This window comes from Lygodium microphyllum, chromosome 21, assembly GCF_053477565.2.
Source record: "Lygodium microphyllum isolate KBCC chromosome 21, Lygodium_microphyllum_v1.1.10, whole genome shotgun sequence".
NCBI classification, from domain to species: domain Eukaryota; kingdom Viridiplantae; phylum Streptophyta; class Polypodiopsida; order Schizaeales; family Lygodiaceae; genus Lygodium; species Lygodium microphyllum.
The window spans coordinates 75,647,463-75,719,551 of NC_141155.1; the positions used below are offsets into that span (position 1 = coordinate 75,647,463).

Consider the following 72,089-nt stretch of genomic DNA (forward strand, 5'->3'; position numbering starts at 1 on the left):
AAACAAAGGAAAAAACAAAGGAAAAGGCAAAGAAAAGAGAAGGAAATCACAAGAAAAGCAATCAAATCACCACATTGCACATAGGCCATAGCCACTGTACCTAGGGGTTCTCAAGTTAGGTATGTCCAATGGCTTCAGTCAGTTGACTATGTCACTAACCCCTTAGCCCATTTTGATTCTCCACATCACACTTAGGGCACATCAAGGGTAGGACATACCTAGGGAGGTCACACTCTCTCTATGGTTAGACCTGTCTCCCTAAGCCACACCTACCGCACCTTTCTTATGCATGAACTGGGTCCTCAAGTGTGGGACAATATCCCAACTTGCCTGTGGTCAGTTCAGACCCAACTCCCAGTCCCACTAACACAAGCACAATGCACCACACGGTAAGGTAGACACTTCCCCTAGGTAGCACACTTATTTTCTTTTAAGGTACAAACAAAGGCATAAAACCACCAACTTTGGAGGCCCTATCATCCACTCCAACCATTCTCAACCTCCACCACCTCAACAGTTTGATCAGCTTCTCTCCAATGACTAATCCCCAAGAGGCCCCATCATCATCAACTCACCAACTACCCTTCAGATCACTAAGCCCTCATCAACATAGACACGCAAGTGCCATGGGTCTGGCACTCATCTAGGAGGGGGTAATGTTAACCCCAGTTTGAGAGAGAAAAAAAGAAGTCCAAGAAAACTCCAAATGCAGACATAAAGGAAGAAGTAAGAAGGGAAATGGCCAAAAGCGCAAGGGCGGCCTCAAAAGCTAAGTCAAAGGCAAAAACGCATTTTTAAATGCAAGGCACTCCTAAAACTTTTGTAAAAAGCACCAAGCTCCCTCTTGTGCAAATTGTAAAGGGTAGATGGGTGTAGGTAAAGAGAAAGGTCAACTAGAAGGGAATGGGAAAAGAGGACCTTGCCACAATGGCTGGTCATGTAAAAAAGAGGATGGGTGCCCAAAGGGATAAGGGTATTGTATATAAACTCAAAAAGTGAATGAGAAGCTCATTCTTTAGTGTGTGGCAAGAGCTTTTCTTCTTCTTCTTGCCTTCTTGCTTGTACTTGAGTGAGCGAGTGCGAGTGAGTGAGTGAGCGAGTGAGTGTGTGAGGGTGAGGGATTGGGGTGGAGAAGCTCCCACCATCCCCTCTCTTCTTCTTATATTATCTTCTCTTCTATTGTCCCACGTGGCTATGGAGGATGGAGCTTGAAGGAGGGATTGAGGTTGCCCGAGCTTGCATCATAGATCATGGAGCTACTGGTGCGCATGAGGAAGGAGGGTACTCAATCGGGCATCGAGGTAAGCTCACTACACTTGTAGAGAGGGATAGCATGTCAGCTATGTGAGAGGTAGCCATCAGTGCTTGGCTTGAAATGCTTGAAAGAATAAGCAGCCCATGGGTCTTGGTGGTCAAGCATGAGCTCCCATCACTAGCCAATGATCCACGATTTTCTACTTCAGTTGGTTCATCAAGTGTTTTAGCTAAAATAAAAGATTATGGGTATTTGTCTTCTTGGAAATGTATAATAGGTACAATAAGTATTAAAGTCGAGCAACCCCGTTGGTTCAAGTTTGGATGTTTGCATACCCCACATGATAGTGTAAAACTAGCAATGTCCATTCATAAGAAGTTTTGGGTAAATTCCCACTAGAATTTGCATATTTTGAATTATAACAACATCATGAGCTTTTACAAGGGAAAGACAAGATAGCTAGCCAAGTGCAATTGGAGGTTGGGAGTTACTGACCCAAGGTGGAGGCTAATAGCACCTTGCTCCTAATTGCACCTAATTGAGTATGTGGTGCCTCTTGAGTAGAAGCTCATGATGTTGAACAATGTAGGGAACAACAAGGGAAAACAACCCCTTTTTCCACATGGAAAATGTCAAAAACCTATTGTGATTACGGGCCCTTAAGCTTTTATTAGTGAACTAAATGTGGCATGGCCATCCCTTGGACATGGGACAATTGGGCCTTAGAGTGCTTGTATCCACCCAATGCTTTTGTTCTTGCTGGAAAGTGTTAGTTTGAAGTGCCTTTTGGAGAACATGACAAAGTGACCCTTAAAGAACCAAATTGGTAGGCCTTTCACTCAACTTGATGTGGATGTTGATCATCACAACCAATTTTTTTGAAGAACATTTGGTCTCTATCAAAAAAATAGCAATAACTAATCTAGCTTTCTCACCTTAAGATCTCCAGATCTTTCACATATCTACAATGCTAGAGAAGGCTATGACCATCTTTAGATTGGAAGATTGATAGAGGATGAGAGTGCCGTGGGTGAGGGAAGCTCAATAGATTAGCGAGAACATGAAATATAACTTGTACAATTTCCTTACGGTTTAGGATTTATCTATTTGATTGATCTATCTTGGTTATAATTGAGCTTTGTTTCATGATGGATGAAGGACTAGTGAGAAGTTTCTTTATCTTCTGAAATATCATTTGATGCGATACCCTATATCACCTTATGTAAATCTTTTGATAGAAGACTATAGCTTAGAAGCCTCTTGTGGCTATATTACAAGGTAAACTGAATAAGATGGAAAAGATTTTTACATGTTGGTTGGTTGCTTTCTTCTCTGTTGTGTTGCCTTCACCTCAACCTTTAATTAAGCTCCATGCAACCATGGGAACATTATGATACAATGAAAAAAAGTAAGAGGGGCGAAAGATGAAGTAACCACAAGTATGCACATGCATGCATACACACACAATGTAGGATCATGCATGCATGCACGCATGCACACACACATAGTGGAGACTTAAGCACATAGAGAGAGAAGTAGAAGATTTAGTCTACAATATGATAAAACACTAATAAAAAAGTATTAAAACATATGTACATGTAATCATTGAGTGTGAGCCTACCAAGATTTGGTGGCACCATGAATGTGCTATAAATAAGAGTGGACTACATTGGTAGATTTTGGTTGTAGAGTCACTAGCATATCCTCCATGTTAATCACCTGATGTGCCAATGAGTAAAATCTTGCCACATCGTCAAGGTGTGTAGATGCGAGCTCATGTGCAACTCAACATCTTAACATTCTTACATATATATTATGGGTTTAGATGTGTGGTACTTCGATAGCAATGCCACTAACCACATTAGTTTGTAACACACTTTCTTCACTTGTCTTGAGTTTATTACTAATGATACTATTATTATATATGCTAATAATTTCTCTTATATTGTTTAAGGAGTTAGTAAAATGTGGTGACTAGTGCTCATGGAAATGCTCTATACTTTTAGATGCTTTACATGTATTAGATTTAAAAAAGAATTTATTGTCACTTGCTTTACTTGCCAAGATTGATTTGATTGTTAAATTAATGGATAACAAGTATATTATTCATGGTCTTTCATGTATTGATACAATTATTGCATGTGATTCACTACGTGGTTGGTTGTACATGTCTAGAAGATATGGCACGTAAAGTTGCAAATTTGTTAGTTTTTTTAGATGTAAAACTTTGGCATACACATTTTGATCGTGTGAATTGTGCTAGTTTACTATGTTCATTGAAATCTAACATGGTGATTTTATTGCCTCTACTATTGAGGCACTGTTAACATAGTTGTGAGGGCTACATATTTGGTAAATGTAGCATGTCTCCATTCTAAAAATTGGTTTAGTGAACGTTTTTTTGCAAACTATAGCTTATACATAATAATATTTTTGCCCTACTGTAAACACCATCTTTTAAGAATTACCTACACTAACTTTTTTTTATAATTGCTCTTTGTATATGGATATATTCTTTGAAAGCTGAGTTCAGAGTATTCTACTGTTTCAAGTTGTTTGTATGTACGGTGGAAAAGTTGTTAAGATCTAAATGTCATTCCATTTTCATCAAGGGGGAAAATATATCTATAAAGATTTTTAATGCATTTTTGGTTGAATGTGGAATAAAACACCAATGTGCAATTAGTGAGATTGTAGTCTCTCTAACTTTAGTGAAACTAGGGAAGCACAATGAGTAGCATATACACTGCAAGTTGATTGATAACAGCTTTTGGGCATACTATATTTTGGTTATGTGAGTTATTGATAGGCATAGAGATTACAAATTTTGAATCTATAAGGTTTTAGGTGTCTACTGGGTTGTACACATAAAGCATCTACTTTATATTACAAATTTCAGCTATTATTGTACAATCCATGGAAAATGCTAGGTGCTTGGTTGTGGTACACTTGGTATTCGCTTGATACATTATCTTGCTTATAGACTGCAATTTTTACAAGTTTCTTTGGCTTTCCAAAAGATTTGATAAGTGCTAAGAATATATATCCATCATGAAAGTTTAGAATGACAATTTTCCTAAAGCACAAAGACTAGTGGGAGCACATAGAAGGAGACACATAGTAGCACCTCAGGTTTCTCCAAATAGTGCTATTAAATAGAATAGAAAAAGGCTTTTAAAGATTGGGATTAGGCATAAGGGAAAGTAATGTATTAGCTAGCTATGAGTACACTAGATAGCAAGATGGGCTATTTGTTGGAATTTGAAACCTTGTCATTGCATAGAAGCATGTGCAAAGGCTTTTTAAAGTACAAAGACTAGAAATTTATAGCTCAAGTTAGAGCTGGATCAAGTTAAAAGAGAAAAATTTTCGATCAATGATTATGCATTAAACATCAAGAGTATTATGGAAGCTCTTGGGTTTATCAATGTGATTATTGACATCACTATAAGAGCCTCAAGTCATGTATAAATACTAAGGATGAAATCCCTAACTTTGTAGGTTTTATTTCTATATTGATACTCAAGAACAAGGATCTTGGCTTGGATTCTTCTTCTCAAAAAGTAAAAACAAAATTTGAATAGATATTTTACTATGTTATCATATTTTGGTAGTGATATTATGAATACACTTAGGACCATCGGGACACTTTTTTCTCTCTTAAGGAGGTTTTTTTTCCCTCGACCTTGTATATATACCTATTTACTTTAGACTATACTTAATATTGTAAATCTTCTTTGTCGATACTTCTAATATACTTTGAGTTGTGCTCTCTCAAGCTTCTTCTTATCCAAGCTATATACTTGCATTCCTACAATGCTAAATCCAACAATTGGTATCAAAGTGGGCTTTGATCTCTTTGACTCTATTAACATATTTTAGTAATAATGTTGTGAACACACATAGGACCACTGGGATACTTTTTTCCCTCTTTAGGAGGTTTTCTTCCCCTTGCCTTGTATATATACCTATTTACTTTAGGATATACTTAATATTGTAAATCTTATCTATTGATACTTCTCAATATACTTTGAATTGTGCTCTCTAAAGCTTCTTCTTATCCAAGTTGTATACTTGCATTCCTACAATGCTAAATCCAAAAATAGGTATCAGAGTGGGCTTTGATATCTTAGATAGAGTCATCAATATCCTTTACTTGATTTTTTCTTCAATTGGGATGAGAGTTTTGATTCAGGTTCATTTTAGCCTCCATTTGCACTACTATTAGAACTATGTAGGATATTTCGTCCTTTTGTGTTGAATTTTTTACATCAATTAAATCTATAAATAAGAGTCCTCATAATATCCTTTATACTATGCTACATAGCACATGTTGGTTTTGTGCATATTTTCCTCTGTACATATAACTTTTGTATAAAGTACAATTAGTGGCCATGGCTAGCAACAATGATGTATTCCCTATGTTTGGTTGTTGACGACAAGTTGGATGGAACCAACTATCTACTATGAGCTTATATGATGCATCATGTATTGGTTGCAAATGGATTTGGGAGCATTGTACATGGAATTGAAATATATATTGGTGGTTATTTAGAAGCTACAAGTGCAAAAAAAGTAATAAAAATAGGTGTTGTTTTAATGCTAGAGCACAGTGATCACCTACTCCTAAGTAGATTCATTGGGATGGCAAAGGTATAGAAGCTCATGCTTGGATTTCATTATCTATTAAACATACCATGATCCCACATATTTGCTCATATAAGATAGTTAAGGCATTGTATGTTTGTATCAAGGAAGAAAGGAAGCTGTGTTGCTTACATGAGTAAGCATTTAGTGAAAGTATGGATAAAGATGACTTTGGAAAGATTTTTACCAAAGATCAAATGTCTTAAGGAATAGTTGATTGCTACAAATGATATTTTACTAGATAACGCACTTATGTAGATTGTTCTTAATGGTCTTCCTAATTCCTATTAGAGTTTTGCATCTACTCTTCATTTGATGAATAAAGAAAATATTTGAATGCTTTGTCATTTGATGAGTTGGTTTTTGTTTTACTGCAAGAAGAACAATCTAGACAAAAACAAATCCATTATGTGTATTGTAGACCAAACTTTTACGACTAGTTAGAAAGATAAATTAAAGTTAGAAAGATAAATGTGAAGCTTTCTTGTCTTCTAGTAAGTAGAAATCTATAAATGTTGCTCAAACAAAGATGGTTAATAAGGACGAGAAAGAAAAAGAGAGTCAAATATCTTGTAGGTATTGCAAGCCAAAGTTTAGTGTCATTAAGGATTGTCCTAAATTGGATGCAAATAGGCTAACAAGGAGGGTAAGAAAGACTATCCTAGCTTGGTTGCGACTAAGAAGAAAGAGGCTAATATAGTTGTTTCAAATACCTCTCCTTCTAAGTTAGATTCTACAAATGTTATGCAAGATATAGCCTGAGAATTTAGTGTGCAATGCAATTATAACCCTTCTTTATATAACTTTTTCATATCTATTATGGATTCAAATATATGGTACTTTTACAGTGGTCCCATGAAGCATACTACTTCTCTATATAGTTTAATTACTTATGTTCAGGCTATCCCTAAGGACAATACTTTGGCATGTGCCCATAACTCCTCCTATTCTATGAGCAGAGGACCGAGATGGCCAAGATTCCCTATGCATCAGCCGTGGGCAGTCTTATGCATGCCATGATAACCACTTGTCAAGATTCCGACTGAGTAGAATTCTGCAAACTTGCTCACGAAGAGCTTCACTACTGAGCACTTTGCCTTCCTCAGGAGATTGATGGGCATAGGAGGAGAGGGCGTATTTTTCCTCATCCTATTGTACACGTGTACATGTTGTACTGTCTTTTCTTTTTTCTCTCTCTCACTAAGGCAGATTCACCTTTAAGTGGGAGCTTGTTGGGGGTAAAGGCACCTCCACCTAGCCGCCCATGTATTACTACACTAACAATACCCGCCACTGCACACTATAGGTGGTGTGCGCCCGTCATAGTCACTTATTATTTATTCTTTTAGTGAAAGTTCAAATAAAGGAAGGCTCGGCCACACATTGTGGTTGTTAGAGTTTCCACTTTTGAGTCTCTCTCTCTCTCTCTCTCTCTCTCTCTCTCTCTCTCTCTCTCTCTCTCTCTCTCTCTCTCTCTCTCTCTCTCTCTCTCTCTCTCTCTCTCTCTCTCTCTCTCTCTCTCTCTCTCTCTCTCTCTCTCTCTCTCTCTCTCTCTCTCTCTCTCTCTCTCTCTCTCTCTCTCTCTCTCTCTCTCTCTCTCGGCTCTTACTCTCCATCTGCCATAGCCCTCACCGCCAAGCTTCTTCCTCCTAGGTTCCACTTCTCTTTCATTAGAGGCACTAATATCACCACTTGAGCTTGGGAACTCTCAACCAATTGAGAATTTGAACTTCTTTAGCTAATTGATTGCACTTGAAGCATTATGAGTCAACTATATTAGGAAACTAGATCACATGAGTGTGCTTCACTGAATCCCTTTAAGGCCACATTCACTCAAACTTGTAGGAATCAAGCACAAGGACCAAGCACTTGAGCTTGAGTAATTGAGTGGGCCCCTTGATTTCAATATTGGTACAAACCTTTTCCATGCTAGAACATCCAAATGAGACACATTTGTATCCATGATCTCTTGATCGGGCAAGTAAAGCTTCATCCTTGATTCTAAAGGACTCAATTCCACCTCGGGTCTCATTCTTTGCCTTGACAACTTTGGCCTTTTCTCTTTGCAACTCTTCACACAAGTTTTCCAAGGCAATGTGGCATGCCTTCATTACAATTGGTCATCTTTCCTTCTCCCATTGGTTTGTAGACTTGTCAACCTATTGGTATCCTCCCCTTGAAGTGGCTTTGTCAACCTATTAATTTGTGGACTTGTCGACCTATTGGTATCCTCCCCCTAAAGTGGCTTTCTCTACTGCCCATTCTCTCTTAAGCTCTTGAATGTTGGCTTGCAAAGCTTGCAAGGTGACAATGACATCTTATGCTTGTGCTATCTTTGAATTTTTCCTTATATTTGCTTGAGCTTTCTACTCTTCTTTCAAGCTCTTTCCCTAGCTTTCTCATCCACTCCTCTTCTCTTCTCCTCATGTCCTCTATAAGGGACTCTTTAATGCCTTGGAGAGGGTTCTCTTTGTCTCTTCAGTGCTCCTCTTGCCTCCTATGCAAATCCACAAGAGACTCCCTAAGGGCTCATCTAGTGTAGAAATCTCTTGATGGGCTTCCTACACCTCACACTCAAATAATCAATGGGCACTTTGACCAAAGTATTGCTACAAACCCTCTCCACAACAGGGCATCCAAATGAGACACATTCAAGCCATGATCTCTTGACCACCTAAGTAAAGTTTCATCCTTGAGTTTGGAGGACTTGATTCCACCTAGGGCTTTATTATTTGCCTTGACAACTTGGGCCTTTTCTCTTCAGGCCCTTCACACAAGTTTTCCAAGGCAATATGGTCTTCCTTCATTTCAATTAGCCATCTTTCTTGCGGACTTATTAGCTTGTTGGTATCCTCCCCTTGAAGTGGCTTTCTATGTTGCCCATTCTCTCTTAAGATCTTGGATGTTGGCCTATAGAGCTTGCAAGGCAAAAATGACATCCATGATGCTTGGGCTATCTTTGTGACCTTTTCCTTTCCCTTGCTTGAGCCCTCTGCTCTTTTTTCCAACTCTATCCCTACCTTTGTCATCCACTCCTATTCCCTTCTCCTCATGTCCTCTATAAAGGACTCATTAATGCCTTAGAGAACATTCTCTTGGTCTCTTTGGTGGTCCTCTTACTCCCTATATAGATCTACAAGGGACTCCCTAATTGCCCCATTGACTATAGGAGCTTCTTGATGGGCTTGCCCCACACATCACACTCAAAGAATCAAGTAGGCCCCTCAAACTAAGTATTGCTATAAACCCTTTCTACACAAGGCATCCAAATGAGACACTATCAAGCCACAATCTCTTGATCAAGAAAGTAAAGCTTCATCCTTAAGTCTAGAGGACTTTATTCCACCTAGAGCCTCCTTATTTACCTTGATGGATTGAGACTTTTCTCTTCATTGCTATTCACATAACTTTTCCAAGGCAATGTGGCCTTCCTTCATTTACAGCTTGCCATCTTTCCTACTCTTGTTGGGTTGTGGACTTGTCAACCTATTGGTATCCTCCCCCTAAAGTGGCTTGCTCTACTATCCATTCTCTATTAATCTCTTGGATGTCAGCTTGTAGATCTTTTTCTTGCTCCTATTGGGTTGTGGACTTGTCAACTTATTTGTGTCCTCCCCTTAAAGTAGCTTTCTCTATTGCTCATTCTCTCTTAAGCTCTTAGATGTCATTTTGCAGATCTTACAAGGTGACAATGACATCCATGATTAGGCTATCTTTGACTTTCTCCTTGCCCTTGATTGAGCTCTCTGCTCTTCTATCTAGCCCCATCCCCAGCTTCATCATTCACCCTCTTCTCTTCTCCACATTTCCTTTGTAAGGAAATCTTTAATACCATGGAGAACGTTCTCTTGGTCTCTTTGGTGCTCCTCTTGCCCCCTATGCAGATCCACTAAAGGGCCCATCAAGTGTAGGAACTTCTTGATGGGCTTGCCCCACACCTCACACTCGAATAATTGAGTGGACTCTTGATTTAGGAGGAAATATGGCAAGGGGATTAGGGACGAAGCCAATCAACCGAGGCCATTGAACATACCTAAATTAAGGACCCCTAGGTGCAATGCCATGGTTGTGCATGTATATTTCTCTTCTCTTTTTTCTTTTGAAATACAATGTGTTATAGACAAACTTTCTAGCTTCAGTGATGATCATAAGAATGCAATAAGATCAAGATATCTAAGTAGGCTCTTAAGGAGGGATAACTCAATCAATGTCAAAGAAGTAATGATAGAGTGATTCATGGGACTCGAGGTAAAGTGTTCCAAAGACTGAGGCTTGGTTGGTAATAGAATTGCCACCATTTATTAGTACTTGTCTTCTCGTTGTATTGTGTCTTGTTCTTGGAAAGAGAAAATAGCTGAGAGAATGCTAGTGGAGGCACAATTGTATATGGAGCATGACTCTTTCATATGGATCCCCTACAATTCCTTGCATTGATATGGATTGCATAGGCCTTCATTGCTCAGTGGTGCTTTCAGTAATTCTCTACTCCTTGGTGTCCAACATTTGGTCCGCCAACCCGCGTAATCATGTTTATTGTCTTGCATTCACTTGACAAAAACATGAGAGTACATGTAGTTGACATGATTCAAATTTCATCAATAGGATCTGTTAGAAGAAGCACCACTTACTTGAGTTTAGTTGTATTGGCCTTGATTCTAATTACCTTTAGTTGAAAATCATTGCTCATAAGGTGTGCTCATTTTTTTCTTTTTTGGTTTAGTGAGATCTATACACAATTATTGAAACCATGTTTAATTTATGTACATGTTTATAGTCTATGAATACGTGTCACTGAATGATGCCATAAGCCAATTGTAAAGCTCAAAATTATTTATCAATGCAGCGCAAGCATCGAGAAGCCATGGGAACTTTTCTAGGGAGGATAAATTTTATGCAATATCAAGAAGCATGGTTCCTTGTCCTAGTCTACTAACATATGTAGTTCCTCTTCCATTAGAATTTTTCAAGCAAGGGATAGTCTAGGATGGGTCCCACTAAGGCCATACCATGGATAGCAGCCAATACATGAGAGGAAGTAGAGGCTACATAGGTTGGGTCTCTCTAAGATCACCATATGGCTCATCGCTCCTCCGAGATAGTCTTTGGCTAGCCTTCAAATTTAGCCATGGAAATTTGATTATTAACAAAATTGTTAAGCGACGCTCTTTGGCTTCCTCATCCAAGATGTGACATAGGAGATTGCTTAGTAGCCCATCATAATGCTCCTAAACATGTAGTCACAACTAATCCTTGTGACTATTGTGCTTCCATACTTGATTGGACATCACATGTGTTATTATCAATGGTTCGAGTTTTACTTGTAATAGTTGGAAGCACATGTTGCCTGGGATCCTTGGAACTTTTGGAAGCATGCATTGTCTTAGTACTTTTGGGAGAAGTGGCCACCGGGGTATCTATGGATTAGTTTTGTGTCAAGATTATCGTCTTCTCACTTGGCTCTATGGACTCCTTTTTTATTGCTTTTGCAATCTCTTATTCTGCTAGTGTTGTTTCTTTAGCTTTGTTTTCTTTCTTTTGGATAATGAGGGTGCAAAATTAGGAGACTATGTATCTTCCATTGGTTTGGCAACTATGTTAGACTGTTTTTTAGGGATCTCTTTTCCTTTCATCTCCTCAGTGGCTTCCCTAGGCTATCCTAAGCGATATTGCTAGGCTACAATGATTCAATTATCTCTTGTTTTGAAGAGTTGATCCTTTCAAGTGTCTCTTCTTCATCAAGCATATTAATTATGAGTGCTAGCAATTTTTCTTGCTTCGTTTTGGGCTTTCTCATGTTCAATTATGGAAGGCTTGTCCTTAGGGATCATAGTTAGCATTGCCTCCTTTGACTATTCCTTTTTAGGCTTTGTGCTATGTCTATGGTTTTTTTTCCTTCCATTGATGAGACACTTGTGTGTGGTGTGACAAATGTGGTCTTACAAGTGGTTTGGACAACCACAACCAATGATTTCCTACATAGTATCCTTGATCAAGTAAGAAGGATCGTGGAACCCAATTGCTACATAGTAGCTCTCTATTGATGTCCTTTCCAATGAGATCTGGACCTTTTTCATGGTTCCCTATAATTTTGGTAAGTCCATACTTTATCCTTGGCATCACTCGCTAAATTTTTCATTTGAAGAATGACCATGCTAATAGGTTTTATGTCTTCATTATGTGCTCAAAGAAACTTCTCAAATGTTTCTCTACTTCTCTCATTAGTTGGTATCTCTTTTGAATCAAAGAAGTTTTTCTTGCCTTTCCCTTGAGAACCGGAAAGATCAGCCTTACTAAAAGTTGTAATTATTCTCACATTCAGGAGTGTCCAATGTATCTATTGCACTACATAATCAACCGTGCATTTTCTTTCTCACTTGAAAGCTCTACCAAGTAGTACTTCCTTTCCCCCATCCTCACGGTTTTGGAGTACATGGAATAAGATAGGCAAACATTCAGCCTCAATAATTATGAAGATTCTATGTTTCCCTAGGAGAGAATATGCTTTTCCCCCATAGGATCCATCCACATGTCGAACACCATGTAACTTACAATGAACCGCATGCACAATCAGTGCAAGTGTGGTCTCTTTCAATTGGGCTAGCCTCCTCATGTAACCTATGCCTTGCCCCAAACACATGCAGAGAATTCTCCACCATAGCAAAATGCATGGGAACCTTTTCTATGGGGACCCACCATTGAACGTGTGAGGAAATCATAAGGAGACACCACCATTCTCATGGGCTCCCCTTTTTCTACGAGCATATCCATCAACTCAAAGGTGTTATAAAATTAACCATGCTGAGGTACTTCGTGTGCAGAGGGGTTAGTTACTATTTGGCCATCAAAATGCACAAAGTCCATCCCTACTACTGATCCCATCACTTTTGGGTATTTGCCCTGTCATATAGTGATGCTATGAGCTTCTCATGGGATAGAGATACTCGGGGGGTGGAGAGAGAGAGAGAGAGAGAGAGAGAGAGAGAGAGAGAGAGAGAGAGAGAGAGAGAGTGTGTGTGTGTGTGTGTGTGTGTGTGTGTGCGCGCGCGTGTGTGTGTGTGTGTGTGTGTGTGTGTGTGTGTGTGTGTGTGTGTGTGTGTGTGTGTGTGTGTGTGTGTGTGTGTGTGTGTGTGTGTGTGTGTGTGTGTGTGTGTGTGTGTGTGTGTGTGTGTGTGTGTGTGTGTGTGTGTGTGTGTGTGTGTGTGTGTGTGTGTGTGTGTGTGTGTGTGTGTGTGTGTGTGTGTGTGTGTGTGTGTGTGTGTGTGTGTGTGTGTGTGTGTGTGTGTGTGTGTGTGTGTGTGTGTGTGTGAAAGAGAGAGGGGTTGTGTGTGCATGTGTATGTTCATGAGAGAGAGAGAGAGAGAGAGAGAGAGAGTTGAATCTCAAATTGATAAGTGTGATTGCACTCATCCAACATGACAAGAACAATGTATTTCTTCTTTGTCTCAATGAGAGACACATGCACAAGAGGAGGGCTCACTAAAATCAGCCTAGAATTTCACCCCCTTTCAAACTTGTTGGGGCCATCAAATTTTCCGTTAAAGTTATAATTTGAGAGAGGTTGGATAATTGTGCCTTAAGGTTGGTTGCTATTGCAATTTTTCACACCTCAACATGGAGATCTCAACATTTGAATGCCATCCACTATTCTAGAGTCCTATTGTTTTAGGACTATTGTTTGCCACTATGGACCTTACATTTTAGCTTATGATTTTGGTATCAATGTAAGTTGTTTTTCAGTAAATGCAATAAACATAATATGTATAGCAAACACAAAATGTTATATATTAGAGATTAAGATTAGAAGCATCTATTGGAATTTGCTAACACCCTTTTTGGGTGGTATGTGGAGCACAATTATAATAGCACGCAAGGCTTTGATGAGGAGGATGTTTTGGATATGCATGTAGATGCCACTAAGGTATTGAAATCCTTTGTTGTTTTCATGACAAGAGTGTTATCTAGCTTTTCACTCCTCATATTCCTTTACTCTCATGGATTAAGTAGTAGTTACACATTGTCATGCAATGAGATTGTGTGGAGGAAATCTTTGTAGGGCCTTGCAACTTTTATGAGTACTATTGAAGGTAACAATGCACATTGCTCCTAAGAAAATTATTGATATTATGCGACTGCCACTTAGTTCATGTGATACCATTGTTAGTGATCATGTTTGTCCTACCTATGAGCCTCAATCTAAGTTAGATGCGATATGTTGATTATTCCCCCTCTATGTAAGAGCACATTAACCAAATGGAGGACATGCAAGATGAGCTTGCATCCCTCGATCAAAAAATATCTCCACAGGACAATGACTCTTCTTATGTTCCATCTCCCAAGTATGACATTTTCTACATCAACCTATTGACCTCTAGGGTACCTGAGACTATTCTCTGGGAGGAGTTAGCACCACTTATTTTGGAGAATGACAATGCCATAAGGAGATTAGAGCTAGTATATCAAGCTCTACAAAAGCTTTTACTGCACAACAAGACAAACAAGAAGGCCAAGAACAAGAAGAAGTAGGTTCTTCATCAATGGACTATAACAATGGTCTTCCTCAACTTTGGCATTTCTTATACCGCCCTTGGGTCCATTCCATCTTCTTTATCCTTTAGCCACATCCAAGATCGAAGAGGGCATGTTAGCAATCATGTTTTTCATGTACAGTCATATCCTATGTGTGAGCCTTATTTGGAGTCAGAGATTGGGAGATTAGGAGCTCAATCTATCATCTATTCTGATGGAGGAGATGACTCTCTCTACAACAAGCACTACACTACACTACATTTCTTTCTCACTCAATGTTAGATGTGTTTGTGCTACATAGGCAGCCACTTTTTCTTGCCCTATTAAAGGGATTTTTGTTGCCAAACTAAGCTAGTTGGCATGCTTATTTTATTATTCTACTATTGGTCAACCAATTCTAGCCACTTTTGGCTATTTATAGTTGTCCTTCAATTTGGAGTAGATCATCTGATCATTCTATCTTACAAGTTTTAGCACACTCCAATGTACAAGTGCTCTCCTCCATCTTTTGATGTTGGTTTTGATCATTAGCTTGACTAGTGCCCTCACTAATGCCTTGGGCTACATGCAAGGGTTGATTTGTCCAAGGCATATTTTCTCCTCCCATTCTCTTCTTTTGTTCTCTTTCTCTTCCCTTCTCTCACTATGCTCATGTTTCCTCTTCCATTGCACACACTCACAGCCATGAATGCCTACAGTTGATTTTCAAAACTTTCTTAAACAAGAATGTCCTATTTGGGTTGGAGGTTGAAGGTTGCTTGTAGTGTATTTGGCAACCTTCAATAGATGTTATCATTTCCATTAAGAATGTTTTGGTTCTTCCTAGTGTTAGAGTCATGAATAGGAATCAACTTTACATACTTTGGGATACTACCAAGGGGGTTTATGGACTCGTTTCATGGGCATGCATCCTGTAGGTTCATGTTGAAATGGGCTGTTTTTTCTAGCCATTGTTTTTCTTGTGGATGGTTGGGACAATCTAGGGGAGAATGCCCTTCCAATAAGAATGGATACCCCCAATTTCATTGATAGTTTTGGGATGCATGATGCTAATCCTTCTACATGCATGCTTATAGATACTTTAGGACAGCATGACAAGGATACGGGCAAAAAACTAGTTCAACACTCTCTTCCCATCAATTCTAAATGGCAAGAGGTACAAAGAAAAAGGGGTAATCATTTTAGAGACAACACATCTTGCTCATAGTCACATACATCAATGAAGTGATTCGCACTTATGCAAGGAGGAAGGGACCCCATTGAGGAGCCTTTAATAAAAGACAAGGGGTCCTTAGGTACTACGCCCAATTATAATATGTGATTTGAAGTGACTAGATCATGTCATCCGGCTACTTGCCTTGCCTTCTTACACAAGTAGAAGAAAGTGATTATCCCTTGGAAAAGCAAGGGGAAGTGATTACACCTTGCCATGCAAATTCATACATCATAATGCTAGGAATATCAATCAACCATCTTCTTCAAAGGGAGATGATCACGAGCAAAGCTCATTTGCATTGTTGGCTAATTTTCTGAACGATGTGGTAGAGATGCATCGGTAACAAAGGCAAAGGGGAGGTAGTAATAGCCTTGTATCTAAGTTTACATTTTTGTTACTTGTGAAAATTACCACTTGAAGTGTGTGGGGCATTTGCTCTTGAAGTAAAAATTCAATATGTGAAGAGTGTTTCATGCAAATGCATGGGATGTGTCCTATGTGCAATTGAATACAAAAGTCATAAATAAGAAGGAAGGATTTTACATTTACATGGCTTTAAAATATTTTATATTGGGTTTCCCTTAGTGAACTATTCAAGTGCATCAATGATTGTGCATGAGAAAGTGTGGCTAGTCTTGGTCAAAGGGAATGTATTTGACGAATTCCTTGTGTTGAAATATATACTAAGACAAAATTATGGTGCAATTGGCATGTATGCATCAAATGCTTCTACATATCATCACAACTTGTGGCAACATGCAAAACTCCTTGAATCAAATGGTTGCAAATCCACAATCCATGTCTATGTGTAAAGATTACCTTATGGATGGACCCCGATTGCATGCCTCTAAAAGGGTTGTGAACCTACGTTTTATGGAAGAATCAAGTTCCCCCTACAGAATTACATCCTTGGAAGTGGATATGAATGAAGATGAGGTGGATGCAGCATCATTTAAAGGACAAAAGCCTTGATTGGGACTACCTCATGAATGGATTCTTTCCAAAGTATCAAAATGTACTTGAGCCACCTTTAACATAATTCTTGGAAAGTGGGAATTATCAAATGGCTGCCTAAGGCATCCTTGCTTTCCTCTCTGAAACGTTGGCATTTTATTTTCTTGATGGGTTGTATGTATAAGATTTTTGCAAAGGTTATGGCTAATGCATAAGCACCTCCTAAACATAGTGTACCCTGTCCAATATGGATTCATGTAATGACAAATATTTTGTAAGGTATTTTTTAATGTATAGATGGGAATGGATTATGTGCAATATGCATCTCATGCAAAATATGGGTTTTGGATCCAAAATCTCAAATCTTCTCCACACTATCAATTGGGGATCATATGCATTAGTCATGTTCGATGAAGGTGTTATGGATCCATTCTCACTTTTTAAATCTATTAGACAAGGGTGTCTTTCTTTTCTATCCATTTTTCTTTGCTCTATAACCCATCCTAATCTAATGATCTTATTACATCTAGCAAAAAGGGATGAGGAGCTTAGCTTTTCTCTTCCTTCTCGCAACAACAATTAGTTGGCCCAGCCTTGGCAAATGACACCTTTATGTACTTGAAGGCTAATAGGGGCAATATTTATAAAGCCATGACATATGGGAATTATTTGCTCTATCTTCAAGGCTATACACTTACTGTGACTACCCTAGTCAAACACCGCATTGCAAAATCCCATAGTCCATTTGATTCATGTTGGGAAAAAAAGACCTTGTGTTTTGGTTGTACTTGGATTTCCAAGAATCATATTTATACAAGGGGATGATGTAAATTGAGACATGGAGATGTACATGTTAGCCTTCTAATGGACTTTTTCAGTACCATCTCTGTTGATCAGCAATCCTGGGTTGTCATTTTTAGGTTCTTTCTAAAAGGCATGGGTGTTTTGTATGGCAACACTCAAATTAATGCCTCATGTGTTGGCATCCACTTAACATCAAGCATCCCATACAGTTGAAATCCTCCCTATTCTTGACTCATCATGTTCACTCTTAGTAAGTAATCCTAAGAAGTCATCTTGGCATCCCTCAAAAAATCAATAGTCAACAAGTTTCTTTCTAGTTGAAATGTTGGCTACTCTTAAACTTGTTTCTTAGGATGTGAATCCAAAATTTTGGCCCCAATTGAACAGGATGGCCAAACTTAGCCTAGTCTCTATTGCTCATGTGATGGAGCCCCCAAGCACTACTTTGCGGTTATTCCATCTAGCAAAATTGGAAAGTTAATAATCAACTTTTCTTAAAGCAAGCATCTACAAATCAAATATCAAATATTTATTATCAAGGATCACACATGGTTAATGCATAAGGATCATTCTTTATGTGGTCTCCACAAGGGCAAAGCTTTTAGGAAATATATAGTGATGGGGGGTTGGCTGAATGCAAAGTGTTCATTCGGAGAATGATGTGTGGGCTCACACTTGTTGTGGCCCTCAAGACACACCATTTCAAATGGCCCCTACCCTTTTTGTAGTAGAGTTGAGGAGATCTCTCATCACAGGTTTTTGTCCTGCCTATTTGCCCAAGACATATGACCTCTCTTGTCTCAAGTTTAGCATTCACATTCTAGAAGCTGTATGCTTCTGCAGGACTAGATTTTTGGAAACCCCAATTTACAAGATTTGCATATGTGCAGGTGGTCTTCCACTTGTGCTTTGGGGTATTTTTTCATAAGTGGAATATCCATAATGCTTCTTTATTTTGTGCACAACCGTATTGGGTAAATGTGAGCTCTTCTTCCAATGGTAGTTTAGATGCAGGTATGTAGGTCTTCTTAACAAGGATGATTTGGCTCCCTAGCATGCTATCGTCTTTTCAATCACTTTTTCTGATACTTACCATCTGTGTGACTATTGGACATCCTTTGTAGTCAATACATTTACCCACAGAGAGAGAGAGAGAGAGAGAGAGAGAGAGAGAAATTATCTATGTTTTGATCACTTGTCTTATTTCTAGAATTCTCTTTGTAATTGATGCCCTCATAACACTAATGGACCTTTGGGTCGTGACCTGTTAATTTACCGTGACATTCTTGAATCCTTTTAAGCTTTCTTGAAACCCTAACCATTAAGGTTATGACAACTTGTGCATGACACTAGCTCAATCCAAGTATGTTACCCTTGAGCTATATTGTAATCCTTACCATGATTGTTCATCCTTTACTCTAGAGTAAACTTTGCCTTTCTATTAGAGCTAGATGACATTTTGTGTGGAGCTTAAAGATATAAAGCACAATGCATCTGAGAAACATGTATTGGTGGATCATTGAACAATACATTCAACTCACCTAATTAAAAATTATATTACTTCCAATAATTTTCTTCCTTCTAAATACAATCAACACTATTTAGTAGAGATTAATTGCTACGTTCCAAAACCAAATGCATCTTCAAATTGATGGAATCTATTGCAACTCTACATGCATGTATATGCTATGTAAAACTTGTTAACTTGTAACCAATTGCCACCTAGCATTCATGAATAGAAAGAAATGCTACATGTGATTATTTGAGAAATCTAAAACCATTCCCAAATGTGTTAAAAACAAATGAGTCTTCACTATATTGCAACTACGCATACATGTGCATGCTATGTACAGCTTGACTTAGAGCCATACGCCACCTAGCATCTTCTATCATATACTATTCATGAAAAGAAAGCAATGCTACATAATATTCTTTGACAATTCTACAACCATTTCTAGAATTTCCTTTGTAATTGATATCCTCACGTTGCTCATATACCTATGAGCTCCTACATATTACTTCACCATGTTAACAATCTTGAATCCCTTTATGCTTGCTTAAACCCCTCACTATTATGATTATGACAACTTGTGCATTACACTAGCTTAATCCAAGTATGTTATCCTTGAGCTATATGGAAATCCTTTCCATGCTCTCTCATCCTTAGTGTAAACTTTGCCTTTCTGCTAGCCATACAACATTTTTTGTGGAGCTTAAAGATATGAAGCAAAATAAATCCTAGCAACATTTATTGATGGGTCATTGAACTTTACATTCAACTCATCTAATTAAGCATTAAATCACTTCCAACTAATTGCTAAACTTTTACAAGTTCCTTCTAAGTACACTCCACTATTTATTAGAGATTGATTTCTAAATTCCAAAAACAAACATGATTCACTTTGTTGCAACTCCACATACAAGCACATGCTACGAAGAACTTGTTGACTCACAACCACATGCCACCTAGTATCCTCTACCATTATTATTCATGAAAAGAAAGTAATGCTACTTACCAAACATGTTAATTGCTATTTAAAAAGGAACTTGCTTGGATAAAACCTATTTGATAAATGGGCCACATATCTTGCTCCAAATCACACATAAGAACTCTTTATTCAAAGTTTGTTGAACAAAAATAGCATCACCTATCTAAAAAGAATTAGGGAGATAACCAAAAGATTGAGCATAAGATGAGAAATCGTGTCTCGAAGGATTTACAAAGATCCCAAAAGATAAGAGTACAAAGTGAGCCTCATATCACTATTCATAATCATATGTCACTTGCACAATAAACTCCTGCTACTAGTGAACCTCGATCTAAGTCGTACGAGGACACTAGGGTGAAGAAGGCAACTCTTTCTACAACACGCATTTCTTTTTAGGTCAAAGAGTGTTCACATTGGTTGGTTATTTCCTGACTTGGTACATTTCTTTTTTAGTGGGACTGGACTTCATTCACGTTGGCCAGAATAAGGCAACTAGCATTTCTGATAGCAACAACATTTTCTTGATTATTTCACGATGATGTGTTGTTCGCCATCATTTATGGCTCCTCTTGATCAGATCAACCAATTTTTGAAATTTTTGACTATTTATAGCCTACCCCTCTATTGATTGGTCATTCAAAACTGTAGGTTTTCAACACACTTCGACTTTTGAGACACTCCTTCGCCTTCGATTGCTACCTCCTATCATCAACCTGATTTAGTGCCTTCGCTAGCTTCTTGCATCAAGGAGTGAGCATTCCTCTTTTCATTGTAGATTTATGCTTCCCTTCTCTCTTAGTGTTCATGTTCCCTCTTCCACTGTGCACTCTCACATGGTATCAGAGCCAAAGTGGGGACATCAAGGTTCTACAAGGAGAAGATCACACTTAGCTTGTTGCTTGGAGCATATCAATCGCAAAGAATGTGATTTTTCTGCATTGTCCTAGCCTTCTATAAAGTGTGCAAGGCAATTACCATATCGTTTTGCAAGGTGTAGCTAATTTCTCCTCCACTCAAGTAGCCCAACACCAAAACTCAACATATTCTTGTGATTGAAAGTTCTTCTAAAGAGTATGTATTACCTTCGATTTAATGCTTTTGATGACTTTGATGTGGAGACTATTCAATCTTCCATTGATAGGTGGTCCTACCAATCAAACCGTCATGAAGAATAATGCAAAGATTGAAATTCAGAGCCTTATTCTTACTCTAATAGATCAATAAGATTGGAGCCCCTACCCCTTAAGTTTTGGCATTTTTTGCACTTTTTGCTATCTATAGTCAACCCCTCAATTGGTTGGTTAGATTTGCAAGTTTCTGAGGTTTTCAACACAATGACTTCCAGAACACTTCACCCTCCAATGCTGCCTTTTATTGTTCCATTCTCTGCTTTCCTTACATTTTTTTATCTTCCCTTTTCTCTTCATGTTCATGTTTCTTCTTCCATTGTGGACTCTCGTATGGTGTCACATAAGTTGCTTGTATGATCACCACCTTGAGCTCAACTTTCAAAGAAGACCATGAATAACGCATCCGTTTGATCATCACCTAAGGGCTAAACTTCTAAAGAAGAGTGAAGACCCCATGTCACAAATAAGTGCTTGCCTAATCACCACCTTGTGTTGAACTTCAAAAAATAAGAGCATGAAGGCCTCATGTTGCAAGTTCCTTGCTTGATTACCACCTTGCACTAAACTCCAAAGACAAAACATGAATAATCTTCAATGACCCATCATTTGGGCATGCACTTAAACAAACCATGCTCTATATAACCAAAAGGCAAGTATGCTACATATGACATTACCTCAAAAATCCATTTCCATAAACTAATTTTTCACAAATACAATGCACTCTTTTTTTTAATCTGATGTTGAATATAATTTAATGGTAAGGGATTCAATTTACAAGTCTTAAAGAGGTGCAATGAAGGAAAGGATCAAACAAATATGCATTCTCATAAATAACCAGAGTAGTATGGTATTACTATTTCATTTAAAACTCATATTGGTCATTGTCATTGTCATGCCACCATCTCCACTAACAGTAAATATCAAATATTATCAAAAGCTAAAGTATAGATTCACCTATAAATAAGTATTTGTGACCCAATGAGCACCTCCAAAGTTATGGAGGGTGCATAAAACACTTTCTAGCCTCCCATTAATGTTTTGATCTTACCCCATCCTCAAACTTCACAAGATACTAATGTAAAAATATTGGTTGCTCCATATACTTTGAGAACATCTAACGATATATTCTTCATGTTATTTCCATTCTTCTTACCTTGCTTCATCCTCTACTGAAGGTGTTGGGTGTCATGGGAACTCTCGTTAAGAATAAGAAGCCAATTCAATGTCAGTTTTGACATTTTAATCCAACCTGTGGCATCGAGTTCATATTTGAATCCAAGTACCAAAGATTCTAAATCACATACTAGAAGCTAAAGCCTTCTCCATACAAATCATCAATTTTTTATGCATAAGATTGAGCAAGCAAGATGGGGTACAGCAAACAATGATGCACCAATAGAGTTAGTCAATTTTGTTAGCAGCATACATCCATAATTGCACAATATCTTAGATATCAAACAATGATTCGCTAAAAAACACAAAAATGTAACAGAAACATACGTCCATAGTTGCACAATATCTTAGATATCAAACACAATGTGCATGTCCAAATAGGTAGGGAAAGGAGCTTTTCGAATCTCTTCAACAAGAGTGGGTAAGCACCTTAAACAAATCTTTAAGAAATGAATGAAGGTTTGACAGAGCATTTACATACACCAGTGTATATATTACGTTCCTCTTCTTGGTTTCCACATTGAGAGCACTCAGTTCCTACAGTACCATTGTAAAGTATTCTCTTGTCTTAGATTTGGCATTGGGAACACTCAACCTTTATAGCGTCACTATGGCCTGGTTAGTTAGCCTCCTTAAGATAATGTTTATGGACACAACAAAAGGTTCAAACAATGACAGCCTCAAGTCCAAATTCAAGTCAAAACTCAAGTGACAAGGAATGAACTTATCCCATTACACATTTTGTACTTACCTTGCTTGGCAAGCTTTTCCTTCACATTGCAAGGTGGGGCAAGAATTTGATGAGTGGAGGTCCATTGTCTATGAAAAAGGCGATCAAACAAGAATACTGATGTCAGAAGATATCAGATCTGAATGATGCCACAATCCATGCCTCTAAGAGACAAAGATATGGAAATCAAATGAACTACAGCACATGCTAATTGTAGGTTCCCCAATAAGCCAACTAGGAGGCAAAATGATCATATAACAGTTCCATAATTAAATACAACTAGGCCTTTTAAGTACAACCATATTGTATTGTGATGATTTAGTTGCGCATAAATTGTAGGTCCCCCACTAAGCCAACTAGGAGGCAAAATGATCATTGCACAGTTCCATAATTAAATAAAGTTGGGCCTTTTAAGCACAACCATATTGTATTGTGATGATTTCGTTGCACATGCATGTGCATGCACCACATGCACATATATACTCTCTCTCTCTCTCTCTCTCTCTCTCTCTCTCTCTCTCTCTCAGAGAATCTGTGGGGTAGAAAATACACAGCTTTCTCTCACTGTTATGATATCTCAAAACAATTGAGATGCAAGGTCTTTAGCCTTATCTAATAGAGAAAATGTATAGTTCTGCTACAGAATGGTCAAAGCTAACAAAACACAGGTGCCTATCATTGCATATCGATGATGTGCGTAATCTAAACTGCAGGATAAATAAGACCAATAAAGCACATGCCCCTGAGAATTAATGCACCTAGTCCAACTCTAGGATGATCAGCATAGCAAGTCACACAAGCCTCTGAGAGGAATTTATACATACACACCATACAGCACTTTCACACCAAATAAGATATGTACACTCAGGTTTAAAAAGATCTTCCAGATATGTATGTGTTAATGCATTTGTATTGTAAAAAGTTTTAAATCATATTCAGCTCTTTCCATTAAACTGAAAAAAGATCTTCCAGATATTCATGTGTTAGTTAAAGACTTTGCTCTTGCTGGATTTCCTGGACTTTGTCGAGCACAAGGCCTCAACCAGCGAGTTGGAGTGGCACAGGCCTCTTAAGTAAAAAAACAAACATAGACAAACATGATTTTGCTAAGGATATCTGGGCTCCAATTGGAAATACCAAATAAGAAACCCATGTACCAAGTGGACAATAAGACTAGCTTTTCAGTTTCATAATGGATTTCCTAGTCAATGATAGGCCCCCTACTTAGGCCCATCGATTCCAGTTTTGTTGTTTCCTAGACCATGTGTATAGCAATTGTATAATTCCCATCGAGCCAGTTGTACTAATTTTGAAAATGCAATTTTCACATTAGTCCAGCACCCAAGAGCTGACCCTTTGAGCAATTTGGCACTCTCACGAAATTCCCATGCGTATGGAGTGAATACGAAGCCTAAGTCACTATTAGAGAAGCCCGAGGAAGTGGAGCCACACACAATCTCCTAAGCATGTTAATGTCAATACCCTTTTCACATTTTTACAAACAAGCCCAGAATGGCAACTCTAGAATATCAGACAGTATAGCAATGCAGACTCCCAGCCTCAGAAACTATAAAATAAAGATCTTCACTCGCATTAGAGAAAAGTCACAAGAACCCAATGCCTTGCTTTAAAACTTCACTGCAAGAAATGGGGCCACTTCCAGCGAAAAGTCACAAGAACCCAATGTCTTGCTTTAAAACTTGACTGCAAGAAATGGGGCCACTTCCAGCCAGCCATATGGCCATCTTCAACCAATGCATCAATAAATAGGTAAAAACCATCCTCAATTAAGGATGTACCAAGAAAAAGCAGGCAGAGGAGTGAAAGTGCCTGATGACTGACATACAGCACAAACCTATCACTCTAAGATCCAACAATTTCAGTCTCTACAGCCTCTGGCTCGGTATCATCACCTACAGGCCTTTCTACCTTCACGCCAGTGTCTTCACTGTAATCTCCATGCACCTGCAAAAACCACTTACACAGTAAGACAATAAAATAGAAAGGGTCCAGCCTCTGCATTTCATCAATCAACAGTAAAACTTTGTATATACCTCCATCAGCTTTCCCAGGTCAAACTTAGGTGCCTTCAAGATCTTCACCTTCCTGATGTATGTGTTTTGCAATGGGAAAATTCCAGCTGCTGCCTTCTCAATTTCTTTGCCAATTGATTCTGGAATAAACTTTGCAACCAATTCTTTCAAATCACAAGACTGAGCTTCACGAATCATGATATCCCTCATCTTTTTCCGGATCTGCACATAGATAAACATCATCAGAATTGGCAACTTACTCAGGTTGGGATTCACAAGAAACAAACTGGCAAGTCAAGCTTGAACTTGCCTGGCGAATTTGACTTGATTGGGCATAACAAGTTTTCTTGATCTGGTTTGGGCGCTTTTTTGTGAAAGCAATGCAAAACATCCTTAAACTATAATTGTCTGTGGTCTTGACATCCACATGTGCCTCAATCAATGATTGCCACCTCCGAACAAGAGAGCGCAATTTATCTGTGGTGAAGTTCATTCCCTACAACATATGATCTTATATCAAGGTCAAACCAGTATACTGTATGGCAATAGCTTTTAGCAGTAATAAAAGTCTCCATAAAGCTCACCCAAAAATTTGTCAGCACATTCTTCCCTTGTACATCCTCTGCACGAAGTTTGATTTTACGTGCTGACTGATCTTCATCTTGCTGTAGATCAGCCAGTGAACATTCAAAGACTCTACCCTTCAATCCATCAGCAGCAATCTGCACAAGGCCACCAATATAATGTAAGAATGTCTTGAGGTTTAACAAGCAAGGAGGAAGACAGATGTTTTCTTTACAAAAGAAAGGACTGACAAGCAGCTTACAAGTTTTAAAAATGAATATACACAGCTGCAAAAGAGGCAGATTATCCTCAGTTAAGCTTATCCGCCTTGTTATTGGAGAATTTCGGTAAAACCTTACTACATATCAGTTCAGAGGCTTGCATACTAGACAAACTTATGTGGCATAAACATTTTAAAACAACTTGCATTGCATGACAAAACAGAAATTCCTCCTAAGCCACTTAATTTGATACAAACGGGATTTTAATCCCTTGATTAAATATGAGGCAGCTTTGCCGAAACTATATGATAGACAAAGCATACTATATTTGCTACCTTTGATTATCCCAAATGCCCTGTTACTGGATATAATTTGCATATACTATGGGGTTGGTCAGCTCTTCCCTGCATTGTAACTAACCCAACCATGTACAAATGGAAGGCAACTTTACTGGCTCACACAGTACTTGCTTCCAAACATGACTGAGATTGTAGACTTGATTTCAAAAGTGCTGAGATAGTGTACTTGTTTGAACCTCCACCTACAAATTCATTTTGGTGCCCTGACTGTAAATCCAATTTAGACTACAATGCAAATCCCCATGTACACATGCTTGTCATTCATTTGCTGCAGGTTCCCATGTTGCACTATCTGTTCCCCTTGCTGCAGGTTCCAGTGCCCCCCAATATAATGCCACAATGGAAAAAAGCTTGTGTGCATACATTGCTCACTTGTTTGCCTCTTTCAGTCCTAATGGGGCCCCTGTTCGCAAGTTTCCAACATAGTATAGAGCATTATTCAATATCCTTGCAGGCCTTTATATTCTATGTTTACACCCTGAGAGTATTAGTAGATTCCTCTAGCTCATGTGGCTTGGCTGTTTCTTTAAAGCTACTAAAAAGATGTATGAAAGCAAAAATAGTCTTCAAGGCATGCTTTCTCTTCAATGGTACCCCATCCATTTCTTACACACGGATTCTTAGAAGCTGACCTGGCTCCTGACTACCTTTTGCTGATATTCAAATCCGTCGTTGTATATCGATGTAGAAATTCTCAGCTGATGTTGTCCACAAGGTTTCAGCACCTTTGCCTGAATTCTATGGACTGTCAGTTGATCAAGAATGTTCAAGCTCCACTCAGAGCAAGGCTGCATTGTTTCTTGTTTGAAGAACCCAAATCTTAGTTTCACTATTCAAGCTTGGGTTACCATGAGCCAACACCGATGCACCTAATTCTTCTTGTTCACCTCCCATTTCTTTTGAAATCTGCAGATTGCAACTGTGAGATTTACACATGATACCTACTGTAAACAAAAGGTTTGTAGGCATACTGTCATGGACACCAACACTTAACATTTCCTCACAGCATCATAGCACTAAAGTTGGCCACTATTACAACCATGCATAATTTTGGCACGACGTTTGTTAACCCTCTGCTTGGAGTGCCCAAATTGCAAGATCTATATAAAGTGCAGGAATAGGTCTTCATTGCATGCACATGTTATCAAGCCTCATCAATATACAATGGTGCAGAGAAATTCCCTAAGCAACCACAACTCTTTTGACTCTACCATATTTTTTCAAAAAACATGTTTACTTGGAAAAGAAACATCCCTATTTCCAAGAACTTCCTTTTATCTTATAAGAAATTGATATTTTGTCACAAATCGATCAGACTAGAAGGTGATCATGCTACTGCCAAAGATTCACACACTACTACTTGGTGGTGGTCGAAAAGCAATACCTCATCTCATGCATTGCATGTTTGCAAACAAACAATGAATTCTCTTTCCACTTCAAAGAGAATACTAGCCATTTCTGAATATAATTTGGGAAGAAAACCAAGGCCTTTTAGAAAATTTTGCCATCCAAATGTTCATCAATTCATCAAAGCCTCAATTCCTGTGATACAATCTGAGCATGGACTACAAAGTCTATGACTCTTCAAATCAAAAACCTGACAACAAGAAAATATGGACCAACAACAGATTCCCCTCCTATATAACTCAAGTCTCCTCACAGATATTCCGAGATTGTCCTACTTTTACTTCCTTTTCAATGGATGTCCCAATCACGTCTCTATTGTTGAATGCTTTCAAAGCTTTCTCGTGGCACTAGCAAAAATAGACAAGGCAACTACTAGTTAAAGCAATCTTTTCCAAGTTCTAGATTGTGATAAGTGGCATCATCACATTTTGACCCAAAACATCAGGATTAAAAACCTTGCAAGAGTCTTTCCAGATAGTGACTCTTTTGGAACACCTCTGTGCAACATTTGTGACCACTTTCTAGGAAAGCAAATGGTCATGAGGTGACTTTAAGTCCTCTCTATCATTTTAAGATAACAAAATATAAAGCAAGCATGACAAGCTTGGAGTCTTCTAGCTATTGCAAAGAGAAATTTAAGACCTTTTTCATCTAAAGCTAACAATGCATAGAGCAAAGTCAACAAAGTAGGAATCTTCTAACCATGCATCAATATGCAATCCTCTTTTTATTGCACCTTTTCTAGGTTACAAGCATTTGCTCATCATGATATCAATACCTTGGAGAACAAGAATTGAAATTTAATCTACAATTACAAAGTACTAGTTCAAAGCCTCATTCATCTTTGTCCCAAGATATTTCATAGAGCAAAAATATATTAATTACTCACCTCATCCACCACTTTACATATTGAATTCAAACCACATAGGCTTTGCTTGGTATCTTTCTACAATTCAAATCATGATTTCTTTTCACTTCTGTTATCTTGGCTGTTTTCAAATTTGAAACTAGTAAATAAAAAATAAGACTATATGGAACATCAGTAGTGGCGGTTGTCAGCAGATCTCAGGGATAGAGGATCACAACAGTTCTAGACGGCAGTACATTGACTACCATACTAATCAAGAGATGTGGAAGCAATGCGTTCCAAATCCTACACTATATCATGGTTGTTAGTAGCCCTTGCTCTTCATAGATAAACACATAAATTGCTTGACCATCTAACAACCATACATCACCAATTTGTAAATCCACAGGTAACCAGCTCCACGAACAGCCTTATACTGACATTGTGTGGGCACACTTCTGTGATTATGCACATTTATAGAACATAGTTCCAATGTCTCCATCAATCAGTACAACAAAGTGGGTTTATCCAAAGTTTTCATTCTCTCTGCTGATCTAAAGAAATGAACACTCCCAAATTTACGTAGCAAGGGGTTTCAAAACCAATATGGCATTTCCCACCTCTTCCTTTCAACGTCACATTCACTTCAGATCATGTTCATAAGCTTTGCTATTTGAACATCTACATTACTTTAAGGACATGGCAAAATAGCAAACGGTCTTTAGACATGTAAACACAATTTTCCAAGACGCAACATTATATTTATTGTCCAACCTTGGTTCCCTGAGTTCTGGTCACCAAGGTTTTGCCGATCGAGCGCTGTGTAAAAGTTGATGGAGCCTTCACATCATACCAGTCCTTCTTCGAGAAAGGATCCACACTGCAGGATAAATGAGAATACTCGCGGTATGAGCGGACAATAAACCGTAAAAACTATGTAGCTTTACTTATACGTCTAGAGATGAATCTTATACTCAATTGTGCAAGAATGAGTGTCAGATCAAGAAGGATGCAAACGCAACGGATGGACAAACTTACACTTTCTTCTTGCCTCCTTTCTTCCCCTTGGAGATCCGCTTATTCTTCCTGCAAGCAAATCCCACAGAGAACAGGGAAAGTTAAGCTCCCAACCGACTGGGTGAGCATCAATGGATGCTGGGAGAAAATGGAGAAGACAATACCCGACAGCCATGGTCGAAGAAGAAGACCAGCGATCACACTTGATCCAAAGAATTCGAGAAAGGCGAGATTTCCAGCTTTATAGAAAGTGCAAACCCTAACAAACCCCTCACTTCTTTTCTTATGAAGAGCTTTAGGATAATATAACTTCGAGTCAATCGATCAATATATAGCATTATTGAAAATATAAAATAAAATAAAATGTATGCACGACCAAATAAGTGTCGGAACTCTAAGTACTCATTACTCAAAATATTGAATAAAATAAAATATATGCATGACCTAAGAAGTGTTGAAATATATACACAACCAAAGAAGTTTTGGAATTGTAAGTATTGTCCTAGCAAGAGTTCCCTTCACGTACAGGAGGTCCTGCAACTCAATTTTCCATGATTCTCATGTAGTTTATTGGACAACCTACTCAAAACACCAACATCAACATTGAATCTTGGCCTAGAGTTGCACAAATATATGAGATTAGTGGCCAAGTTCCTATAAGGCTTAATCTTTGCTCTAGTGGTGAGGTATCCTAAATGGATATCCTTGCATTTAACTCCATCTATGTTGCTATCTTTTTGTAATCAGACATGTGAAATGCTTTGAAGATCTCCCTTGCATGTGTCTGAGATGAATACTTTTCCTAATGCCTCTTGCCAAAGTTCAATCCCAATAAATAATGTGTTATCCTTTGTCACATCAAGGATCTATCCTTTTGTTTGCTAGACAATCTTCTTGTCTAATGGTCTGTGACTTCATGCTTCTCTTCCATATATCAATTTGGCATGTACTTTCTTTCTTCTTTCAAGGTCACATACCCCATCTTCTCTCCTTCTTTGAACATGAGGTGGTGTTCTTATTTGTATAGGGAGGAGGAATTTAAAATTTCCTTCTTTCTAGGAACCCACCCTTCCATAGGATCTAAAGTCCTTATCTTCCTTTATAATCAAACAAAAAAAGAGAGAGAAATATTAAAGTTTGTTGCCTCCTACATCACCTTGATGATGTCACCTATGTAGAAGTGGATAGAGAGGAAGGGTTGTCTTAAATCATTCACTAATCATCACCAAGCTTGATTCTCACCTACTTGCGTAATCAAGCTACATGTCCAATAGGCAGCCTCTGTACTCAGATAAATGCCTAGTGCCCCAACCTATTTCATAGCCAAAGAGGCTTAACTAGCAACCAACAAACAACCATCCAATCTTGGACCCGCAATCTACACTGACAATTGTTCCATATTGTATAGTTTGCTTGAAATATGGAGAGAGTGAGGGAGGGGACAATAATTAATTGATTCCACCTTGAATTTTCATATTCATGGCAAAAGGGAGGGGAAATACCTTTAAATCAAGCCACTTATTTATTAAGCCTCCTAAGGCTATTACATTCCCTTAAGCCATTGAGCCTTCTATTGGCTTCTATTTCCCCTCTTTTTTGTCCAACATGCCCTATCACACCATTCACTCCCCTAACAACCAATGTATCTCTATACAAGAAGGTTTAAGTGTGTAAAGCAAAATTCTTCTTCAACAGTCATGGGTCTACATCCCAAAATTTACTACTGCACAACTATTATACCAAATTCTATGACTATGAATGGTTTTATAACAAGAGTATATCTCCAAAATTCCAAGCTATGAACCCCAACACCAATGAAGACTATTATCCTTTGCTTAAAATTACTCTTCAATAGTAAGTGAAATTACTCCAACATACTTTAGCCAAGGTCACATGTGTTCTACAAGAACATGAACAATAATGGACCCAAGCATCCCAAGATGAAGATGAATGCATCCTTTACAGTGTCTTCAATACATAGCAAGCATAAAAGGAGAAAAGACTCAACCATAAGTCTATTCAAATTACAAAATTTCATGGTTGAAAATATGGAAATTTTATTTTGTCATGACTTACTCAATTTCATTATTGCTTTGCTAAATAATCCTTCATTGAAAAATATAAATTAAGTGTACTACTAGAAACAAGGCTTCTGTAGGGTAGAATGTCCTCTACTGAAGGGGAGCTACAAGCTCTACCCTGAGACCTATGGACCACTTATTGCTCAAGTGTTTCGAACCGAGCGACCATGGCTACCTCTCACATAGCCGACGTGCAATGCCTACCTTACGGGTGTAGTGAGCTTACCTTGATGCTCGATCGAGTACCCTCCTCTTTCTTGCACACCGGTAGCTCCACGATCCTTGAGGCAAGCTCAAGCAACCTCAATCCCTCTCCCATGAGCTTCATCCTCCATAGCCACGCGCGAGACAAGAGAAGAGAATAGAGGAGGGGAAGATGAAGAGAGAAGATGGAGAGCTTCTTCTCCAAGATCCCTCAGTCTCACACAATCACTCCCTCACACTCTCTCAATCCCTCTCTCAAGCACAAGTAAGAAGGCAAGAAACAAGAGAAGAAGAAGAAGAAGCTTTGGCCACACACAAGAATGATCTTCTCATTCACTTTTTGAACTTTATATACATGCCCTACTTTTCATGGGCGGTCATCCCCTTTTTTACATGGCTGGCCATTAGCCTAGGCCCATTTCTCATTTTCCACCATTCTAATCTATCCTATTCCCAACTAATGCATACAATTTGCACAGGAGTGAGCCTGGAGCTCTTTTACAAGGATTCAGGAGCGCTTTCACACTTAATGGTGCGCTTTTTACTCTTTTACTTTCCTTGGGCGACTAAGACTTCTTGAGGGTCGTGCCCGTGCTTTTAATTTTTCCAAGGTCTAGTTACTGGTTAAGGCGCCTTTTTCTTCCTTTTGTCCTACGCCTTTTGCTATTTCCTTTTTTCCATTTCCCACTCCTTTGTGCTACGGTAAACATTACCCCCCTCCTAGCCAAGTGCCAGTCCCATGGCACTATGGTGGGAAGTAGTGGGATAGATGATCTGTTGCTAGGTGGAACTGGTGGGTAGATGACACTAATGCTTGTGAATGAGAGGTGATGGAGTAAGATGACGATGACCAGGAGAGATTCCGGCGTGCTTTAGACTTCATGAAAATGCTCGGGATTTCACACACAGTTGTGGCTCCCATTCTGCGAGGCTGATAGAGGTTACGATTGGCTGGTGGAAAATAGGTAGTCGGTCATCCTTTGGTCAACAGAAACACTTGATAAATAAGCAATCCCTTAGGAGAATGGTGTTGGAGGGATTTATCCTGGAGAAACCCCCCTGAACTCTGTCTTGACAAAGGTTTGCTTTATCTTCGCATGGAAGATCTTTGTCTTTGTTTTGAAGATCTTATTATCATGAGGATCCTTGTCTTCGATTTGAAGATCTTCAGCTTTGATTTCAAGATGTTCAGGTTTGATTTCAAGATGTTCAGTGCTGAGCTGAAGATCTTAAACCTTGCATTGAAAATCTTCAGGCTTGTGGAATCAATAAGCGATCCATAGATCTTGAGGCGGTAGGCATGCATCTTTGGAAGATGAGGTTCCAAAATCTAAGCCAGTGGGGCAGATCCATCACTGGGTTTTCCTTCTGCTTGATTTGGTTCAGTCATGGCAGCCACCATCAGTAGGCGGATGATTGGCAACATGAAATCTGGTGAGCCATTTAAACCTTCGCAGTGAAGCTCCTGAAGTTGCAGTAATGGAGTCATGTCCGACTCATGGAAAAATTCCTTGTCATTGGAGGATGTAGTGGATGATCTTCTTCAGCCAAGCAGCCAGTTCTTGAAACATGAACATAACCTGCAAGAAAAGTTGTGCACTTCCTAGGGGGTGTGTCTGTCTCACTGTGTAGTGCACGGTGCCCATGCTAGTGGAACTGGGAGATGGGTCTAACCTTGGGCAAGCCCTTGGTAATGTCCCACACTTGAGGACCCAGTTCGTGCGTTGTTGGAGGTGTGGTGCAAAACTTTGGGTGACAAGTCTGAAAGTCATGTCCTTGATGTGCCCTAAGTGTAAAGTGGGGAAGGGGCTAGGGAGAATCCTAGATGCAGTGAGTGTGGTGCACAATAACAATAAAGGGAGACTGCAAGCACATGTGAAGTGTTCTCCTTGTTAACTTGCTTAGTAGTAGATTCATCTTTCAGCTTTGCTATTTTTTGCTCTTGTCTTTCTCTCCAGTCACCTTGTCTTTATTTCCTTGTGGCTTTTTCTCTCTTTGCTTTCTTTTCTTTTCTTTTCTTTTCTTTTTTTCTTTTTTTTTTCTTTTTTTTTTTAGAATGAGAGAGGGAGTACAGCTGTCAAGGCATATCACACCCATTTAATCACGGGGCGGTCACAGGCATTGAGATAAGAATGTGTGACTTTGTAGGTATTCTTTAATATCGGTTTTAGCTCTCAGAGGAGTGGTTGACAAGAAAGGGTGATCACACCTTGTGAAGTGGGTGTCATTCATATTTTCTGAGAGCTCTAGACAGAAGGAAGGAAGGAGAGTGGCCCACATCATTAACCTAGTCATAGCTCTACTATCTATTCCTAGGTTGATATCAAAGAAGAGTGGGGGGAGATGGGCTTCCTCTACTGTGGGTTTTTGGAGTAGCAGGAATTTGATAAGTCAGAGGTAATTACAAGTGGTCAAAAACGTTGGATCTGGGCAGGAAGAGAAGTCTGCAAGGAAATGATTTATAGAAGGAAGTATATCTTCTAACCTAAACACTAAGCATTCCTTAGGGCTCCTAGCATTTACATTATATATTTTTGGGAAGTCGTAATCCCCATGCAAGTCTCTATCATAGTCCACTCCATGCCTACGGGGGTAGGGCATGTAGATAGGATCATTGCGCTCTTCGGGGAGTGAACTGCAAAAGGCGGTCCATGCATCAAAATTGGTGTCCCAAATCCTCCTCCGCCATTTCGGCTGTGCCTTATAGCCTTGGATGGTTTTGGGAACCAGATTGACCTTATCTTCCCAGTAATCCTGTGGTTCTTGTCGCCACCTAGTTATTATCAGGCTCCTCTCTTCAATCCACCTGTTTGCAAGTTCATTAGCTAGATCCTTGATCTTGGCTAAGACTCCTAGAGGGAGGGCCCGATTCAGAGAGTGTGGGAAAGCAAATGAGAGCTCAAACGGCCTTTTTTGGAACTCTTGCTGACGCCAGATGACCAACTCCTAGGACCAGTCTATAGGATGTGCATCACCTCTCAGTGGCATGGACTCTTCAGGAAGTTGTCTTGGAATTGTGCGTGCTCAGCGTTGGGCCTCCTCAGCTAATTCTTGTCTTCTCCTCCTTGCTGCAACTATACGCTCAGGCAGATGGGCATCTGCAGGTTCTTCCTGTGGGAGATCGGGTTGAGGCGGACTCGGCATTCTTTGTTGCTCTTCCTCATCACCTTGCTCGAAATCTGGACCCTCTTCGACATGTCGCTCAACCATAGATGGGATGACTGGTGGTGGTGGTGGTGGCTGTTCATGCTCCTCAAAACCTAGCTCCTTGAGCTCAGCACTGGAAAGGCCCGTACAGCGTAAGTAGTGGAATTGTTGCTCCTTAGTGATCCCTGTACTCGTTGGGAGCTCCCGCTCTTGAAGACCATATCTTAGAGCTCGGGTGGTCAGCTCCAACTTTCTTTTCACCTTTTCCACTGGATCATCGCCCTCAGCTTGTGTGACATGGAGTACCGTGTTGAGAAAGGCCTGCCGCCGCTGTGTTTTAGTAGTTATTTTGGCAGCTTCAACCCTGGATTCTGCAAGCACCCTTTCACATTCTGCCACTGCCAAGCGTTCGGTCAAGTCTCTCACCCTGTCAAAATTATTCCTTTTCCAATCCATTGTTGCTGCTCATTTGTTAAAAACCACAATTGGTTCCTTTCTCTTGACTTCTGAGCCAGCTGCTCTTCAGCAATCCCTTTGGCTTGATCTACAATGCTGAGCCTTTGTTGCACCTCGGCCAGTACTTCTGATTTTTCCTGCATCAGCTGCTCTTGGCTTTGGATCTCAGCAAAGGAATAGCCTTTTTTGATTGAAAGCCATGGCCATGAGGGCCTCTATATCTTCCTGGGAGGTCTCCAACGCATCTTGTAATCTTTGCGCTTCATCTTGTAGTCGTTTTGCTTCTGCTGCTGAGACTCTTGGCCCTTCACTCTTCAGAAACTCGATTTTACTTATTAATCTGTTTTGTTCTTCTAGCTCTTGCTACAAAAACAGAGCTCCATGGTATGTTCTTGTGGTGTACTGGCTTCGCCTTCCTGAACCTCCTGTCTTAGCGTTTTCACTTGCCTTTGTCTAAGGCGGCTTTCGTTGTCCTAGGCTTCCTTTGCTTTTGCTATTAGCTGGTCCTGCAGGGCCTTCATTTCTCTTCGTCGGTCGGCTCCCTGCATTGAGACTTCTAGCCTAAGAGTAGCTGACATTTCTTTTTCTTTTTCTAGCTCCATCAAGGCCACTTTCTTCTCTTCCTTCGCCTTGTCTAGTTGTGCCAGTAGCTCATCCGCATATGCGTCATAGTCAGTGTCAACAGGCATGGGAGTATGGGGTGTGGTGGTTGATGCCTCCAGCCTTTGTCTTTTAGGGTTTTGCCGTGACTCTGCATCTGCAACGGCAGCGGGCCTTTTCAATCCTGTTTCTGGCACGATCTCGGCCACTTTGCTCACTAGCATTTGCATCATGTTCATTAGCTGTGCCGTGTCGAGGGGAGGTGTGGGTTGTGTGGTGGTTGTAGTCGTGGTTTCAGTCATTGCAGGCACAAAAGAGGAAGGAAGTGGATGTAGTAGGGACTTGCCCTTGCCTACAGCCATTGGAGCTGCTTCCACACTTGAACTAGCTTCAGCTTTATGACGGGGGCTCACAAGTTCGAGCTCTCCACCCCCATGGGTCTCTTCCACAGATCTTCGTGTAGCCTCTGCCAACTCGGCCAGCTCCTTCAGTCTCTGCTCTTCAGCTTCTTCTTCTGCCCTTCTTTTCCTGTCCTCTTCTGCCTTCTTTGATTCTTCTCTTATCTTTGCACTCAGCCCTCCTAGACTCTCTTTGAGCCCTCTTGATTTCCGCTCGTTCTTCTTTGCTTAATTCCTCTTTCCTTTCCTTCTGTCTGCTGTCCCCTTTCTTTGGTCCTTCTGGTTTGCTTGCTTGTGTAGGCGGCACCTCTTGTTCTCCCTTGTCACTTATCGTTCTTTCACTTGATTCTTCTCCTTCGTGGTGAGGTGGGCTTTGATGCGGTGGGCTTTGATGTGTAGCTTGCTCTTCCATGACTCCAGCATCCTTCATTGCTTCATCTATGATGGCTGTCAAAACACCACCATATCTAATTGTGGCCGCCTTTGAGGCAGGTTTCTTCCTTGTGGAGCGTGTTGTTGAGGCAAGGGATTCTCCTCCTACTGGTGCTTCTGCTGGAGTGAGAAGGGTAGCTGAGCTTTGAATGGTTTTCTGCACGAACCCATTCCAGTCTACCTCCTCAGGGACTCCTGCTGTGATGCTTTCTAACAACAGGACCCCGATCCTATTCATCAATGTGTTGTACCTTTGGCCCGAGAAGAGTATGTGGATCATCTTCGCTTGCACCTTCACTGTTGGATCCGGGATGTCAGCCAAGCTGATTCCATCCACTGTGTGCACCTCTTCTTTCTTTATCCCCAGCATGGCGTAAACATCCCTTCTCAGCCGCCTCTCTTTCTTGGGTACAAGCCCCAAGGCCTTCTTTACAATTGCCGCATTGAGGGGCACTTTAACTCTTCTTTCCTGCTCCCCTGTCCTCACTATGACAGTGCCATAGTTCCTGCCCTTGTCAAAGTTCCTCAGAAATTCAGCACACATGCCGTAATCCACAGCCTACCCCACCTTTTCCACATACTTGTGGAGGTGGCATCTGTCCACCAATTCTTTTACTGCAGGTTCCTCCAAGATGGCCTCATCCAGGTTCAGCGTGTGCTTGAAGGTGAATTGACTGAATCATCGTGTCTTGACGTTGATGCCAAACTTGGTCATCTCTTCTTCAGAAAATGGGAGCATGCCCCCTTTGTCTTGTCCTGTCATGGTGGTTACCTATCAACACACCATGCCAACATTAATGCTTAAAAATCGGCTTATTTTTAACAAAACTCAATTTTGAGAGAAAAATGTATGTGTCAAAATTTGGTATACTTGCTTAGAGGCTTGAATTTTAGAGACAGGTTCACAGCAGCAATTGCTATTGTTTTCCCTTTGCAGTATCTTCCATTGAAACTCAATTAATCATAACATTCTGCTAGATAGCATGACTCTCATTTTGCTCTGCTCTTGCTCACATATTGCTCCCCCCTTGTCTTGGATCTTTCAAGGAATCCTTCCTAGGATTAGCACAGGAAGTACGAGGCAAATGCTGTTTTTCGTGGATTGACTAACTTAGCCAATAACCAATCATAGAAACTTGGATTGTATTCGAGTTGGGCATGACAATCAAGAGCAGATGGTTGGATGGAGACTTGGGAGATGTAGGTCAAGACATCGTGAAATAGATCTCCAATATTAAGGCGGCTTGCAACATGTAATTCCTCTTCCGTAAGGAATTGGTCAATGTAAGGGTGAGCGAGCACATGGTCGTCTAAATGCTGGTTGCGGGTGATGGCCAAAACCCTAAAGGAGATAGGTGCCACATAATTAGGGTCATATTCGATGGTTTTAACTACCATGCGTTGCTCAACATTGGTCATTATCCAGCAACCTTTTTTCTCCCATTGGATTCTCAGAGCAAACCACTACTGCAAGAACGTGGAAGGCGAGCTTGCCATCTACGTGAGCTCTTGCAACTCGTGCTCAGTAACAGAACGAGGAGGCTTACGATATGAAGTGATTAGTCTTCTGAGGGCAGCTTGCTCCTTTGAGATTTCGTCGTTTGCTATCAATTCAGCAGTAATTTTGGGAAATTTACCGGTCATAAGTTCGTATTCTTCCCAAGTGCATGGTAATGCACGAACATCCGAAGTAAGTGTTTTGTCAAGAAGACCTAGGTCTAGCCTCTCATAACTTCTAGCGAATGTAGTGAAAGTTTTGTCCAACATCTTGATGCAGGTTACTAAGTCATCCCCAGAAGTCGTGGCGAGGTCTTTAGCCAAGGAAAGGAAAGGTCGTACAGTGTAGGAAGGCTTAAGACCTATTGGTGGGAATGGGGCAGATGGACTGGATAGTGTTGACTCCAGTCACAGGTGTGGCTTTGCACTCCGAAGCACTTTGAGGTGCTGTAGGAAGCTCCGGGGGCATGGGAGTTGTGCTGGGTTCTGAGTGAGCAGTTATGGGGGTATTTAAGTTCTCTGAATTAGGTAAGTCTAAGTCTTGTGGTGTTTGCTTTGGTCGATAGATGAGCTGGGGCTTACTAGCCACAACGGGCAATGGTTTGCTGACTATGCCCTGGGCACCATGTGTGCAAGCCTCCCTCACTGGGGTGAGATTGCTTGTAGATGAGCTTTTAAACTTGCCATTTTTAGGCACCCAAATCTAGGGGTTTTCCTCGTAGTATCCTTGTGCTCGCAAGAGATCTTTGGGGATCCATCACGGCGTGGTTGTGTGTCTACGTCAATAGCGTCTAGACTGCCTCTTAGGCCGTGATGGGCTGATTATTTTGGCGTTTAGAATCACGTTTGGGTGGTCTACCCAGATGTGGTCTTTGCCATTTTGGCACCCATATAAGCTTGGACTCCTTGGCCTTGTGAGCACTCTTGGTGGGTTTGGGCCTAGGGTCGAGAGCCTGGCATGAGGCCTTAGTTTTCTTCTGTTTAGACTTGGACTGAAGCGTGGTCATAGGGGTTTCTACCGGTGGCTTTGTAATGGTGGAGGAGTCAGGACAGCCCTTGCTGAAAGTCGTCACTATACACACATTGCATATAGCAAGATGAATGCGGTTTAGGTTGTAATCCACATTACAGTTCGTTTGCTTCTTGAAAGTACGACCTAATAGTGACATATTATTGGCTCCTTTAGTGTCAGGCAACACATGGAAGAAAGTTGGTAAACTTTCAGACTCGATAGAAACGACTACCTTGCACTACACTCGTAGAAAGGGATGGCGCATCAGCTATGTGAGAGATAGCCATTAGTGCTCGCTTGAAATGCTTGCGGTCCGTGGGTCTTGGCGGTAGAGCTCATGCTCATCACCTCTACACATGCTTCTCACTAGTCCTAATAAGCAGTCAAACACTGTGAAGTATTTGATGGACATGGAGCCTTGGGAAGGGTTCTTTGATGAATTACCATTAGGGGAGAGTAGAAAGGATGTCAATGATGACCGGGACAACAATGACAACTATGACGACCATGATGACTATGACGACTATGACGACCTTAGGATATCTGACACATATTGCTAGTTTAAAAGCTAAGTTAAATTCAATGTTTGACATGTTATATTTGGTTGTTTGGGGCACAAATCCCTAGGCCATGAATTCCATTAGTAACATTAGTCTTTTACTTTCATATATGGATCAGCCTATGTAATTGCATCTTAAAATGTCATGGGACTGACTACTTGCATGTCAGGGTGTTGATTCTTATATTTAGAGAGTTACTTTATTGATGTTAGTCGTGTGATTCTGCAATACTGAGAGAGGCAGCACCATGCTCTTATGGCTGCGACATGCTGTTCTTAATGATTGTGTCATGATCTTTTAGTGTTTGAGTCTCTGATTTGCATTATGGAACCACTACAACTCTTAGTTATGGTAGTTGAAGTCTACGCAGATAGTATATTTGTGTTCACGTTCTCTATTTTCAGGGCAATGATATGCTGTTGTATTCTGTTTTCTTGTGATGTATGCCCTAAACACTATGGCGATCCTGCTAGTTTCAGGGAAGTCATTTTCTTGATTAAGGTGCAAATTTGAAATAAATAGTTATTTGATCGGGAAGTAGGCATGTTGATGGCATTGAGATTTGATAGTGTGCCTTCTATGGGTAGTATTTATGTCAGATAATTATCCCTATATATCCAACCCTATCCATACTAGAAGCAGATCCAAGGAAATCAGGGAGGCCTTAGCAAGACAACAACAACAAGGTGTAGGGCTAGATGATAGGAGTGGATCAGAAGGCTTGGATAGGCTAGATGAGGATCAGTTTATTGATGCTAGGCATATTTCTTTGGAAGGGGATACCTTTGCAGGTACCTCAATAGCCTATCATTCTTCAGGCACTTCAGTAGACTCTCCAAATTTGACCGATGATGAGGGTATATTACCTCTTGAACAGCAGGATGCCCCTCCTAGGTAGGCATTTAAGAGGCTACAGCGTGCAGTGCTAGGAATAACATTTTTGTTAAGAAGGGTTAGAATTCCATCTCAGAGGGTTCTGAATTTTGATCCATTGCCACCTCAAAGGAAGTCCAATAAGCAAATCATAATGAATCAAAATGAGTTAGTTAAACCAAAGGTTCGAGCATCCAAATTTTCACGCAAGAAGAAAGAAGTCCCTAATTGCCATGTGGCACAATTCGAGACAAGATGGACAACCAATGGCTTTAACCAAATGTATGGGGACCTAGACAAAAAGCAATAGCTTGCTACCACCTTCCAGGGAAAGGCTATGGACTAGTTTGTTAGTTATGGTATGGCAGCCTTCAATTCATATGATGCTTTAAAAACATCATTTTTAAGCAGGTTGCGTAAGGACAAAACTCCAGTAGATATTTTAAGGAAGATCAAGAAGATCAAACAAAAGACTATGTCCGTGGAGGACTATTCCTAGAAATTCAGGAACCTATTGAATAGGTTGGATGCTGATGATACACCTTTAGTGGAAATGCAGATCACCTACTTTATGAAGGGTTTGAGAGGTAAGATTCAAAATCCCATTGCCAATGTTGAGATGGGTCAAAATGATACCTTGGACACATTGATTAGGGCAACTATGAGAGTGAAAAAAATACTTGGTACCTCTAGATATAAGAACAGTAAAGACGAGGATTCTTTGAACTCAAGTTTTGATGCAGATTCAGAATCAGATTCAAACATAGATAGTGATGCCAGCTGAGGATAGTGATTATAGCTCAGACTCAGATGATGATTCAAGTGATTCTGATGAGGACTACTCTAGTAGCAGGAGGAGACATAAGAAGAAGAATAAGAAGAAGTCAGGATCAACCAAGACTAAAAAGAAGAAAGTAAAGGACAAAGATAGGAAGAAGTCACAGGACAGAAAGTTGGATAAAATGATAAAACAAGAGCTAAAATATTTGGGTATTTCTAAAATCAAGAAGAAGGAAAAGTATTGTGAAATATGTCAGAGAAAGGGCCATGAAACTAGGACTTGCTGGTATAATCCTAATGTTAGGAGGGATGGCACAGCAGATGCTAGTGATGCAAGCTAGGCCAATACCTATTCAACCAACTATAGTAAATCAAATTATTCCTAACACCATGCCATAGAGACTCTTCAGAGGACCTAAAAGAATGCAAGCAAGAGAGCCTTGGGGAAAATTTCAATCATAGCAACAAACTACCCAAACGGGAGCATGCCACTATTGTGGAGGTCAAGGAAACTTTGTTGGACCAAACTGTGAACTTTGGGCAAGACATAGGACTAAGAGAGGAATGCCAGTAGCAAGGTCCCACAATGACAGAAGACCTACAGGAGCATCTCATCAACAACATCCACTTGCCCCAGTTGCAGCAGTCCTTATAGAGTTACTGATCAAGATGAGAAAAGGCAATCTCGTGATGGTGCACGAATTGCTAGTTGTAGGAAAATTCAGCAAGAGAAGGTTCAAGAAGAGGCAAAGGAGGTGTTAGGTAATATTAATGCTGCAAGTATACATGTTCGTTGTGATTGTTCTAATTGTATCGAAGTTGTGGAATGTCAAGAGGAACCAATGGTTTTAGCAATAACTAGGAGCCAAGCTGGTATGAATCTTAATTGGCAGGAACAAGAGAAGACAAGGAAAAAGGTAGCAAAACAAGTTAGAAAAGTGCAAAAAATGGTTGAAGAATTTGAATCTAATCAAGTTGATGATGTAGGGGATTTAGGTCTACAGAAACCTGAAGTGCATGAGTAATTTCCTAAATATCAAGAGTATGTTCCTAAATGGTGGAATCGGCCTCTTGATGATCAGGAGCAGGTTCCTGATGGCATAAATGTTGGAAATTTATAGCAAGGAGGCTCTGAGGAGCTATTTCAAGCTTTAGCAAAGTGTTCTTTGCATTTGACCTTGGAGTAAATTTTGGATCTAATACCGAGATTTAAGGAGAAATTACTCCTGAAGATTAGGCAAAAGCAACAAGAATTTCTTGAAAGTATAACAGTTCAAGATCAGGTAATTCTTGATTGTCAAGCAGTTATACCAACTCAATAGGAAGTTGTGGATTATCAAGCACCCACCATTCAAGTTGATTATGTAGAAAGAAAACACTATGATGTCTTATTGGATGGAGGTTCATGAGTTAATATATTTCATAAACATACATATTTGGCAACTAAGCAAGAAGAGTTATTGCCAGCCCCATTCTAGGTCTGGATGGAAAACCAAAGGAGGTTACATCCTTTGGGTATTCTTAGAAATCAACAAATCCGAGGAGCTGGCCTAAAGTTTAGGGTCAGTTTTGTGGTCTTGAGAATGTTAGAAACTGGAGACTCTTATACAATGCTTTTGGGAAGACCTAGTTCTCAGACTGGCTAAACTTAAGCAGGATTGGGAAAATGACTATGTGTGCATCCCAACAGGACTTAAGAAAATCAGGTTATTAGTTGTGTGTCAGCATAGGATAAATTTGAAGAAAGATTGTAATCCTATTGTCCAAAAGAGGTATAGAATGAATCCTAACTATGCCAAGTAGGTCAAGGAAGAAATTGACAAGCTTTTTCCTTCTCACCTTGTTTGGAAGTGAGCTATGGCAGAGAACAAGAGTAAGAAGAGAAAGAGACACAAATGGGAACTCCAACAATCACAATGTGTGACCGGGCCTTCCTTTATTCAAACTATCACTAAAAGAATAAAGAATAAAGTGACGATGATGGGCACCCGCCACCTGCAGTATGCAGTGGCAGGTACTGTCAGTGTAGTAATACACGGGCAGCTAGGAAGAGGTGCCTTTACCCCCAACAACCTCCCACTTAAAGTTGAATCAGCCCCAGTGAGGAGTGAAAAGAAAAAAAAAAGGCAGTACAATGTACACATGTACAACAGGATGAGGAAAAACCACATCTCATCCAATGCCCATCAATCTCCTGAGGAAGGCAAAGCGCTCAATAGTGAGGCTTTTCGTGAGTAGATCTGCAGGATTTTCATCAGTGGAGATCTTGACAAGGTCAACAGACTTGTCCTCCATGACCCCATGTATGAAGTGATACCTCACCTCAATGTGTTTCATCTTCGCATGGAAGACTCGGATTCTTGGCTAGTTGAATAGCACTCATAGAATCCAAATGTAGTGTAGATATAGTATCAATCCCAAGGTAACAAAACTGCCCAACCATATGGCCTCCTTGCAAGCCTCAGTGGCCGTAATATACTCAGCCTCAATGGTAGAGAGAGTCATACACTTCTGAACCCTAGACATCTAAGAAACATCACTCCAGCATTGGTAAAGACATAGCTAAAAGTGGACTTCCTACTATCTGCATGTCCTGCATAATCGGAGTCTGTGTAGCCCACAACTCTTGTATCCTGGCTACCATAGCAAATACACATATTTGTTGTGCCCTTCACGTATCTCATGATACCCTTTACGGCATCCCAATGCTTTTTGCCAGGTGTAGCCATATAGCATGCCACAACATCAACTGCAAAGGCAATTTCTGAATGAGTGGCTATCATGGCATACATCAAACTACCCACGACTAATGCATAAGGGATCTTGACCATCTCAGCCCTCTGCTCATCCGTCTATGGACAATCGGCCTGTGAAACCTTCACATAAGAAGGTAACGGACAGCCAATAGGCTTTACGTCTACTTTACGACTTGCATGCAGAAATGCTCAAGGACTTTATGAATGTACTCCCTTTGTGAGAGGTAGAGTAGTCCCTGATGCCTGTCGTGCTTAATGCGCATACCAAGAATGTGAGAGGCCAGTCCCAAATCCTTCATCTCAAAGCTCTTGTTCAGTTGAGATTTAAGAGCATCCAGCTCATCATGAGCTTTTCCTACTATCAACATATCGTCCACATAAAGTACCGAAATAAGCAATGAGCCATCATGGGCTTTCTTCGTGTAAAGACACGGAACCATAGCACTTTTGTTATAGCCCTGTGACTGCATAGAGGCATCAAACTTATAATACCACTCCCTAGGTACCTGCTTCAAGCCATAAAGACTTTTCTTCAACTTTCACACTAGGTGCTCCGCCCTGCTAGGTTCTGCAAAGTCCTTGGGCTGCTCCATGTATATCTCATCATGCAAATCCCCATGTAAGAATGCAGTCTTGACATCCATGTGGTACAAGTCCAAGTCAAGCTACACGACTAAGGCAAAAATCAAGCGTAGGGTGGTCATCTGGACCACAAGAGAAAATACTTCATCAAAGTCAACTCCATGCTCCTGTTTAAAACCTTTAGTGACAAGTCTTGCCTTATAAGCCGGCTTGGGGTTTGCAGGGGTACTTTTCAACTTGTACACCCATTTTCATGGCAAAGCCTTCTTGTCCTGAGGCAGTGCAACCAAATCCCAAGTCATATTCTTATGCAGCGAGTCTATCTAAGACTGCATAGCCCTCTCCTAAGAGGGACTGTCACCCCTGTGCATAGCCTCATCATAGGTGAGAGGCTCTACTGCATCTGTAACCAAGACATAATGCATCTAGGGCTCAAATCTATCAGGTGGATGTCTATCTCTAGTAGACCGTCTCACGGCAGTTTCTGCCCGGTCCAACACCCTGGCCACTGTACCAACTGCTACTGTAGGCTGTCCAACTAGCTGTGCAAGAGCACGTGGCTCCTCTTAGAATATAACCCTATGTATCTCTACCACCTTCTCACGATGCCTATACATCTTGTCTTCAAGGAAGACTACATCATGGCTACATATGACTTTCCGCGCTTGCGGATCCAGAGGCGATAACCTATCTCGCATGCATCCCCATAGCTAAGGAAAATGCATTTGACACTCTTAGGATCCAACTTAGTACACTTGTCACGTGGCAAAATACCTCACATCCAAAGACACATAGATGCACATAAGATGGAGGTTTCCCAGTCCATACCTCCGTTGCAACCTAAAAATCCAAACCACTAAAAAGTAATCTATTTATGACATGCACAACTGTTTTGACTACCTCAGCCCAAAAGCTCTGTGGTAAGCCTGCATGGCTAAGCATACTGCGTACACGCTCCTGGATGGTTCTATTCATTTGCTCAGCCAAACCATTCTGGGGTGGGGTATAGGGGGTGGTCAACTGACGCTTAATACCTCTCTCGTCACATAATTACTCAAAAGCACATGACACATATTCTCCCCCATTGTCAGTCCTAAGGCATTTCAGCCTATGCCCAGTCTGGTTTTTAACCAATGGAAGCCATCTTTGAAATATAGCCAAGACTTCAAACTTAAGGTTAATGGGCTAAGCCAAGACTTTATGCAAAAAATCGTCAATGAATGTCTTAAAATACTTTGCACCACCCATAGATTGACAGGGCATGGGTCCACAGCCATCTGAATGTACCAATGTCAAGGGCTCACTCATGTGTGTCCTACCAGACTTCTTATGTGTATTCCTAGTATGTCTGCCATAAAGACAATGCTCACATGAATCAAAACATACATAGTCAAGGGGTGGTAAGTATTGCAAACCAGAAAGTATTTTCATTCCCTTCAAGGACATATGGCCCAAACAGGCATGCCAAAGATATACATGTGGGATGGAACCCACTGACAAAACATGGTCAACAGAGGATCCATCAACTACAAGAGGATAGAGACTGCCAACTTTGGCACCTCTAGCAAGCACAAGTCTACCATGGGTGATCTTCCAAGCAGAATCTCCAAATGAAACATGAAACCCAGCATTATCAAGTTGCCCTACAGACATAAGACTGCGTGTAAGCGTAGGTACATGACGTACATCCTGTAACAGAAAGGTATTGCTAGTAGAGAACTACAACCGTACATCTCCAATGCCAACAATAGCAAGTGACCTGTCATCACCCAAGCGAACGTAACCAGAGATAATGCGGTAGGAGTGGAACCACTCACGGCATGGTGTAACATGAAATGAAGCACTAGAATCCAAAAGCCAACACTACGCATACATAGAGTGAACATCGGTCAACGATGTAGCATCATAAGAACTAGCTGCAAGTATGTACTTCCCATCGGAGTCATTATTCTGCATGACATTTATCTCCTCAATTTTTACACTTGATTTTGCAGGCATAATGATGTGATCAAAGGACTTTTCCTGTACTTTATCTTTCCCCTTCTCTTTGCGCTTCTCATTGCGCAACTCATGACACTATGGGCATATATGACCCTTTTTGCTGCAATGATGACATGTCACATTAGCATTTCTCCCAGAGACTTGCTGCACGACTTAGACCTAGACTTCTACAAGTCTCTGCCATGGCCATTCCCACGGTCATTATTGCCATTATCATCTATGTCTCTAACAATCAAAGCATGCGATACTCGAGAGGCATCCAAGTTCCTATGGTTGATCTCTTCCTGCAGAAGAGCACTCTCTACATCAAGCAAGTTCAAAATAGTGGCAGGACACATAAGGCAGTGCGGAATACATCCCATGACTCACTTAGAGTCCCAAGCAAAAACAATGGAGTAACCTCATCATTAAAGGTAATACCTTGAGAAGTCAAGTCCTTGAGAATAGCATGGAACTGGCTCAAGTGAGTAGACATCATCATATTCTCCTTCATACACAGGTCCATAAGTTGGTTCAACCAATACATCTAACTTGCTGGACTTTTCTTATCATAGAGATTTTTTATCTTATCCCAAAGCTACCAAGCACTCAGTGCTTCCTCAACCACATTGTAATGCACCTATTCAGTGAGAGACAAGGTGACGGTGGACTTGCATAGCTGATTAAGCTCATCCCATTCGTCATCAGTCATAGTTTCAGGTTGCTTGCCATGCATCCTTAGTGGCTTTATTTGTGATTTTTGCATCAATACTTGCCAAACTTGGCTCTTCCAATAGGCATAATTCGTACCATCAAGCTTAGTGATGTTGAAGATAGCACTGTCAGTGGAAGAAGAACCCATAATGCAGCCCAAAATAGTGCAAACAGTTTAAAACTGCTTGCTATTTTCTGCTGTAAACAGTGAAAAATACCACCAAAACCAAGGCAAAATGACCACAGACTGATAGCTAATGATGCTACCTACCAAGTACCATCAAAAGTACATAAAATCATGATGATTCAACATGAAAATTCCACATCAATCCATACATAACTGGTTGTTGTAATAAATTACAGTCAGGTACAATGAGAGCAAACTGTAGGCAAAATCAATGCACCAAGTCAACCATTGATTGTCAAAGCATAACTAGCATCAAGCGGCATATGATAGTCATACGGATATTGAGCAAACACCCAAGCATGTCAAACGAATCCGTCAATAAGCCGACACACCCCCTGTGTAATAGGGCAAAGTGTACACAACACTGGCAAGACATGACACAAAGAGTTGTATGCTCAGGGAGTGCGAAGCCCAAATCAGCCCAAGTACATATATGCAGACCATGGCATATCAACCATGCAACATCCAAGTGAAGAAGATCCCAGTCTCAAAAGACTCAAAGCTCAATAGCATAAACCACCTACTCAATGTCTATCAAATATCTAACGATGCTCCCACTAGCACAAAAGCTGTATGGATCAAGCTAAGAAGCTCAAGAAGAGCATACGAGAGCACTAGTGATGAAAGATCCAAGACCAGACATCAATAAGACATCATGAGCATGTAGGCTCTGTAGCCTCCAATTAGAGCATCCATAGACATCAATTGTATCCCAAATACAACTCTGGCAAGCAAAGAAATATCCCAAGTAAGTTTTCGAAAGCTAGATGCAAACCAAGAGAAGGCACTAGTAGCAATCGGCTCCAAACGATGTAAGTAGCATGTAGTAGTGGCATAGGCCAAGCATGTCAAGACCGGTCAGACATAGGTAACATACATGCCATATGTACATCCAAGACAGAGCATCAACTGCATTCCAAAGTCGAGCTCAAGCTCAAATGAAGTTCAGGAAAACCAAAGACAAGCTCGATGTCGTACCCCGAAGGTCAATACTTCATTGCATATCCCAAAGACATAGCCCGAAACTAATAGGCATAACCAAACTGGAGGTAAAATAACCTGTCAAACAAGGTAGCATAAATCCCAACCAACAATGAAGTATCCGCATCCAAATCAAGGTTCAATAGCTCTCAAATAGCATATCTGGGCATAAACCATGATGATCAAGCATCAATACATCTAGCAGGACACCCCAATGTCAACAAAGAGCATTATACATAAGTCGTCCCTGATGAAACCTTGTTGCCCAAACAATGCACAGCAGTAAATCCCTGCATAAATCAAGCTATGGAAGCTCAAACCAAGTCCCAAAGCATCTCAAAACATTGGGCAAAGGTTCCCAAAGTATTTGGGCATCCAATGCCAAGCCTCGGGAGCATCACATAAGCTAAGAGCATGACATTTTCGTGTTGTAAATCAACTCAAATCTATTGCAAAAAATGCTATGATCATAATTTGGCAGATCTAACATCGCCATCGCGTTCGGAGTGTGCCAAAATCCCAAGTTAGACTCTTACCTTGCCTAAATGGGGCTCTGTATGCCCGAGATATGAGAAAAAAATGGATTTTTGAGCTAGATTTTGAAACATGCGCAAAAAAAAAAAAAACATGAGCTGACTTTGGGGTCTGCTGGTTATGCTAAGGATAAGGGGGCAAATGGGGGCATACAAGGTGCCCAATGAAGCCAAGGAATACTTGCAAAGAGCCTATGAGGGCCAGGGAGAGGCAGGAGATGAAATCTTACCTCGGGGGAAAGAAGCCATGGCTGGCATTGAAGCTCCAAACTCTAGGTCTTCAATCCGGGCTGATGTAATGCTGGGCCAAACTCCATGATCAAGCTCTAATCCAAAGCTTTGATACCAGTTGAAAGGTGAGAAGGATTGAAGCTTGCTTGGAAGTGAGCTATGGCGGAGAGCAAGAGCAAGAAGAGAAAGAGACACAAATGGGAACTCCAACAGTCACAATGTGTGACCGGGCCTTCCTTTATTCAAACTGTCACTAAAAGAATAAAGAATAGAGTGACGGTGGCAGGCGCCCGCCACTTGCAGTATGCAATGGCGGGTATCGTCAGTGTAGTAATACACGGGCAGCTATGCAAAGGCGCATTTATCCCCAACACTTTTGAGAGTTGGGTTTATCAAACTTGTGAATGAGGTTACTTGGTTATCTCCTATTGTTGTAGTGCCAAAGAAGAATGGAAAGATCAGAGTTTGTGTGGATTACAGGAAATTGAATGCAACTACTATCATTGATCCCTTTCCCATTCCTTTTACTGATTCTCTTGTGGATGATGTAGCAGGTCATGAGATGCACTATTTCTTGGATGGTTTTTCAGTATATAATCATATAGGATGCATCCAGAAGATATGGATAAGATAGCTTTCATTATAGTGGGGAGCTTATGTTAGCATAGTTATGAACTTTGGGTTGAAGAATGGACCGCTAGAGTTTCAAGGAGCTGCTCACAAAACATTTGAACCATATTTAACAACTTTTATGAGAGTATTCATTGATGATTTTTGTGTTTTTGGTAGCAAAAGGGAACACTTAAAACACCTCAGACTATGCTTTTAGATATGCAGAATGTTTGGTATGTCATTAAATCCTTTCAAGTCAATGTTTGTAGCCAAAAGAGGTGTGTTGTTGGGTCATATCCTGTTTGAAGAGGGTATGAGTATAAACCCCAGGAAGATTGTAGTTGTGCAGAAGGCTAAGGCTCCCAGTAATGTGCAAGAAATCATGAGGTTTGCGGGGCAAATTAAGTGGCATAGCAGATACTTAAGGTACATGTCACATATCTATTCTCCTCTTACAACTCTCATAAAGAAGGGGATGTGGTTTTTCTAGAGGGAAGATTAGGAGAGAGCTTTTAGTGTTTTGAAAAAGTTGTTGGTGGTGGCTCCAATTTTGCAACCTCCAGCATGGGAATTACATTTTCATGTTTTTGTGGATGCATTTGATTTGGCTGTGGGAGTTGTTCTCATGTAGGATAAAGTGCCAGGTTGGTACAGACCAACTTATTATGCAAGTAGGAGATTGAGTGATGTGGAGAAGAACTATTCAGTAACAGAAAGAGAAGCACTTGGAATGGTCCTCTTGGTGCAGAAATTCATACATTATTTATTGGGGAACCAAGTTGTTTTCCATGTGAATCATCAAGCATTGATGTTCTTGATTAATAAGCCCCAATTTGATAGGTATATTGACTAGATGGATGCTGCTGCTGCAAGAGTTTGATTTTAAGGTTATTCATACTCCTGGGAAAGAGCATGCCATTGCTGATTATCTCAGTAGATTGCAAACGGATGAGTCTAAAGCAAGAATTCATGATCAGTTACATGATGCTGAACTTTTTGAGGTTCAGCTGCTTGATCCTGATTCATATTATGACCAAATGCTACATTTCCTGAAGTTAGAAATTATGCATGCACACCTTTTAGCAGATCAGAGATGAAGGTTGGCATTAAAGAGTAGATTGTTTCAAGTCATTTTGAACACATTGTATAGAAGGGGAGTTGATAATGTATGGAGAAGGTTTGTTCATGAATTTAAGCAACCAGCAAAGTTGCATGAAGCTCATTCCAGACTATTAAGAGGTCATTTTTCAGGATAGATTACAGAGGCAGGAAAATATTGCAGCCAGGTCTTTGGTGGCCTACTTTGTTGAAAGATGCTCATCAATATGCTAAAGAGTATTTGCAATGTCGGAATGAAGGTCAACCACTTGACAGGGATAGGATGCAAGATCATCCTGTATTACCACTTGGGCCATTTTAGAAATGGAGAATTGACTTTATCGGGCCCATCAAACCAGCAGCTAAAAGGACAGGTAACATATACATTTTGGTTTGCATTAACTATGCTACAAAGTGGGTAGAAGCTCATGCATTAAAAGATAATAAAGCAGCAAGTGTGGCTAAGTTTTTATACTCTACCATTATGACCAGATTTGGTTGTCCTATTGAGGTGATTAGTGATCGGGGAAAGCATTTCTTGAATCAAGTGATTAGAGAACTGACTATCAGGCATATGATTTTGTACAAGAAATCTACTCCGTATCACCCTCGAGCTAATGGTCAAGCTAAAATTTCCAACAAGATTTTACTATGCATTTTGAAGAAAATTGTTGAGGATAATAGGGAAGATTGGGATATTAAACTTGATTCAGCATTATGGGCATTTAGGACTGCATACAAGGTTACAACATGGCTGACACCTTTTAAACTTCTGTATGGGTTGGAGGCCGTGGTGCCCATGGAGTTTGTGGTACCAAGCGTGAGGATAGCAGTCACACATAAATTGGATCCTTAGGAATCAATGAACCACAAGTTAAGACAACTCCTGAAGTTAGAGGAGGATAGGGTTCTTGCTGCCTACATTTCAAAAATTACTCATTAGAGGATGCAAGCTTGGGTCAACAAGCATATCAAAAAGAAAAATTTTCAGGAAGGTGATTGGGTTGTGGTGTATAATTCCCAACTTGGTAAGTTTTCGGGTAAATTGAAACTCCATTATGAAGGCCCATTTGTGGTATTTAAAGATGTTGGGCAGGGCACATTTTTGCTGAAGGAATTGCAAAGCAAGGTGTTGCAGCCTACAAATCAATGGATTTAGGCTCAAAAGACTAGTTCAACCTTATTATCCACAAGATAACTTAATTTCACCATGGTTAGTTAACTCAAGTGTGACATGTAGTGATTGTGTGGAGTGGCCTGAGGTATGTCATATTGAAATGACAAATGGCACGAAAAGATGCAAACTGGTAGTGTACTGGGACTTTAGCATCGAGATGGAGAAGACAAGTTCCTCATTTGTTGCCTCTTTTTTCACTCCCTCTTCGTCTGGGTGTCGACTTGCATTGGCTACCATGACACACACTCGATGTACATCCACCAAAACGCTGTCCAGGAAGAGAGAGTTTGTGTTGAGGATGATGAAGATACCAAGTATGATCCAGCTAAGGAGGAACGCTTGGAGCAGTAAGAGGCGACACCAATAACGAAGACTTCTCCTAAGGTAAATGCTGCAAGTGCTGCGTCTACACCATTTGTAGACTCTACTTTGACATTCGATGTTGAGCATGAATCTACTAAGGCATGGCTGAAATGAATCGGGCTGTATGAATTTGCATGCCTTCCATGGCACACATGGGCCACTAATATACATGCCTCCAGATGTTTTGAGACAATCTCAGGGTAAAATTGCAGGTTGGTTGGAGTTTACAATTGGTGTGGTAAGCCATGTGTTCACACTTCCAATGAATGTAAACCCTACCTTGTGGAGATGCTCTGACAAGCAAATGCATGATGCATTTGGTGATGGGATAGTTCCGCACAAGGTTTATGTTATGAAGAGAATTGAGGCTGATTGCAAGATGCATTTGGGGTGGCTTATGGAGAAATTCATGATGTTCATTAAGACCGATTCCATAGCTTGAGAGACTTATGGCCTGATTTACTATGTAGAGAATGTTGGGATGCCAAATTGGGCTGGAGTGTTGTATGATGGCAAGTTAATGATAGAGATAAAAGTGTTGAAAAATAATAATGTCTTCCACAAATCACGTATGGGTTGTTTTCTTGTAGCCCTATATGAGTATGCCTTTAAGCAATATCATGGTTTGACTATGGAGTCTTTATTGACTTGGACACCTAAGTTAATGTCTCAAGATGCAGGACATATTGAGGATTTGACAGAGCATACTAATAATGGCAAAGACATTGATGAGGCTTTGGATATTTGTGGTGGTGATGAAGATAGATTGGCTATCTGTAAAGATTTATTGCAGGCAGGTTATCAGGAGTCTTATGCTAAACAAGTTGCTATGGATTTTGTCAAAGATCAAGGGAAGTCAATGCATGATGCGAAGATGGAGCATTTGGATGCAGAGGTCATTGAGGATGCATTAAAGTCTGCAGGTCCTATGGGAAAAAAGAAGCAAAATATTGGTAAATTTTGGCTCAGGGGTACATCCAAGATGGATGATCATCCACAACAGGTTTCGGCTGTGCATTTGTGCTGCTGTCAAGAAGGCTTTGTATAGAGACTTTGAGTCTGCTCATGTGTCTAGTACTCCTTTAGTTTCAAGTGAGCTAGGTGTTGATGTTACTAGTATGACTGATGTCATGGATATGATGTAGAAATTATGGTTTATTTAGGACAGCATGAAAAAGATCATTCGAGTAGCGTAGCATAGGTTCTGAGTTTGTAGGATTAGTTGACTACTGAGAGGAGGAGGGCTGAGGATCTGGCTCAGCAATTTGATCAGAAAGCAACAGAGTATGATGCTCTATCGGTTTGACATCATGAGCAGGTTGCAGCATTACAACAACAGATAGAGCATAACAAAATTTCAGTCAGTGTTTTTGAAAGATGGACTAAAGAATTGAAATCTTAGTGTTCGGGTGGTATGCAGAATTTTATGGATATATATGCACAGTTGCAGGTTGAGGATGGATCTGTAGTGCTTAAATCAAAGTTTGATGAACTTCATAATGATATAAAGGACCTTGATTTGTTGAGATACTTCTTGGGTATTGAGGTTATCGACACATCTCATGGTATATGGCTAATAAAAGGCAATATGCATTGGAGATGTTGGAAAAATATGGCATGACAGGATGCAAACCGATTGATACACCATTGGATCAAAATGTTAAGTTGATGGATGATGGATCTTATGTTGAGGATGTCACTATGTTCAGAAAGATGGTTGGTAGTCTTATCTACTTGACCATTACAAGACCAGACTTGAGCTATGCTGTTGGATTGATAAGTCAGTTTATGCAGAAACCATGTAAATCACATTTGGACTTAGTGAGAAGAGTTCTTAGATATGTGAAGAATACAGTTGGATTTGGCTTGTTTTATGAAAAAAGAATCAAGCCTACATTGGTTGGATACTCAGATGCAGACTAGGCAGGTAGCTCTATGGATAGAAGATCTACTAGTGACTATGCATTCTCATTTGGATCAGCCATGGTAAGTTGGAGCAGTAAGAAGCAACCTGCAGTTGCTCTATCAAGCACTGAAGTAGAGTATAGAGGCATTGCATTGGCAGCATGTGAGTAGACATGGTTGAGATTGATCTTATATGACATGGGCATAGAGATTGATGGTGGAGTAATTATGTATTGTGACAATGTTAGCAGCATTATGTTGGCAAGGAACCCAGTCTACCATGCAAGGACAAAACACATAGAAGTGCACTATCATTTCATTAGAGAAAAAGTCATTGATGGAGAGATTGACTTGGTCCATGTGAAAACAAATGACCAAGTTGCTGATATCTTTACCAAAGCATTAAGTAAAGATAAGTTTGAGTACTTCAGGAGTGCACTTGGAGTCTTATGAGTGCAAGCTCATTCTGAGCTTGAGGGGGAGTGTTGATAAATATGTCATATCCTATGGTTGTTGTTAAATGATGCGGATCTAGGACATGACACAAGCTATGGTGGATCAAAGATGAAGACCAAGTTCATAATGACATGGACAAGTAGAGATAAACTATTACATAAGTGAATTAGGTTCCAAGATAGATTAGCTTGGACTCATAAACACAATCTTGTGTAGAATTGACAATGGCAGACACTTAACTGAAAGTACAAAGCATCATGATTTGTATTCATTTCATAGTCAAGTACAATGCTTTATAGGCTTTGAGTTGTTCCACTCTCCTCACTGTGCATATGGGATTCAGGATAGCTCCTCTTGGAGCATACATCATTTGTCTATTTCTCAACACCCCCCCTCAAATGATGAGTCCCTACACTTTCTGGCTTTTGCCCCCCCTTCATGATACCATGGCCCGGAAGACTAGCTCATAGGCAGCCTAGTCAAGTTAAAGCTTGAGACTTTACATCTTGGCAAGGGTTGTACAAATCAAATTCACTAAGGAAAATAAAGATCCACTGTGGGAAAAACATATGAAAGATACAATGAAAGTTCTTCAAAGCAATCTGTCAGAGTTGTTGATGGTAGTGGAAGCATATTCTTCTTCTTCTCTTTCTTCCATGTATTGGTTCTGGTGATGATCACTTTGCAATTGTTGGGCTCTCTTCTTGTGGAAATATTCACTGGTTACATGGCCAGTCTTACCACAATAGTGACATGTAATCCGATCCTTGTTATTGTTGTTGATGAATCCTCGACCTCTTCCTTTAGGTCCAGCAGCTCCTTTGGTGTACAAAAGATTTTCCCTAGATGATGAGACATTGTCTTTTGCATTCTTGGTTTTTACTTTGCCTTCTTCATCGAGTAGTGAGTGCTTGGAACATTACTCAAAGTGGACACAATATTTTCATATGGATCCTTGTTTACACTTGCAAGTAGTACGGCTATTGCTTCATCTTCCTCAATATTCTTTTTAAGAGATGCAAGTTGAGTTTTTAAACTCTTAAACTTATTAATGTGTATGGTCATAGAAGCACTGTCTTTGGTATCCAGTTTATAAAACTGCATGAGAAGTTTTACCTTTGAATTCTTTGCTTGAGTACCAAACATTTTATCAAGTTCCTCCCAGGCGGTTCTAGCATTTTTAATGCCAGATATATGATGTAACACATCATCACTTAATCCCCAGGCAATGATGCCTAGTGCCTTATTATTCATCTTCTTCCATTCTTTGGATTTGAACTGGTCTTCTTCAACAAACCCATCTTCATCATCTTCCTTCTTGTTATCTGCATCATCTTCAAACAGGTCCCACAAGTCTTTCCGCATTAGGTGATACATGGTCTTTTCCTTCCAGGCATGGAAACCTTCTCTATTGAACTTTGCTATTTGCTCAAGCTCTGTCAAAATATTGTATTTTAATGCGTCAAGAGACACAAGAGAATCAGTGTCAGTTGACACTAGTTGAGTGTTAATGGATACTAGTCGGTACTTGATCTGCTTCCTCTCAGGAACTTCGTGGGTGGCTTCTGAGCTTCCTTGGACACTTCCAGACTAGTAATGAGCTTCAAAGATTATTCCTCAGTGATCAATATCACTGTTGATGATGGTAATGAGAGAAAGAACAAGGTTACCAAGCTTTTCAAAATTCTGGATATGGCTTCCTCTAGGGTTTCAGACAGCCGACTGTTCTTTCAGTTCGTGCAGCTCAACGAGTTCACCATTGCCCAAGATATTGTATGAGGAGTAGGCTTGCATAGTGAGCTTCAAAAGCCCTATGCTCACAGGGTCGATTTCGGACCGTACGATTGGCGTCAGCAGTACGACCGTGGACAGGCGCAGACAGGACATCGCGTTTCGATTTGTGTAATGCTGGAGCTAGGAAGCAGTAATGTCATCGATTGAAGTGCTAGGATGAAGCGTCTTGAGCAAGGGAAGATACCTCCAGAAGGAATCACCTAAAGATATGGCCCGTAGAGAGAGATCCAAGAGCTCCAAGGTGGATAGGTGCAGTCTGGCTATGGCTACCACAAGGTCCAACTGAGATTTGAAGTTGAAGCTGAAGATGTGAGCTGAATGTGAGCTGGTTAGAGATCACCAGAGGTGAAGGGAGACTAGAGATTCAGAGTATGAGCTATGCCATGCCCAACTGGGCTCTGATACCATGTTAAATGATGCGGATCTAGGACATGATACAAGCTATAGTGGATCAAAGATGAAGACCAAGTTCATAATGACATGGACAAGTAGAGATAAACTATTACACAAGTGAATTAGGTTCCAAGATAGATTAGCTTGGACTCATAAACACAATCTTGTGTAGAATTGACAATGACAGACACTTAACTGAAAGTACAAAGCATCATGATTTGTATTCATTTCATAGTCAAGTACAATGCTTTATAGGCTTTGAGTTGTTCCACTCTCCTCACTGTGCATATGGGATTCAGGACAACTCCTCTTGGAGCATACATCATTTGTCTATTTCTCAACAGTTATATGTATCTAAAGTACAATCATATGTAAAGTGTCCTTAAGTTTGGGGTATCTATCTTTTGAGGATACCATTTTTGTGGTGTGGACTGTTGGAGAAATAGAGCAGAATAATGGAGAGCAATATTGAGCTCTGAACTTCTCATCTGATTGACTTCACGAACTCCCTCCATTTTTCGGTTTTTAGGGGGTCCCCAAGGGGCCAAAGAAGGCCAGTAATCAAGCCAAAGGTGGAGGGGAAGCTTCAAGCTTCTCGGGCAAGCTCAACAATGGCTGCCCTCTTCAAAACCCTATTGTCCATGAAAATGACTGAAGTGAAGATCTCATACCTCATGTGGGAAAGGTCACCGTGAAGCACTCGTGAAGGACCTGATCTGATACCAGTTGAAGGGGATGCAATGGCAGTGGAGAAGGAGAAGAGGAATATGCGGGAGAGAAGAGCGCACACAATGTAGGTGATGTCAAGAATGATATATGGTAGCCTTATTGCACTATCATATATACATGAATAAAGAATATGGGTGGTCACTGTACATGGGCAGTCCCAAGGGCCTTTTACCCCAACATGGATAAGCTTCTTAGAGCAGGGTTCATTTACAATATAGAGCATACAAACTGGGTATTGCCATAATCATGGTCATACTCAAGAAACATGGAAATATCCAAATATACGTAAATTACAAGAAGATAAATGTAGCTACCAAGGGATATCACTACCCTTGCCTTACATGGAATAGATCATGTGGCAAGCAAGGAGGTTTATAGCTTCCTTGATGGATTCTCAGAGCATAATCATGTGCACTTTCACCCCAATGACTAGCACAAAACTACATTAACGAATGTGCCTATAACCTTTTAGCACCTATAACATGTACAATATTTAATAACATGTTTCGTGAATACCTTAAAGTGTTTATCAACAACCTTTTTATCAATTCCTCATGGGATAAACAATTAGAGAAACTTTCAGTAGAGAAACTTTCAGTAGTCTTCAAACAATCAACTATATTTAGATCCATTTAAAATAGTGAAACACATAATCATTTTAGGACACATCATATCCAACAATGGGATTGCAATTGACACATCAAAAATTTGTGTTAACTTGGAGCTACCACCACTAAAAAATGCACAGGGAGCTCAATGAATCCTCAAACATTGAAAAGGGCTCTAATCAGTGTGCTTATTTTACAATCCCTTGACTGGAAACTATCATTTCATATGCATGTTGATACATCCAAATTTGCCATTGGAGCAATTTTTACTAGCCAAGAGAACACAACATAGAGTTTATTGTGCGCTTTGCTAATCAACAACTCATGGAAACTAAAATGAACTACTCAACTACAAAACATGAGGGATTTGGCATACTATATGTAGTTAAGAAATTTTGCCACAACTACCCTCTTGGCACTCCTTTCACTTTCTTTGTAGACCATCAAACCTTGCTATATTTAGTGAATAACTTGTGTGTCACAAGACATATCACAAGATTGTTACTAGAGTTTGATTTTGAAGTTATCACAAGAAAAGGCAATCAGCACTACATTGTAAACCACATGTCAAGAGTGAGAAAAAGCAACTGGGATCAACAATAATCTCCCTAATGCATAGTTGTTTATTATACAGTAGAAGACTCAAATATTCAAAGCTAACCTACCTACCACCTAGCTATATGACTGTTGTACATGCTAGGGCAAAATGGATTGCTAAGAAGGTGCATATCCAAGCATGATATGGAATATGTACTCCAAGAAGCACGTGCAAAAATTGTTGGAGGCCATTTTGATGCCACAATTATGGCATGAAAGATTTTGCAATCATAACTTTGGTGGCTAACACTATTTAAGGATGCAATATGATTTGTAAAACATTTTGACAAATGCTAGTGCACAAACGTGCCCATCCAAAAGGATAGAATGGAGCTTGTGCTAGTTCTTGCCCATCAACCCTTCAAAAAATGGGGGATTGACTTCATGGGAACCATAAGCCCTATTACACAATATTCCCAAGCTAAATACATAATAGTCGCCACCAGCTACATGATGAAATGGGCTAAGGCCAAGGAAAAATGATGTGAGAACAATAGCCAAAATCATGTGGAAATAGGTAATGTCAATATTTGGATGCCAAATAGAAATTGCAAAGTGATCAAGGAACCCATTTTATAAATGAAGTGGTAGAGCCTTTTCTCTCTACATTCTTGATCATCCACATAAAGTTTCCACCCTATTATTTGGAAGTTAGGTCAAATCTAAACAAAACCTTGATTAACATACTGTCCAAAACAGTGTCAAGATCATGGTCAAACTAGGATAACAAACTCATGGCCTCATTATGGGCGTATTGCACCATTTAAAAAACAACCACAAGACAAACTCCTTTCTTGTCAACTTATGGCATAATAGCTATCATGCCACTTAGGTTTTTGATTCCCAATATGTGCATTGTACTATGGGAAATTTGGGAAAGGAACAAAGCCTAGATTGAGTGCCTCGCAGAGTAGAGCGGATAGTAGAAATATGACTCTTAGCCACCCATATGCTCATTGTAGAAAAAGCTTGTAGGACAAAGATTTGTTTTGATAAGCACATGCAAGTAAGATCATTCGAACAAGGACATTGAGTTCTCCTTTACTTGCTCAAAGGATACAAACAAATTTGAGGTTCAAAGGATTAGGACCCAATCGTGTTCACACCATCTATCAAATAAAAAATGTGGGGTTCAAAGTTCTTGACTCAACCACTTTAATCATATCCACATCAAGAAATATTATCCCCTAGACATCCTCGACATGAAAATCCCATGAAAACCACCAACAGGGGGTGATTAAAATGAAACCATAATACCCTTGTAGTAAGACCACAACACACACTTGTAACCAAATTTTCAAGCTTGAGCAATAGTAGCAAGTAGCCTGGACGATGAAGAAAATATGGCTATAACACCAACCTATTTGCGACTTAAAGTTACTGCTTGGAAAGAAATTCTAGTTGATACTCTCGTTGACAAAAGCTCAAACTACAATACCTTGTTGTACGAGTTTTAACATCAAAAAGGACATCCCTTGTCGGTGCCATCTGATGCAAAACAAAATTCATATGGAGGCTCCCCTTATTCAATGTTTGGCAAGTGTAAATTGATGGTAACCATTGAAAGAATAGAGAGCATCACAATGCTTTTCTATGTTCTCCTTGATTAAGAGGGTGTGGGACGAGAGATCTTGCTAGGACACTCTTTCAAATACATTACACAATGTCATGTTAATTTTCTTGAGCAATGTATTCACTTAAACCTCCATGGGGCAGGAATAATTTTTGCATTCAATAAGGGAGAATTAGCTAATAAGCAATGATCCTTAACTAAACATACCCAACCAGCAATGTCTATAAGACAAAATGAAAAGTTTGTTGTCATAAGAACTTACATTGGCCCAAGATAAACAACTCTTGCTAGTCAACCAATGGTTCAAAAACTACATGACATTATGACAATTCACCACAACCAGTTGCAAGAAGTTATTCGAACCCATAAGAGGACCATAAACACACTAAGCCTAAATCTCACATCAATCATATATAGGCACCCAAAGCTCTATTGACCACACAAGGATACTATGAGGCTAATCACTTCATATGGATCCCAAAACAAGCATCTCACTCTCGTTACAAGCAACCATTAAAGCCCCATATATTGTCACCTAAACATAGCCATTCACGCTAATAGGCTAGAACCCATGTCACCAAAAGAAAACTATGCATGTGCAAACTATCTAGTTATACTAACCTAAAGTCACTCAATGTGTAACTACATGCGAATCGTACTAAAAAAGTGCCTCAAACACAAACACCCAAAGAAATATCAACTTCAAAACGTATGCATGAAAAACTGGAAAAGTTGAGCATATCTCACTAATACAAAACTTGACAATGACAAGAAAGCTATAACCAACAACCAACCAATTGTAACTACTACAACACCCCTAGCAAGTGTTACTAAGCCATAGCCACTAGTTAGGTTGAAGCGATCTTCCAATTCATTGATCAATTTATCAAATGGCCATAGAATTTGCTAGAAAGATCAATCTTTCCATTATATATTATTTCATCCAACTAGACAAACATATTTGTCATGAATTGGGCACTCATTGGTCGTGAAAGCAAATGACCATGTGGATGTGGTTGAAATCCGACAAAAGTGTGAATCCAAACATCCTTTCCTGAAGGTTTGATACAACCACTGCCTCAACATTGCCTTTAATGGAAGTTAATTAATAACCAACACAAAACAACCATGTATTGAGACCATGCAGCATGACCTAGCACACTGTAGCGGAATTTTGCTCCACACTACCATACCCTTCTGAACTTGAGTAAATCCTTTATTGGATAAAGTTTCATGTGCCAAGTTGGATTGAAGACACAACTTTGTTAACAAACATAGTCACATATGTTTTCAAACTTCCATGCTAGATGTTGATTTGGATGTGCTTGTTGAGCTCCAATCTTATCTCCATTTTTTTGGATGGTAGCTTCCTCATGTCAACAAGCACTTCTTATTAAGCAAGTCCCTTGTTCATACAGATAAAATCCAATTATTCAAAAAAAAAAAAGGTAGACACACACGAAACCCAACCAACATTATGACTAGGAAGCTATGTACTACCATTAAGAAAGGGGGGGGACCAAATATATAGATTGAATTAGATTGAATTATACTAATTCATGCAAAAATGGAATTGTGGTGAGTCTGTAATGTCAAATATATTTTATCTAAGTAAATTTCTTTTGTTCTCATAATTCTCACGACTTTTTATTGTTGAAAATGCATAGATGGAAACTCTACCTATAAGAGTGACAAATTCTAAATTCCCTACACTACTTAATGAACATAAAAACAAAGAAAAATCATATTCACCATAAACCAATGCAAAAGTACAACTTACAACCCATGACATGGGAGCTAGGGGATCTTAAAATTTGACTAATCAAAAATCTAGTGGAACTAGTCAATGATAATGGCATGGCCAATGACCTTATTGAACATTGCGGATTATAACTATATGCTAATGTGTGCGGTAAACCAGCTCACTTAATCACATTCCTAATCTTCATTTGTAACTATGAACATAGTCCTAGAATGAGCATGTTAGCCTACTAGGCAAGGTGAACAAATAGTCAATAGAGTGACATTCATGCCACAACTCATAGATATTGCCTTAGAAATCCAAAACAAAGAAGGGAAGTATAAAACACCCATGAGAACTCCTACAGTCTTACCAAAATGGAAAATTTTACATGATCTCACACAAGACAATCTCTTATTTAGTGCCATTGTGGAGGAAGAGCTATGCACAATAGCACAAATCTTCCACCACATGTTCACTTATAATAAACCTTGCTATTACATATGAGGATCCCAAACACCTCATAAAATGTATATCTACTGAAGAGGTCATGAGATCAGATATCTAACCACTATCTTTGGGTAGAAGGAGTTCATGAAATGATCGTCCAAGGCAAAGAAAATACTCACTCAAGCCTCTAATGTGAACTTCTCTGAGTCAAAAGGGGTGATCATTAGCTTTGCATGAGTTCACTCACTAGACTGATTGATGTAGGATTGGGACTCTCCACTGATGATGCATCACCTACCCGAGGACCCTAGGAATTGTCACACCGCCGAGGAAAGTCATTACTTCTAGAGACATTGTACAAGAGCAAACACAAATGAGAGGATCAAGCGGGGGGGGGGGAGAGAGAGAGAGAGAGAGAGAGAGAGAGAGAGAGAGAGAGAGAGAGAGAGAGAGAGAGAGAGAGAGAGAGAGAGAGAGAGAGAGAGAGAGAGAGAGAGAGAGAGAGAGAGAGAGAGAGAGAGAGAGAGAGAGAGAGAGAGAGAGAGAGAGGGGGTGGGGGGAGGAGAACATGCTAGGAAAAGACAAAGGAAACGAGGAATAGTAAAGAGGAAGTCAAACTTCTAGTCGAAAACAAGACAACTGAGAGGGGAAAGAAGAAAAGTAGAGTAGAATTCGAGGAGATTTCATCTACCTCGAACATTAGTGAAGGGGTCACCCCTAAAGAACAACTCCTCATGCTACTAAAAGAAGGGGTAAGAAGAAAACAAAAACCACGGAAGCCAAGATGAAAGACCATACTAGGAATATCCAAAAGACCCTCTCCCAACCATTTGTAGAACATAGACAAGAAATGATCCACACGCTTATTTGACAAACTCTAGCAATCATGATGGAGGAGGAAGGTAGCTTGAGTGAAGACAAAGAAAAAGCTATTGAGAGTTCATAAAACCTTGATCCAAATTTTCTCTAGCAACTAATAGCATTGATACAAAGCTTACAAAACAAAATCACCACTTTGGATAAGGCAAAAACCACACAAGAACTCACAATCACTTCATAAGGCAACATGTAGTGCCATGTGGAGTCAACTTTGGGCTCATAGGAGAGCACGGCCTAGCATTAGGAGTAGTAGGAAATTTGGATACCATGATTGGTTTGTGATTGGTTTACAATTCAAACCAATCATTAGTTACAAGACCTCCAGACGCAATTGAAGGAAAGAGATGTGGCACTAGAAGCAAAAGACAAGGAATTGGGAGAGCCATATAAGGAGAAATCGAGGAGAGTCATTAGGCTTGGGAATAGTTTAAGGTGGCTTGCCATTGACCAACAACAAACCATTGACGTGAGTTTGGTCAGAGCCATCATATAGACTAAAAATGAAATGAGGAAGACCTTTCAAGAGACATTGACCAAGTTGACCATTGAACTTGCAACTTCCCTACATAGAGAGAGTCAACTTAAAGTGCATGCAAATGTGTACAAGTACATGATCACACAGCAACAAGACCTTTATAGCAAGTCAATACTAACACCTTCCACCTCCAACTTTGAGAATGTCTCTTAATGCTCTACAAGCTCCTACTCAGAAGGTGATTGAGTTTCCTCTTGACTACAGAGGATGTGAAGTGTAGCAGAAGATTTAGTTGAATCAGTGAAGAGGTACTAGGAGCCATAGTATTTGACTCCAAAATTTAAAAGAAAAGAAAGCTTTATATGGCTCTACCCTTAAGTATTATGCTAACACTAATTTGGGCAAATAAGAGCAAAGCCAATAATGGAAGGAGTAAGAAGATGAAAATGCCATTTGGAAAGATTGTCAACTTCAGAATGGCAAGGCCTAAGGTGAACTTTTGGCATTAAAAGGGAAGGAAGTTTAGAAGCTTCAACCAAAATGGTGGTATGCTATCATAGAGTCACAAATGTCATTACAAGGTTGCCATTCTACTATGCTAAAATCTACAAGAGAGTAGATGTATTCCATTGCCCTTGCCCTAGACAACATAAACAATATAATTATGGTCTACAATACCATAGGAAATACAACCTACCCCCCGATGCTAGTGCTATTGGGCAATAAATGTTCTACTTGTTCCAACCTTGAGACATTTGATCTTCATTCTTCAAGTTCCTCGAAAACTTCACCGAGTGTCCTAATCTTGCCTTCATCACCACATGTAACTATCTTTGGCTTTTGGTCAAATTGCTAGAACAATCCCTAACCCCCTATAAAGATGGCCACTATTCTTTGACATCAATGCAAGCATAGATAGAGTGACCATGATTTGACTATACTTACATGTCACACTCTTCCCATCTTATCATATTGCACTACTAGAGGATAGGGTGGACACCCAATTTTCTCTTTCTACCCACCCCTTCTACCAAGAGTCCTCCATCGAGCTACAAGAACTAGTAAAATAATACATGCTTAGCAAGGAATGTCTCAACCATACTTGCAACCACTCCTAGAGGAGTAAAACCACACCTGAAAAAAAGGGTTGGAAAAAGCTCCAAGTTAGACAAGACACTACATGATCATTACACCTAGAGGCTCTCGAGTTAGGTGTGTTTGGTGGCCTCTATTAAGTGGCCCTTTCCCCATAGCACAACCTCATGGCACATCAAGGGCATGACTCCACAATCTCACTTGAATGACCTATCACCTTGAGCCTTGCACCACACAATAAAGACATACACCAACTAGGTTCTCACATGTGGGACAATAAGTCAAGTCATCTTAGAGCTCGATCCATCTCCCAATTGCACTTGCACAACCACTAATAGTGCACATAATGTAGACACATCCCTAAGGAGAGAACGTGGAATACAAGTTATTGAAAATCAACTGAAATTCAACATCGATAGCCAATTATCCTCTGTAATGACAACATCGTGGAGTCTTCTTCTACATCCTTGAGTGCCATTGTTAGAACCGGAATGACAATCTCAAACCACTTCCCCAAAAGAACCACCTCACGCAACTATCCCTCAATATGATGTTCTACACTACTATGTGCCATGGGATTGGCACACCTCCAAGGGGGGTGTAATGTTAACTCTCTTAAGGAAGCAAGCACAAGAAGAGCTAATGATGATAGTAAATCTTTCCAACATGTTGTACTTATTTTTCCAAAGATGTTCATCAATGAAAATTTGAGGGCTAAGCTCACCATATGTAAATTGTAACTATTTTTGTTGAAGTTGAGTAAGTACCTTTTAAATTCTAAAGTGCATGTAATGCAAGACTGGTCAAGAGGCCACAAAAGTGGGTTCAATGCCTAAAAAGGGTGGAAACCCTAGAGCCATTGTATAAAAAGGATGAAAGATCTAATCAAGTGTGTGCAAACTTGCGGTCTTCTTATTTTTGCTTATCTTTTTGTGTAATTGAGAGTGTGAAGGTGAGGGAGAGAGTGTGTGTGGGTGAGAAACCTGCCATGTTGAGAAGTTCTAGCATTTATTCTCTTCTTCCTCTCCATCCCATCTACTTGGTGAGTTGTAAGTGCAAGTAAGAGTGTGCGAAATTGAGAGGGTGAGGGTGCGAGAGATGTGGCATACCAAGCTTCCTCTTCTTCTCTTGTCCTTGGTAACTCCTATTGTGCATGGGTAGCAACAACGAAAGCAAGATGGCTAGTAAGTGAGCATGTCCATGGATCATGGAGTGTGACTCACTAAGGTGAAGTACAACAACATGGTAGGTATTGGTAAGTTCATTTTGCATGTGTGAGTAGGCTAGGTAAGAGATAGTTGTAAAAAAATGTGTTGAACCCCTTGAAACCATAAGGATGTGTCCAATGGGCTCAACGTTAGCCTTGTGAGAGCAACATTGAGTGCTCAAAATTTTTTGCATTGGTAGTTATGCATTGGAATTCTTGATGCTCTTTCAATTATGAATTTAGTGAGATGGTATTGATGATCATGGATAATCCCCCATGTCCATCATATGATGTGGAGTTGGTTTCTAACCATAATGTGGTACCGATTGGATGGGATAGAAGAGACTCTGCTATGAACTTAAGGAATTTCCTACATTTTAAAGAAATGCAAGGCCCTTGACACCTTCTCCATCCTAACTAATTTTAATGATAGTCCTATTGAGGATTTATTGTCATTATGCATATTTGGAAAAAAGGTTATTACCTTCGTAGAGGCTTTTGCATTGTCCATGGGTGCATATTGATCTTTAGATTGGCCTAAGTTGAGTCATTGTGTATACCTAACAAGGAGAGAGAGAACTATGTGAGAAGTTCATGGATTTTGTGTGACTCTTATGGAAATCCTAGAGGGTATTACTAATCCACATCCCTCATGTATCCAAAGGTGATGGTCTAGAGTATTCATTGGATGGTTGCCACCTTCTTTTAATGGAGAAGGATCTAAGGTTGAGAAGGATATTGAACCCTAGATAGAAGCCATGGACCATGATTTTTCAATTGCAAGTACCATTATGACTAATAAATTTATGCTTGCCTGATTCCACCTTACGACTAATGCAAAGCTTTGGTAGAAGAAACATTGCAAGGACATTGGCATAACAAAATATTCCCATACCATATAAAATATCCAATAAAGGAACACTATCTTCCACCTTCACCACAATCAATGCAGATGAAGGTGTAGTACTATTCAATTTCGTAACCTTAATGAATTATGCACTAGCCATGACCATTGAACAATAAGTGGCCTTATTCTATCAAAGCCTCAATGCACCCCTACATGTATACTTGGAGGAAATGTGTCGCTCTTCCCTTCAAGATACTATTGTCAGGGCTAAATTTTTTGGTGAGAGAAAACTACATAATGGACTCAAAAAGAGGGGCAACCCTGAGACTTCTCCTAAGGATCAATATTCTTAGAAGTAATATTATGAAAATCAAGCCAATGCTATAGGAAAGGCAGAGAAACTCTTTGATACCCATGTATATCCTTTGATCGATAAGGATAAGGTAAGGTGTTTCAATTGCAAGGAGAGGGGGCACTATGTGGCAAATTGTCTAAATTATTATCAAAGTTCCTTGCTTACATGCTTTGATTATGGTGAAGTGGGACATCTCAGCATTCCACCACAATCTCACAATTGAGATGTAAAGCCCAACATGCATACAAAACTAGCATTAGCAATTGAGGATATTTACTATCCCACCTTGAGGGTATGTTGCCCAAAGTGGTGTTACTTTTATTTCCACAAAGAGATGATGATCTTAAATGGTTCTCCTAAAAAAATGTCAAGGGGATGATGGCCTAAATTCTTATCCCTTGATGTCAAAGCGATACATAGTATAGGCCATGTTTCTTCCTCTGAGAAGATGTTATAAAATACCAAGAAAACATGCAGATCAATCCTTGCTAAGTAATGGCCAAGTGTAACATCTTTCAGTGAACTAATACTAGCTCTCGTCCCTTCACCCCGTCCCAAGAAGTTATCAAAATCTTCAATCTCCAACTCTAAAAAAAGATAAATGTCAAATGAATGTTGAAATCAAACATATTAATGTATATCTTACAAAAGTTAAGATAATAGTACCAAATGATTTTCATCATTCTCTAGCTTAGTTGGATTCCATATGTTAATTGATGATTGTGCCTCATTGGTATCTTTCAATTCTTTAACATACTGTGACTCTTCTCTTCCAAAATTGAAAATTCCAAGTGAGTCTTGAAGGTCGTGAAACTCCTCTTCAGTAATCCCATACTCTTTCTCAGCATTCTTTGCCTTATTAAAACAAAGAGCAAGGGCATCCCCTGCTTCAATAAACTTGTCGTCCGTAAATTTAGTGTCAAGTTTAAGTAACTCTTCTTTTGATTCATTTTCGACATCAAGAATGCCATTTGCAACATTAGAAGCCGTTGCAATGATTACTAAACAATAATCCCCCTAATATTGAAGAGCCTTTGGATGTCTGATAGCAATATGTATTCCTTGTCCTTGATAGGAAAAGTTGGAAGTGAAGCAATAGTATAGGAAGAAGAGTCACATATAAGATTTGCATTTGCATGGTTTTCTTCAATAATGGTCTCAGCTTTGAATTGGGCAACACCTAGTTTGCCAGCAATATATGCTTCTTGCTCAGGGTCTAAACATTCCTCTGCATCCTTGTCATTTGCTACCTCGTCCAAAAGGTAGAAGCTTGAACATTTTGGACCCTCTAATTGTTGTTCATCTCAATAGGATATTTAAGAAAAGTATACATAATGAATGCAACTAGTTTTGACATTAGCATGTATTTCCTAGAATGAGTAGAACAAAATAAATCTGAGGTACAAAACGTGTCAAGAGAATGAGATGTACACTTTCTTGAAAATAAATCCTTCTCTGAAGGTGATCTCCCAATAGGTATGTGAACATATTCCTTTGTATCCTTTTCAACCACCAAAAATGCAAGACCTTCAAACTCAACAAACTCCTCCAAAAAAAACTTCTTGCATGAGTTCAAGACATGGTCAATATCCCAGTTAGGGTTGAAAATATCCTTTGTAGTTCCATAGTAAGATGAATCCATGCCATTCTGAGGAAGAAAATCTAGGAGCCTTTCTGATGGAGAAACCTTTGTGATATGAGACAATCTAGGAATCCTCAATGGTGACTTGCTTTTGACTAGAGACTTCCTAGGCATTTCCACACTTGTTGGTTGCTGAACAAGGGGAGGAAGCAATAGAAATTTCAGGGGAGAAGGCAAGACAACTAGAAGCCCTAACCTTGATGACACTCTTCTTCTTTTCTTATTAGGGGTGACTTGCTCTTGGGAGCTAGCAACATCCTTTGGTTCAGACATGAGTGAAAGCACAATACGGCATGGAAGTGTGCACTCGATCTCACAAACAATGCCTCCTCGCTTTATATGTGGGGATCCATGATACAATGCGAAAGGGTGCACTCGACCTCACAAACACTGCCTCCTTGCTTCGTATCAAGGAGTGCACATAATGATACCGTACGAGAGCAAACATAAAACAACATGAGGGGCTCTCAAATCTAGCTAGGCTTGATAATTTGCCAAAAAAACCATAAATGCCTAATTACGTATATATATAGACAAGGGCAGGGATTTGGCATGTGGACAGCCACATTAATAGCCATGTGGATGGCTCTCGCAAACCCTAGCCAATAATATAGTGCCACATGTCACCTACCCCATAAGTATAAAAGACCAAATCTAGCTTATGTAGCTCACTTTTCGCATCCACAATTGCAAAAGATGATTTGGAGCGAGTGACCACTTGCACTGCCAACATTGTTCAACCATCGCACCATATCGTTTAATCCTATTTCAAGTTGTTCAATCATGGATTTCCAAGACTTGGAACACAGATACAACACAAATACCTCGGAGCATTATCTTGGTATGTCTTTTGATTCACGTTATATCTGCAAATATGATGCGATAACACAAAAACATCAAGCCCAACAAGTGCTGCTTTGCGTGTATCTATTGTTTACTTAAACATCGAGCTAAACAAGTGTTGGTTTGCATGCACGTTAATTTCTAGCTTCTACAGATACAGCATGAGAAGGTCAATTTTGTTGAAATGCATGGATCTAGAGTATGGCTATGGCAGATGGAACATAAAGACAATGTTTATGATGATGACATAGATCAGATAGACCAATTGTTACTCAAGTGAATTAGGTTCCAAAATAGAAGCTTGGACTCATAAACACAATCTTGAGTATGACATTGACTATGACTGAAATGACAAAGTGCATTTATATTCCATCTTGAATGATAAGAAGGTACACCACTTTATAGGTTCATGATGGTTCTCTTTTTCTCCACTGTGCATATGGGATTCATGACATTTCTTCCTGGAGCATACATCATTTTTCATTTCACAACACCCCCCTTAAATGATGAGTTCCTACACTTGCTGGCTTTTGTCCCCCTTCATGATGACATGGCCTGGGAGACTAGCTCATAGGCACCCTAATCAAGTTATAGCTTGAAACTTTATATCTTTGGCAAGGGTTTTTATAGAGCAAATCCACGAAGGGAAAAATAGAGTTCCACTATGGGAAAAACATATGAAAGGTACAATGAAAACTCTTTAGAACGATCATCAAAGTTGTTGATGGTAGCAAAAGCATCTTCTTCTTCTTCTTCTTCATTCACGAATTGGTTCTGGTGGTGATCATTCTGCCTTTGTTGTGCTCTTTTCTTGTGGACACATTCACTGGTTGTATGGATAGTATTTCCACACTAATGACATATAATCCGATCCTTGTTGTTGGTGGTGCTGAGTCCTCGACCCCACGGCTTCTTGCTCCATAAGTGCCCTTGGTGTACTAGAGACTGTTATTGGTGGCATGTTCCTTTGCATCCTTGCCTTTAACTTTGCTTTCTCCATCAAGTAGTGAGTGCTCAATATCTTTAAGTGACAGACTTGGAACATTACTTAGGGTGGATACAATATTCTCATATGGATCCTTATTTACACTTGCAAGTAGTACAACTGTTGCTTCATCTTCATCAATATTCTTCTTAAGAGTTGCAAGCTAGGTTTTTAGGCTCTTGAACTTGTTAATGTGTATGGTCATGGAAGCACTATTTGTTATATCCAATATATAAAACTGCATGAGTAATTTTACCTTTGAATTCTTTGCTTGGGTACCAAAGATCCTGCCAAGTTCCTCCCAAGCATTTCTAGTATCTCTGATGCCAGAGATATGATGTAGCACATCATCACGTAGTCCCCAGGCAATGATGCCTAGTGCCTTGTTATTCATCTTCTTCCATTCTTTGGTTTTTGGTGGAGCTACTACAAGGATCCCGCTTTTTGAATCTTCTTTCCCGCCATTTGCATCACCTTCATCATCTTCAAAGAGATCTCAGAGGTCTTTCCTCATGAGGTGGTACACAGTCTTTTCCTTCCAAGCATGAAAGACTTCTCCATTAAACTTGGCTATTTGCTCAAGCTCTACCATGTTGATCAGCTTCAAATAACCAACAAAAGAGTTGTAGTTTAATGTGTTAAGATACACACAAAGATTAGTGTCAAATTGACACTAGTTGAGTTTCAATGCATTAGGAAAAAAATGAACTCACAAATGGGCCCTTAAAAATAATATAGTTTAAGATGTGAGCCTTTTGGATTGTCCAATAGGAAGGCTAGATGTTGACATCCGTGGCGGGTGAATCTTCTCTCTCCAAATCTTGGGTTTTCTATTTAAAAAAGGGGTAGTGGGGGATTAAAAAAAGGGAGAATTAGTACATAAAATTTG

General features: G+C 39.9%; 1 protein-coding gene across 1 annotated transcript; it reads right to left on the minus strand.

Moving 5' to 3' along the window:
* Positions 1-24,487: 24,487 nt before the first annotated feature.
* On the minus strand, positions 24,488-29,645 carry LOC148018158 (small ribosomal subunit protein eS1-like). The gene is made up of 7 exons (XM_087661245.1): positions 29,537-29,645; positions 29,394-29,441; positions 29,130-29,235; positions 25,542-25,679; positions 25,268-25,453; positions 24,979-25,179; positions 24,488-24,889 (listed from the first exon to the last, which is right to left on the minus strand). Exons 1-7 carry the CDS (start codon positions 29,545-29,547, stop codon positions 24,788-24,790), a joined length of 792 nt encoding a protein of 263 aa, XP_087517371.1. The 5' UTR covers positions 29,548-29,645; the 3' UTR covers positions 24,488-24,787.
* Between the last annotated feature and the right edge of the window lie 42,444 nt (positions 29,646-72,089).

Excerpts from the sequence above, each read along its gene's own strand:
- LOC148018158 (XM_087661245.1), bottom strand. Across the intron at positions 25,680-29,129 it reads CCAGAACTCAGGGAACCAAG|ATTGCTGCTGATGGATTGAA; the intron begins GTTGGACAATAA and ends GGCCTTGTGCAG. Across the intron at positions 24,890-24,978 it reads ACCTGGGAAAGCTGATGGAG|GTGCATGGAGATTACAGTGA; the intron begins GTATATACAAAG and ends TGGTTTTTGCAG.